Here is a 71280-nt window from a genome sequence, read left to right as displayed (position 1 = left end):
GTGTCTTGGTCTCTAGTAATACTTGACTATCTAGATTTCTGCTGCTTTGATGTAGCTGTACTGAGACATTCAACTGAACTTTACACACATTAAATTAATGCTACTCAAAATGGTCAAACAATAACCCAAATAACGTGTGTAACCTTCTCGCTTTAATCTTTTTACTTTGGCCATATGCATCTTATACATAATGCTGCTCGGAGCAAGGTCATATTTAATGATTCACGATTTCTTGTCTGAAAATAAATCAGAGATAACCTTTTGTAACCCAACATGAAAAACACCACATAGTCCATTCATTGTCTGTGACACACCTTTAATCTAAAGAGGAGACGACAGTGCAAAGGTGATAAACTGCTTAATTAGAAGTTGGAAAAAATCCCTTTAAAGAAGAATGGAGAAAAAGAAGATGCAAATATTAAAAAGCAATTCACTGCAAACAAACCCAGAATTATAAACTCAGAACTCATTATGTGTATGAACTCACCCCGTCAGCCGTAAGGTCTAATCCATAAGCCTGTGATGCAAGGGAGGAGCTATTATTATTAACTACTTTATCTGTCCATAGGTGAAAACAGAAGATACTTGACTCAAGTTTAAAATGTGACTCACTGACTGCTTCATAAGTGTCTGTAATTTTCACTCAGAATTAAAAATTCATTGCTGGCTTTCCTTCAAGGTAAGGTAGAAATTAAACTAAGGCCAAAAAAAAATAGGTCTGTTTACGGTAACATAGGCCAAAAAAATAGGGTCGGTAGGTCGGGATTTTTTCTTTTTTTTTTCTTTCCAAAAAACCATATTTTTACGTTATTTTGCAAAAAAAACAAAAGATTTTCCCCCCCCTCCCCAAATGCCAAAAAAAGTCTAGGGTCGCGCGAAAAAAATAGGGTCGGTCGGGTTACCGTAAACAGACTTTTTTTTTTTTTTTTGCCTAAGCACACAAGCACATGCAAAACAAATAACCAAGGGTCTGCTTAGCACACAAAATAAATTATACACAATGCATCTCAATCTCACTTATTATGAAAGTCTTCCTAAACATGCACATGCAATTGACATGTATCGGGTACATATTTCTCTCTCTCTCTCTTCGTACCTGAACGGCTTGAGGGTTCATGGCCTGAAGGTCCGTTACATAAGTCTGTGTTGCCATTGGCAAAAGCCTGCACACATAAATTATACATCACAATTTACACATTTACCAACTGAATTAAGGACACCCACATGAGCAAATGAACTTCAATGTACACACTCATTCATGCCAGTAAACATATTCTGTGACATTCCCAACCTATAAATAAACAAAATTCAAAAGCACATTCCTTCTTATGGCTCACTCTCAGATCTGGCCAGGCTTTTACATAAGACCATCCCTCCACTTGGTCACATACCTTTTACATGAGATAAGACCATCCCTCCACTTGGTCACATACCTTTTACACGAGATAAGACCATCCCTCCACTTGGTCACATACCTTTTACATGAGATAAGACCATCCCTCCACTTGGTCACATACCAAAAATCAACACTCCGGTTGCTGATGTGATTTGAAATATAAGTTAATTCTTAAAAAATTGAAGTGTGGTCATGGGAGGGAGTGTGCCAAGAATAGCCATGCAACCAGGAACATTTTTTTCAATCCACCTACAAAAAGAAAGGTTCAAATCAATGGAATTTTGGGGGCTCACATGTATTTAGCCTTTTTTCTTAAAACTCCAGCATTTTAAACAGCTCTCATAAACTGATTGTCAATGAAAAATATTAATTGCAAACATGGATTCACTTACTTTTACTTTTCTATTGGACTCATGGCAAGTTATTTTGGTCTTTTCGATAAGACTCATGGCTAGTTATTTTGGTCTAAGTCTTGCAAGTCCACAAAAAGAGAAAATCTTGCGAGAAAGCCATTAAAAAGCAACAATACTTGAAATTATTATGGGAATAGCTGCTTCATATGTAAGAATCTAAGATTTCTTGTGATTAAAATTTGTGCCTTCCCAATTTACACAAAACTTGTCAACTTCAAGTAGATCAAGTACGGTGTAGTGTGAAAATTTGAAAAGCAAAGAAAAAAAGAAATCAACAAAACACATTAATCTTAGAACACTTACATATATACATATGAAGCAAGTATTTCTCTTAATCTTATTGTGAACAAACACCCCCTTTAAAGTTACGCTATAATATAAGAGAGGTATAGTCAGTTTGTCACATTCTCTTCCCTAAGCTGATCATCAGCACATAGAATTGGTCCTTGCCTAAATTAAAAACAGGGTTTTGACTCAACAATACATGTTCCACAGCGCTGTATCTGCGAGATCCTATATTATTACATTATGCAGGATAGATTATTACTCTTATAGAGCAAAATTTTCCCCCAGTGTTTTCTACGTCTTATCTAGAGAGAGACATGCTGGGATAGAAGTCCCCTGTTAGCAAAGTTCTCAGTTCTATCATTTTATTGACACAAGGTTTTGCTCTTTGACTGAAAGGAGGATAACTGGAGCAAAATATACCTTTTGCAAATATCTATATATATGCTTGTGTCTGTCTGTCTGTCTGTGTGTGTGTGTGTGTTCGCGATGCACGGCCAAAGTTCTCGATGGATCTGCTTCAAATTTGGTGGGCATATTCAGGTAGACCCCGGACACAACCTGGTCGATGAGAATTTTCAACACGTGCTCTCAGCGCGCAGCGCTGAACCGATTTTGGTTTTTCTGTTCATCTTCCCAGATCCATTCCCAGTAACTCTTTCTTATCTTCTCCAGTGTTTTGCGTTTATCTCCCTTCCTTCGTGTGGCGTCAATCCATATTCCCGTTACTATTTTTAGAAGGTCACTGTCCACAATGCTTTCATACCGGCGAAGCCGGATATTCCCGTTACTATTTTTAGAAGGTCAATGTCCACAACGCTTTATTCCTCTACTTCTTCCCGGCAAAGCCGGGTATTCGGCTCTACTTCTTCCCGGCGAAGCCGGGTATCATTCGGTTCTACTTCGGCGAAGCGGGTATTCATTCTAGTATAATATACACAACAACATATACCATAAGTAAAAGGGCAACCCATGAACCAGCCTAGTATGACCCCAATAAGGACATGTATTCACACAAAATGGTTTCCATTAACTTTGGAAGTATTATCATCAGGTCTAGAATGAAGGCTGTGAATAACGTGGATCCCATATGACACATTGACAGGGTAAAAAAGTGAACTGTTCCGTGTCCATATGCTTATGGTGCAAAGTAACTGCTACCCTCAAACAACAATCACACAAAGCATACTCTGTACCCAACTTCAAAGCATTGCAACAAAATCAATCAATCAATCAATATGAGGCTTATATCGCGCGTATTCCGTGGGTACAGTTCTAAGCGCAGGGATTTTTTTATGCAATTTATATCGCGCAGGGATTTATTTATGCCGTGTGAGATGGAATTTTTTTACACAATACATCACGCATTCACATCGGCCAGCAGATCGCAGCCCTTTCGGCGCATATCCTACTTTTCACGGCATATTATTCCAAGTCACACGGGTATTTTGGTGGACATTTTTTTTTATCTATGCCTATACAATTTTGCCAGGAAAGACCCTTTTGTCAATCGTGGGATCTTTAACGTGCACACCCCAATGTAGTGTACACGAAGGGACCTCGGTTCTTCGTCTCATCCGAAAGACTAGCACTTGAACCCACCACCTAGGTTAGGAAAGGGGCGAGAAAATTGCTAACGCCCTTACCCAGGGTCGAACTCGCAACCTCTCGCTTCCGAGCGCAAGTGTGTTACCACTCGGCCACCCAGTCCAAGGGAACCATCAACCGATCAAATACTTCCTAAAAAGATTGTAACATGTCTGCATATGTCATGTTTACATCTGTAGAAAAGAAAGAGGTTCCGCATTATTTCTCTGACTTTTAACTAAAACCAAACACTAGCTTGTCGATTCAATTTCAATCAAAAAATGAAATACATCTAATTTCTAAACCCCACACAAACAATTATTCTGAGGTACATGTATGTCACATCAAGTTGCAGTGTAAGTTGTAACAGTCAAATGACATACACTTGTAATGTGTACACTTCTTCTTCTTCTTAGTTCATGGGCTTAGACTCCCACGTTCACTCATGTTTTTAGCACGAGTGGATTTTTACGTGTATGACCGTTTTTACCCCGCCCTTTAGGCAGCCATACGCCGCTTTCGGAGGAAGCATGCTGGGTATTTTCGTGTTTCTATAACCCACCGAACTCTGACATGGATTACAGGATCTTTTCCGTGCGCACTTGGTCTTGTGCTTGCGTGTGCACACGAAGGGAGTTAAGTCACTACAGTAAAACCTGTCTCTAACGGACACCCTTGGGGAATGGTAATAGTGTCCCTATTAGACAGGTGTCCCTTCTTCACAGGTGGGGGGGCCGGGGCAATATTTTACAAAGAGCACGTAAAATGAACAAGACACTTTTTGTCAGTCCTGTAGTACGGTATGTATTTATTGGATTGAACATGAGACTCACTGAAAATGTGAGTAAACAAATGATACATGTAGCAAACAACAACAACAACAACAACAACATCCCCCCCCCCCCCCCCCCCCCCCCCCACCTACCCCGTTCCCTACACACACTGTGCATTCAAACTTACGCAAGTCGGACGTCACAAAGCTAAAAATGGCTGACTCTTCATCAGTCATTCAACGGGAAATTCCGCAGTGTGTCTCGACCAAATTGGGTCAGCTCTTGTTTCATTCAATTTTTCTAGTCTCAGCATAAATGCATGGAACAACAAGAAGAGCAAACGCTCGATCGAGTCACTTTCGCAGTTCTGAATATTATATGAGGCATCAGATGGACAGGAAGAAATTGCTATTCACAACACAATGAGTCACGTTCACATAAAATTTGAGCCCGGTCACTTTTATAGTTTCCGAGAAAAGCCCAACGTTAAGTTGTGTGTTGCCGAACAGAAAAGGCTAGTTATCTCCCTTGTTTTTCTGATAACGTTCGTAAAAGGCTACAGATGTAAATACTTTGATGTAAAGAATAATCCTACAAAGTTTCAATCACATCCGATGAACTTTGTCAAAGATATAAAATGTCTAATTTTTCCTTTGACGCTGACCTGTGACCTTGAAAAAGGTCAAAGGTCAACGAAACCATCGTTAAAGTGTAGAGGTCATTGGAGGTCACGACTAAACAAAATATGAGCCCGATCGCTTTGATAGTTTCCGAGAAAAGATATAAAATGTCTAATTTTTCCTTTGACGCTGACCTGTGACCTTGAAAAAGGTCAAAGGTCAACGAAACCATCGTTAAAGTGTAGAGGTCATTGGAGGTCACGACTAAACAAAATATGAGCCCGATCGCTTTGATAGTTTCCGAGAAAAGTCGAACGTTAAGGTGGTGTCTACGGACGGCCGGCCGGCCGGCCGGACAGACTAACACTGACCGATTACATAGAGTCACTTTTTCTCAAGTGACTCAAAAATTTAGCTGTGTTAACTATTGTTTCCTTCGAACGATTGCTTACAAAGAGAGAGAGATCATCACGTCTTCTTTTTCCGATTTGATCCTCGCGATCTGTGTTTTACCACATCCCATCTCCTTCGCCACATCTCGGCATGATTGGCCGCTATCTAGTTTTTTCAAGGCAGCGACACGCTGCTCTAAAGTCAACGCTTTTCTTTTTCCTGCTGGAGATTCCATTTTCAAACACAGTAGTCTACTGTTGCTTTTGGTTGTGACTGTATCCACAATGCGGAAAAGCGAAAGTGAGCGAAGCGAAAGTGGGTCTCCATCTAAACAAGCCACTGATTGGTCAGAAAAGGGACAGGACAACCAATCAACAACCATTTGTGCTACGGCTACGGCTGCCGAGCACTGACTGCATAACAGTCGAGTTTTCGAAGTTGCGTTTTTATGTACGTTGTGTCCGTTTGTGACAGTGTTTACACTTCCTACGGTCCGAAAAATCGTGTCCGCGTCCGTAAGTGGCAGGTGTCCGCCCGTTAAAGGTTAGTTATTGTTGAAATCGTGTTCGTGCCATGATAAACTGTCCGTATGTAGCAGGTGGCCGTTACAACAAGGGTCCGCTAGACTCAGGTTTTACTGTAGCAGGTCTGCACATAAGTTGACCTGGGAGATCGGAAACATCTCCATTCTTAACCCAACAGGCGGCAGCGACCGGGATTCGAACTCACGACCTCCCGATTAGGAGGCCGACGTCTTACCACCACGCCACTGCGCCCGTCGTAATGTGTACACTGACCTGCTTTACTAGTATGGAACACTGAAAATGAAATCTGCTGAACTGTTTCTTACAAGAATATAACTTATAAGGAGTATCTAGAGATCAACATAATTCATGTTTGTTTGTTAGTTAAATGTTTTAAGCATATATAATGCTTACACCCCTGCTGGTTTATTGAAAGCAACATATTCATTTCAAGTGGATAGGTTCCATACACTGCACTGTACTGTACAGGCTACACTCAGCTCTCAGTGTTACTTCTGTCAGTAAATGAACAATATTACTCAAAAAATGTCCCATGTAATTCCAGCTAAATGTAAAATATATTCAGAACATGTACGGCGAGCTTTTATCAGAGCCTTTCTTTCGGGTTTGAGCCCGCGCTTCAATGTTACTAGGCAACTTGAATGTGGCCATAGTGGCAGCTGAGAAACGCATGTTTCCACCTGCTCTAGTATCGCCATGCCGCCATCTCATGACCCACTTTCAACTTTCCAATCATCGCAATCGCGGCTGTGTTTGATTCATCGATGATCAAAAGTCCCATAGATAATCTTAAATGCTATGGAAGACAGGCATGCAGTACATGGCATTTGAAAAGACCGCCGTTTCGAATCGCATAGCAATCATCAACATCAACGTACAAAACGATTCGCCATTTTTCCACGACGACCATGCACATGCATGAAAACAAAAACGACCATGTCGCCCTAAAATCAGTAGAAATGGCCTTAAAAGATACGCAAGTAAATGCATTATGAAAACCGCGATGTTATCGACATGAATTTGTGGTTTGATGACAAAGAAATATCACCTTATAGTTGTTGGTGGGTAACAGTCGTCACAGATACGGTGGCTATGGCGTTTATTCCTAGGGCAACTGTTGCCAGACTCATCGCGTCAGCACAAACCATCTACATACGCGCACATCCGGGGACTTTGGTATTTACCACTGATGCTAGAATAAATGCACAAAAAACAGAATTCTTCGTAAAAGCTAGAATAGGTATATAGATTTCAAGAATATTAATTAGAGTTTTATTTCTAACCTACCTAATGCTTGCAATCGCAAACTATTTAGCACTACTTTCTCAAGCGGAATACGCGTTGACATGTGACAGCTTGCGCAGGCGCAATAGAGTAGTTTTCGCAAATCAAGATGGCGGCTTATGGTCTGCGATTGCGCGTACCTGACAACTCTGCAGTATGATTGACCGCGCGAATCGGACAAGGAACCGGAATTGTGGTTCCATTTTGTTTTTACATTCAGGCCCCTGGATTATAACACGGTTTCGATCAAGGCGTATTGTTGATATTTGAAAGTTGAACATATGGGGAACTGGCAAGACATAGATCAGTCTGCCGTCACCGAGCAACGCAAAACGAGGGAGGCATGCGAGGTTGCTTGGGCACACATTCTGGCCCTACTTGTCAGGGAAAGAGAATGTGTACGTAGTGAGGGTGGTTGGTGGTAGTTGTGGTGGGGAGGGGGGAAGTTGAAAAGAAGGATCGGAGCCGGTGTCAAGGATCAGCGTAGATACTTATTTGTTTTGAGTCGGTGCGCGTTAGTTATTCGCTTCTTCAGTGGTAGTCACTGTGCTCAATGTATCGCACAATGAACCATATTCCTGGCAATATGCCATAAACTGTAGTGCGGATCGAGTCACGATCCAACATTTATCTCGAATCTTTTCTTGACGATTTTCTTATTGTAGCGGCACAGTCTGCTATGACGAAACCCCGCAACGGGTTATAATTTGTTCACAAAAACACCCGCCTAAGACAATAGCCCGACGTCAGGGACCTGTACCACCACTGACTGACCCCGGCCGGCGGAACTCTTGATTCAGAGTTTTTTTCATTTGCGGACCTCGCTTTCTCAGAATTTCTGTTCCCACAGTCTGTGCATGCATCTTCTTCTCTACACGACTACCTGATATTTCTCAAGCTTATGTCGGTCACTAAAACTGAGCTGCACTGTTTAGTCTGAACCTTTTGCCGACTTATCACGGTTATACCCGGCTGAGCAGCGCTGATTGCTCGGAAAACTGTGTGCACAAAGATATTATCTTCACGATCACTTCTCCCCACACCTCCACCCTAAATCTGTCAGTCAAGCGATCCCCTTCCGTAAGTTGCTACGATTGAGACCTGCATTTCTTTTTCTTCTTCAGCATAGCAAGACTATATATATATATATACGGCCACAGAACATTTTCCCCAACATGAAAAATACTAGTAAATAAATACTTAAAATAAAACCGTAAAATAAGACTCAGTTCAAGCCAGTGAATTCTGCTTTTGACTATTCCTAGAAATATTCGATCGTCCCATAACATTTCAAATATAAAATGTAATGTATTTGGTGCTAAGTTTAACAGACGCAACGATTCTTGGTTTAAAAAATTGCAGGTATAAAAGAAAACAACTCCGGCCTCGATCCATGCTGACACCGTGAGACAGGCCAAAAAAAAAAAATTGTCTGTTTCTGGTCACCCAACCGACCCTAAATTTCGGCGCCGACCCTAAACTTTTTTTTTCCAAATTCAAAAGTTTTTTTTTTTGGTGGTGGTGGTAAAGGACAGGGTGAGAAAATGAACAACAAAAACGTGTGAAAACGAAAGTCCGCTGACGATTTGTAAATGTGTTGAGTGTCTTGTCTCTATGTATAGTGAATCCAGTCTCTTTGCGCGATTTTTAAAGTTAGTTTTATTGGTCTACATTTGGGGTAAAAAAAAAATTAAAAATTTTTTTAAAAAAATCCCTACCTACGGACCCTATTTTTTTTAGCCATGTTACCAGAAACAGACAAATTTTTTTTTTTGGCCTTATGAACATCAAGTTCAGTCATTATAATAATGGTGATAATAATAATGATAACACTGAATATTGTTGAAATTTAGTCCTCCGAAAACGGCGTATGGCTGCCTAAATGGCGGGGTAAAAAACGGTCATACACGTAAAATTCCACTCGTGCAAAAAACACGAGTGTACGTGGAAGTTTCAGCCCACGAACGCAGAAGAAGAAGAAGAAGTTGAAATTTAGCATTGGAAAGGGGTCTTTTGGGTCTCCTGGGGAACTGAAGAAAGGCCCTTGATATTATACATTTGCCGGGCAGTAAAGGGAGGGGGGGGGGGGGGGGGGGGACGGTTTCCACTGAGGACCAGATCCCCCCTCAAATCCAGGCCTGTAGCAGACCGGCAGTCTTTAATAGATTCGAATTGATTGGAATGGTGATGGAAATGATATTCAGTCTTGTAATCCAAAACCTTCTGTGTGTTAATAAATGATAGGAATTCGAACATTCGCGTATTCAATGCATGCAATTGACTCACTTGGTAATTCCAAGGCTCAGGTGACAAGGCTAAACAAACTTTTCAGAGGCTAGTATCAGCGCACCCGGTTCATGTTCAGTTCCCAACAAAACAACTTGAGCCATTCATCTGTGACAATAACGCCAGAAAGAAAACATGTTGACGTCATTAAAGATCTAGACTAATATCAAGAAGAATCACAAATTTAGTTCTACATGTATCTCAGTGGTGCGTACTGATAATTTCATGTCACTGAGTGGCGGATTTAGGAGGGGGGGGGGGGGGGCTAAGGGGGCCCGGGCCCTCCCTTCAGGAAAAAAGAGAGAGAGAGATGATCAAATGACAGTTTCTGAGCTCAGGTGGCCCTATATATTGCAGCATATTGCTTCCTTTAAAAAAAGAAAATCCGGGGGGGGGGGGGGGGCATGCCCCCGGACCCGCCTAGCTTCGCGCCTTCAAGTTTGTGCAAAAAAAGATTGGGTAGGCCCCCCCCCCCCCCCCCTTCCTTAAGATCTTGGATCCGCCCTTGCATGTATACACTATTACTGCAATAACCTTAACAATGATTAAAGAAGATAAAGGTTTTGTTTCTGTCTTTGGTTACGGTGTCATCCGTGAGGCTCGTTTTGCTGAGCCATGTACCCTAAGTAGGCCTAGGCTATGATCGTAAATAACTTCAAACCAGGGAGTCTTTTGGATTCCACAGTCGACATAACATCTTAACTTACATGAAATCGCAGAAAACAATGATTTGCCGTGATTTTGGCTAAGTTGCCAACATGGTTAGCCCAAGGACCAAAAATTGCCGAAGCTTTTGGAGCCATTCTGGTAAATTTGTCCAAGACAAAGAACCATAGCAACATCCCTGTAACAGGATGCAATAAGGGGGGAATTTTTCATGCAAGATGCACCCCTAACCAGCTTTATCTGTAACTGAAAATTGTTAACGCTAAAACAGAGAATTTCAAGTCTGTGTGAATCATTTCACTCTGTGAGTGCCTGCCTAGCGTTATGTGGTAGTCTTGTCTTTTTTGCCTGCCTGCCTGCTTGCCTGTTATCATGATATTTTTCTGTATGCTTGCTTGTCTGTCGGTCGGTCTGTCTGTCTGTCAGTGTGCGCCACCACGCTATTTATTGGATTGTTAATGTGAACAAAATATGTGCGAAAGTCTTTTCTCGCTTATCTATAGTTTCCATTTCTGCTGAGTGTATATGCAGCTTTTTATATTTAGTCAAGTTTATCCTTCTCAGCGCAACGAATACCCCGCTCTTCTTGTCAATTCCACGGGCACTGCCTTTGCCACGGGCGGTGGAGTGACGATGCTACGAGTATACGGTCTTGCTGCGTTCAGTTTCATTCTGTGAGTTCGACAGCTACTTGACTAAATATTGTATTTTCGCGTTACGCGACTTGTTTGTAGCTCTCAAGGCAATGCCTTGGCGCTAAGCAGCAACGGTAAGTAGGCCGAAATGCGTGTACATATATACTCGTAGTTGTCAAGCGGAAAATGTGGTTGATCAGACGGTACTACAGGCGGGTCCAGGCAACCGAGTGAAAAAACGCAGGTCCACACACGATAAGCTTTCTTCGCACTACACGCCGCTGTTCATTCAAGTCTTGGCACTTCCATTCCCCTTAGTAATGGCACCCGGAGGCTATATGTACGCCGGGTAATACAGTGGAACCCCCCTTGTAAGACCACCACCATCCCCACCCCCACCCGTACCCCGAATTTAAGACTCCCTCCCTCTTAAGACCCTGTTTTATCAGACTTTTTGTTGATAACCTCTGTAACTTTACCCCAATGTAAGAACTCCCTACAGTGGACCCCCCCCCCCCCCCGTGTAAGACCCCCCTCCCCCCTCCCCCCCCCCCACATACACGAATTTAAGACTTCCTCCCTTTTAGGATCCTGTTTTATCAGACTAATTTTCATAATCTCGGTACATGTACCCCCATTTTAGAACTCCCTACAGCGGAACCCCCCTATTAAGACCCGCCAATTTAAGACTTCCTCCGTTTTAAGATCCTGTTTTATCAGACTTTTTGTTGATAACCTCTGTAAAATTACCCCCCATTTTAGAACTCCCTGCAGGGGAATCTCCCTTTTGAGACCCGCCAAGTGAAGACTTCCTCCCTTTTAAGACCATGTTTTTTTCAGACTTTTTGTTCATAACCTCTGCAAATATACCCCCATTTTAAGACCCCCTCTCGTCAGACCTGATTTTCTTCAGATTTGTGAAGGTCGTAAAAAGGGGGGTTCCAATGTAAACCTATACGTTTTTTTGTTCTAGCCCCGGCGTCAGTCACTGGGCTTCTGTCCAAAACCGCCACGGTATCTGACAACCCAGTCGCGTTCAATGCAAAGTCGCCAAGCAAGAAAGCGGTTCGCACGGCCACAGGTGTAAACACGTACCCGCACCGCACCCAACACGGCATAAAAAAGACCAATCTAAGCTGGAAGTGTTGTGCGACCGAAAGATCAATAATGTAGAACACCCCCCGCCCCCCCCCCCCCCCCTTTTAAGACCCCCCGATTGAAGACTCCCTCCCTTTTAAGACCCTGTTTTCTCGGAGGCTGATTTTCTGTTACCTCTGTAAATTTACTCCCCATTTTAATTAAGACTCGCACTTTTTTAAGACCAGAGTTTCTCAGATTTTTTTAGGTCTTAAAAAGGGGTTCCACTGTAGCTTGTCGGAGTGGCTCATATCAAAAACTGCTCGATATTTGACCCCCTTTACTCACAGCTAGGCATTGAATGTACCGTACACACACTTTATTGATATTTCAACTTTTTAATTGTGCCTCGTCGTATAGTGCCAGCGAGTAGTATAGGGCCTATACTTACTCCCACACGACATGGTGAAAAAGTCAAAAAGTGAGTCGTGAAAGACATAATTAAAAGCAAGCAGAATTATTTTTTTGAAGTAGAGTCGTTTTCTTGGTTATCTCAGTAATGCGGAGGATAGAGTCGTGACAAAATAAAAACAAACATCTCCATCGATTTTTTCTTTCTAACTGACTTTATCGATTTTGCGATTCTTTTCGCCGGTGCAGTCTGGAAAGAATGAGGCAGCGCTTTCTTAATCCACTTCCTCTTCTTTTTCTGTAGCGGCAGGTCACGCAGGTTTGGTAATGTATTGTACTGCAGATATTGTGTCGTGCGAGACAGTAGTTTTTCAACATTCTTTGTGGTTTCAGCTTCTTGGACGGAACGAGAAGGAGACAGACAGACATACAGACAGAGAGAGACAGAGAGAGGAGACAGACAAACAGAAGGACAGACAAATAAAGGAGTGAGAGAGACAGACAGACAGACAGAGATAGACGGACGAGCAGATGGACAGAGAGATATGGCTGTTTATTTTTTGTAACATTATGTTTACAACACTTAAAGAGAGAGAGAGAGAGAGCAGGCATGAAAACTGAAAAAAAAAAATACTGAAAAAAAAATTCGAAGGCGCGTAGCGCCAAGTTTCGCAAGCGCGTAGCGCCAAGTTTCGCAGGCGCGAAGCGCCAAGACTTCTAGGGGGGTCCGGGGGCATACCCCCGGAAATTGTTTTTTTCAAGGGTGCAATTTGGTGCAATCTGGGGCTATCTGAGCCTTAAAATTGGATTCAAACATGGCCCCAAAACTATTTTACTATAACTATGACTAGGAAAAAAAGGAAAAATTCGGAAAAAAAAAATACGGTTTATTTTTTTCAAAAATACGGAGAATTTTCATGCCTGAGAGAGAAAGAGAGAGAGAGAGAGAGAGAGAGAGAGAGAGAGAGAGAGAGAGAGAGCAGACGAAGACTGATATGGCTGTTTTAAAAATTATTTTTACAACACTGCAGAGATAGACAGAGACAGACATACTCATAGTATGGAGACGAAGAGAGAGAGAGAGGATGGACAGACAGACCGACAGGAAGCCAGACAGACAGACGCACTGAACAGGCCTTTGGGAACATACAATGTGCGAATGAGGTACATACTACCATAGACACACACACACACACACACACACACACACACACACACACACACCGACTTTTCTCTTTATTCAGTTGAAAACACCCGTATGCACACAGAAGTCTTTCTGTTATAAAACAATTAGCCAAAGGATTGACAAACGACTGGCAATATATCAGTATTTAGGTAATCCCTGCATCTCAGTAGACTCCGGTAGCACACAGAATAATACCACAGAGCTATAAGCATGAATCTGTTTCCTTTTAAAGGCACCATCCTCCCCGCACACACGATTTATGATTTCCGCAAGACTGTGGCAACGTATCACGTGCATCATTTCACTTGAACACAAATCCGAAACAGATAGACTGCCAACGTTCCAAATCAAGACTCAAAACCCAAGAAAGGTTCATTTTTAGGTCGAGGTTCTTGTCAATGTTTTGTTTAGTCCCGAATTAAACGTTCCAACAATTTAAGCGTTCTTGATTTTGATTCAAACAAGAAATTCCTCCGAGGTAGGAAAAACACCCCCGTTGGTCAAAGGGAAATAACCATTCTCACTGCACCCATTCTCACTGCCACCAACTGAGAAGGTTATTTCCCTTTGACCATGAATATGTTTCTCTATAAGTCCTTTTTACTTAATCCACCAATAACTCCCTAACCGTGTGTTTGACTGGTCCCAATTTTTGTAAGGACCGTGTCAGGAATGTATAGAACCTGTTCACCAAGTTTGGTGACGATCGGTAAGTTCATTCTTGAGATCTATATGCGAACACAAACACACAAACACACAAACAAACACATCGACCGAAACCTATACACACCCCTATACCGGGGGTGTAATAACCAACAAATCGTGAGCATATATAGCTACTTATGTGCAGAGCGGGATTTTTGTTGTATCCTGCATATAGACGATGTTCAAAAATGACTGTCCCAAGTTTCACAAGTTTTTACAAGTTTTTATGCAGGTTTTGCCCCCACATCGGAGTCAGTTATTCGCTACGATCGTGGTTTTAACTGCATGGTCGACCACGTGTTATTATTCAAGTTGTCACGCAAAAGCGAAGCGCAACTCTTGATTTGGGAGATTGACATAGGTGTCACTCACACAATTAATTCATTACAAAAAATCTCCACTCTGCACAGAAAACAGTCAGACTGTTGAGTATTGGCGTGTGCTTAAGTTGAAGGAAGTTCTTATCCCGCGTGCAAGCCAAGATCTGTGTTCAGTCTAGAGACATAGTGCTTGCGAAGTTCTTATCCCGCGTGCAAGCCAAGATCTGTGTTCAGTCAAGAGCCGAGAACATTTTCCCTCTTTATCTTTGCTGCGCTGGCAGCAATACCCCTCCGCGGGGAGGTGTTTTCAGACACATCGTACGTAGGGTGTGTTGGTGAAGATGGTCGTTACACTGCGAGAAGGAATGTATCTTTGATCACCGTCGTACAACACCAACAGTGATATTCAATGTATTCATCGTTGCTATAAATAGAGGTAGTATCGGGGAATGGAGCTTACTCATGCACATAACGACGGGCATGGATAACACTGCAATATGCAGTATTTAATCAGATAAATAAGACTGGGTAGGCTACTTATGCACACAACGACGGGATAGATAAGTTCCCATCATAACACTGCAATATGCAGTATTTAATCAGATAAATAAGACTGTTTTTTTATGCACACACCGACGGGATAGATAAGTTCCCATCATAACACTGCAATATGCAGTATTTAAATCAGATAAATACTGGTTAGTTACACCAGGGCGCATGCGTGAATATTGAAATAAAATCAGGTCAAACTGGCACGATAAAACCTATCTTGGCCGGTGCATGCATGATCATTGTGATAACATCAGATCAAACTGACACGATACAATCTAAACTTCTATCCTAATAAAATGTCACATTACGGTTTCAACTAGCGTGAAGACGATATCGTCGCTCTCTTCACCTTCATCCCCCAAAACGAGGCTGAAAAGCCGTGCAAATGATTATCCCTCCATCAAAAACGCGCAGAGGAAACATGCTTTTTGCGTGTGAAACAGTTTATCCGACAGCTTATCTGTTTACATATCAGAAACACAACGCAACATACCACCCAATATTGACGGACTGTGTGATGATATCCTCTGCTATGGTCTGTTGAGACAGTGATATCAAAATCGAGACCGGAGGTCGAGATTTTGATATCACTGTCATCGGAAACAGACCAATAGCAGAAGATATCGTCACACAGTCAGTCAATGTTAGATATATTGCTAATTCTCTGGACATTTTGTATTTACTGTAAAGAAATTACAAAAGTATTTGTCTCAGTTTTGGCTGTTCCATATCCCTCCCTCTGATTATTATTTCTTTTTGTTCACTCTTTTCTTCTTTCAAAAAGTCTTTAGTCACTTGCTCAATTAAATTCTGGGATAATTACATTTTCATATATATTTGTTTGTTTTTAAATGTAGGTGTTTTTGTTTTCGAAGTGGGGAAGCAATGAAGAGGTCGTCGATATCAAAACTGATATCGACGGAAATGTCGTCGATATCACTTTTGCACTGAGCTCAGTTTTGCCCAATTGACCAATGGAAATCCACGTAACATATGAAATAGCAATATTCCCGGATATCGGCAACTTCTGTTTCCAAAGGCGTATCTGTCGCTTCTGACCAAAAAAATGATTTACTGCACGAACTCCCATTTTGTCTGTTTATATAGAGTTAAATGTAGACATGAGCGGTCTTCTCATTCATGCGGCATCTTCCTGTCGTCTTCAGAGTTTTTATGACCTGTAACTGAAGACAGTGAGGGCGGCCAGCAGGGAACAGACGACACCCATCAGCATGGGAGCAGACGGGTCCCCCGTGACGTCAATCAAGGGACCAATGATGGAGCTCACCACCAAGTAAGCGCAAGGAAGAGCGCACGTGATCAGAGCCATCGTGGATCCAACGCGAGCGTGACCTTCACCTTTGGTCGACGACGCCGATTCGGCCTGCAATAAGAAACACTTTTTTAAAAATTTGTAATGAGGGCAGCATGAGTGGTATACCTGCTTGCTTAAAGGCAAACACAGCTTCACGTAAACCATCAGTTTCTGTTCACAGACACTGTCAGGCTTTTACACACAGTACAAACACCCTTTCGTTTAAACACTCACCGCTTGAGAACATCCTAGGTGCCCTCCGTAAAGAGCGAGCATTTTCCAAAGAATTTATTTTTGCGTGGCCTTGTCTAGTGCCACAATCGGACGCCTCGTTTTGGCGCTAGAACTAACTTTTAAAATCTAAATAATAAAATGACAGCTTGTAACATTCTTAAAACATAAGCATTTCTTACTTCCCAGCTCCTGGTCCCAGGCTTTGCACAGTGTTGGGCGTTTCAAACAGTTTAGTCAAAACTTGACTAAATGTAAAACTGAGCGGCAAAACAGAGAGAGACAGAGACAGAGACAGAGCGACAGACAGACACAGAGAAAGAGAGACAGACAGACAGAGAGTCACAGAGATGGAGAGACAGAGAGAGAGAGAGCGAGAGTGAGAGAGAGATTTTATTGTTTTTACAACGCTAAACTGATTAATTGGCTGAAACAAACATAGTGCAACAAAGAAACAGATTGAGTGGCTGTCAGTGGTCTTCGTCAATTCAGAACAGAACAATGCTGGTGAAACAAATGTGCTTTATCATTAGACTGCAGTTGATTATTCTAGAACACGAACCTCCATGTGACAGAGGTTGTTGGCAAGCATGAAAGGTACTGTGTAGAGCGAGGCTCGGTTCAGACCTATCAGTGCGGATGTGACGTAGGCAACGATCATGTTTCCGGTCATGCGCAGTGCCAGCAGCATGCCCGTCAAGGCCACAGCGACCAGCATGTACTCTACTTTCGGACCTGTAGACAGACAGACAGACAGACAGATACACAGACAGATATACAGACAGATACACACACACACACACACACACACACACACACACACTGAGCACTCAAGTTGATTTAGTGAGAAAAATATAGTTTTTTGATGACATAGGGCCTACTCTAGTCTTTTGATGACATACTATCAGTTTAAACAATCATGTCAAGCGTGCTGAAGATAATGTTACTGGATTGGAAGTCAGTTCTCGTTTACGTTCGTTGGTCGGAACTGAATTACAAAGGCTAATAAGTAAAAATAACAAGTGACTTCCAAAGCAGCGTGTGTGAGTCTGTGAGGACAATAGAGAAATTAAGCAAAGCTCTTGCAGCAAGGTACCAAACTCTGCCGCAGAAGGAGAGAACTGTGGCAGAGTCGGAGACTGTAGAGTACACTATGATCAGTCTGTGCATAGACCTATATTAGACCTCTAAATATAGGTCCCTGGTCTGTGGCACAGTCTTGAAACTGGTACAATCGCAAAGAAAAGCAATAATTCTGACCTTGAAACTCGATTCATTCAGTAAACTAGTAATATCATGTTTTCGGGACATAACTCTAAGTTCATAGCGGACTGATGTCGGAGAGGGAGTTAATTTGGGACACTGTTCTTATAAGTACTTCCGGATTTGTTCATGAATGAAAACAACTCTTACTGAGGGCAGCCAGCACTTTGTTGTGGCAGAGACTGAAGAGCACGTATGTCAGGTTGAGTACCAGTGTACACATCGCCGCTGAACGCAGCCCCTGTTCGTACAGCGCATGCTCCTCGCTCTCTGGTTCCGCTTCCGGGTCACCTGGTAAACCCAAGAATCAGAAGTTTAATTGCCTCTGATCTACACAATGCATTAAAATGGTGCGTGTATTTCTAATTGGCGAGCACATGCTGGCTACCAACACTAATATTTAATATATATGAAACGTTTACCACCCGCACAATTTTCAGCTTTTCGTTTTATGGAGATGTCTATATTGATTGACACACCCCCCCCCCCCCCCCCCACCCCAACAATTCTCCACAGACAGAGACATAAACAAGTCGCGTAAGGCGAAAATACAATATTTAGTCAAGTAGCTGCCATTTTTCAGCAAGACCGTATACTCGTAGCATCGTCAGTCCACCGCTCATGGCAATGGCAGTGAAATTGACAAGAAGAGCGGGGTAGTAGTTGCGCTAAGAAGGATAGCACGCTTTTCTGTACCTCTCTTTGTTTTAACTTTCTGAGCGTGTTTTTAATCCAAACATATCATATCTATATGTTTTTGGAATCAGGAACCGACAAGGAATAAGATGAAAGTGTTTTTAAATTGATTTGGACAATTTAATTTTGATAATAATTTTTATATATTTAATTTTCAGAGCTTGTTTTTAATCCGAATATAACATATTTATATGTTTTTGGAATCAGCAAATGATGGAAAATAAGATAAACGTAAATTTGGATCGTTTTATAAATTTTTCTTTTTTTTTACAATTTTCAGATTTTTAATGACCAAAGTCATTAATTAATTTTTAAGCCACCAAGCTGAAATGCAATACCGAACCCCGGGCTTCGTCGAAGATTACTTGACCAAAATTTCAACCAATTTGGTTGAAAAATGAGGGCGTGACAGTGCCGCCTCAACTTTCACGAAAAGCCGGATATGACGTCATCAAAGACATTTATCAAAAAAATGAAAAAAACGTATGGGGATTTCATACTCAGGAACTCTCATGTCAAATTTCATAAAGATCGGTCCAGTAGTTTAGTCTGAATCGCTCTACACACACACACACACGCACACACGCACGCACACACACACGCACATACACCACGACCCTCGTTTCGATTCCCCCTCGATGTTAAAATATTTAGTCAAAACTTGACTAAATATAAAAAGGGGAAAAATGAGCAAATACATACAGTCAACCATTATCAATCCATTTGTGGCAAACTATACTCAACATGTCTTCATCTTTCACAGAAAAAAGTCATTCGTGTTCAGGGCTGGGTCTAGTGGGGGTGGGGGGGGGGGGGGGGGGGGGGGGGGGGGGGGGGGGGGGGGGGGGGGGGTCGAGGGGACCTGGACAGAGACCCAACATTTCTTTCAAATGCTAACTTTCAACAACAGCTGGTGGGCAAGGCCTGCCCAGCCCCTGTACCCCTGCCTCATGTTGGAAGTCCCTCCATTTCATACACTAGCTAGGTCCAGCCCTGGTGTTCATGATTTTTTTTTCATCGGGGGATATTTACCCCCAAAGACGACTTTTCCCAGGTAGTCAGCTATGGTGACGTTGAAGGTAAACAGACAAGAGGCCGTGAAGAACACCGACATCCAGATGACGAACAGTTTCCATTTGCGGCCACCGCGACAAGCGTTCTTGCTTTTACGACGTGGCTCCTCGGGTATGCTGCCCAGCCTTGTCTTGTGGGCTAGGAGTGGGGTGGTGTCTGTGACGTCCTCGGTGGAAGTGTTATAGTGGTAGCTTACCCCCAGACTGACGCTCAGGCCTGCCAAAGTGTGCTCCACCTGAAGCCAGAAGACGCAATGCGGTTGCCTGAGTGTTTGAGCAAAACTAGGGTTCTTGTATGCAGATGTTCTTCGAAAGAAAGGGAAGTTAGTTTGTTTGTTTGTTTAACGCCCAGCCGACCACGAAGGGCCATATCAGGGCGGTGCTGTTTTGACATATAACGTGCGCCAAACACAAGACAGAAGTCGCAGCACAGGCTTCATGTCTCACCCAGTCACATTATTCTGACACCGGACCAACCAGTCCGAGCACTAACCCCATAATGCCAGACGCCAGGCGGAGCAGCCACTAGATTGCCAATTTTAAAGTCTTAGGTATGACCCGGCCGGGGTTCGAACCCACGACCTCCCGATCACGGGGCGGACGCCTTACCACTAGGCCAACCGCGCCGGTAGAAAGGGAAGTAAGCGCTATACTTGCATATGACATGCATTGAAATGAACAAGCGACTTTCATCGAATTTAAAAAAAAAATGTAATTGTCCATTTAGTTACAGGTAGGAAACAATGCGTCGAAAGAAAACCTCTTAAAGCTGTGGTCTATTTATGACTATCCAGGGCTACGAGTTTGCAAAGATAGAGCTGAAAATCATGTACAGAATTCTGTTCAGCAAACACTACCCGAAACCCTATCTATACGGGGTGTTATCCGGATGTTATCACTGCAAAATTCAAGCGTTGACTGAAGCTCTCAAGGTGATACACGCCGTATAGATGGGGTTTCGGGTAGCGTTTGCTGTACAGAATTCTGTACATTATTTTCAGCCCTATCTTTTTAAATTCGTTGCCCCGGAAAGTCATAAATAGACCACAGCTTTAAGGTCCAGATGAGCCGATGCATTGCGCTACTCTTGTGACTGCCGTGGCTTCCCAATGGGAGAAAGCGCCTACATGGTTTCAACATGGGGATACTAGAACTGGATAAACAAATTAAGAAAAATACATTCAAATTCTAACACTCTAAACAGAAGTTTATACAATTTGAACACATTTCTGTTACAAGTTTTCAACACTTTGTGACATAGTTCATAGTTCTATTAGCGAAAGAGGCAGTCATATGATACAAATAGTGTTCACAAGTGTTTACATGGGGGGGGGGGGGGGGGGGTGTCGGAAACATGTGCTCCTGTCCACGTGTTTTCGACACACCCTTCGCTAGTCAGTGATTAGTCCCTCGAATGTTTGTCAGAGGTTTTGGCAAGGATATTCACTCTTCCAAACCCGATACAAAAAATTGTCTATTCAGTTAACAATAATAATAATAAATCACTTTTCTTTAGCGCAAGTCCCAATTCACAACCCCAAGCGCTTTACAATTCCGATAAACAACACACACACACACACACACACACACACACACACACACACACACACACACACACACACACACTCTCACACACACACACACGCACACACACAAACACACACATACAATATACAAATCAGGACATTAGAAAATTCAAGCAAACTAACCCATCATGGCGATAAGAAACAGTTAAGAGTGAACTGGTCAAACTGGTCACTGCGGACTTAGTCTTGACTGACCTGCGTGGAGGTGGACATTAGGGCTTCCACAGGCGACGTGGTGGCCATGATCATGTTCTCCTGCACCTCCGTCTGCAACGTCATCGTGGCCACGCCCATGTCCCCGCCCTCCCCGGCCACGCCCCCTTCCTCTTCCAGGTGCTCGGGGCTCTGACTGTGTGTGGGCGTGGCTAAACGCTTGGGGGCGGAGAGAAGCGAGCAGGCGCAGCAAAACACGCACAGAGCGATGATTGTGGCGCTCTCAACCATGGCCTGGCTGCACACTGGGTTTCTGTGTAAAGAGAGATACATTCAAAAATTAAAGAACAAAAAAGGTTACATTTTTGGAACGTTTGATTCAGGACAAAACAAAACATTCACAAGAACCTTGACCTGGTGCCCTTTAAAGTGGACAAATTAGATACACATGCATTAGAAAAGGTGGTGTGTGTTTTTTTTTAACAATGCTGTGACTTATCATAGAATGACCCCCAAGATGGTCTTCGCAGTGACAAGACTTTCAAAGGTTTTTTCAATTTGAATTTTTGAAAATCTTTCAAAATCTTTCAACATTTTTAGAATTTCCAAGTTATTTCAATCATGCTGTCTGCGACCGAGCCTTCCTCCACACTGCGCCTTTTGTGCTTGTCAACAATTTCTGTCAGACGGAGGTTAGTGTTCTAGAATACAGTGGAACCTCCCTTCTCATTGTGACAGGGGAGGCTACCGCTCCTTTCACAGCAGACTCTGCACCCGAGTTGTTGGCCTTTAAAGTCAACACCCGTGGATTGTAGAATTCTGTTTGTGATGGGGTCTGGTGGTTTCCGATTGTCTGTATGTTCATGGAAACCTTCGGGTTTGCATAACAGTTTTTATAGGGCTAAGAAATTAGCCCTAACATTTTCAATCCTGTTTGATTGCACTTCGCTTCCCGAGGTGATCGTAGTGTTTCGGCACACGGTTACATCATAAACGTATGTGTGTTGTATCAGAGGGAATTACGTTGATTGACACGTACGTTGTTCTTTTTCCTATTCTCCGTACCTTATAAAAGGTGTGAAGTAGCGTTTTACGATGTCTTTGTCATTATTTTAATCACCCAAGAAAACTGGTAAAAAAAAGTAAGCTCAATGGCATCATCGTAATAATCCTGTCCATCATCATCATCATCATCAGCATCAGCAGCAGCAGCAGCAGCAGCAGCAGCAGCAGCAGCATCCGTGTTTCCCTCTTTGTCTCTGTCTTGTGTCATCATTACCACCACCACTTGATATCATCATCACCAGCACCATCATCATCATCATCATCATCACCACCACTACCACCACAACCACAACTAACACCCCCCCCCATCACCACCACCACCACCATCACAACCACCAGTATCACCATCATCCCACTATGGTGACTCACACGTCCGGCAGAAGAGTGGCCAGGTCCACCAGCCCCGCCACTGAGGTTGCCACGCCGCCCAGCGCCGACATGAAGACCCCAGTGACCAGCAGCGACACGTGGTCAGCGGGCCCGCAGTGGGTCAACATGTAGCTCTTGACCGCCACGTTGGTCACGTCGAAGCCACAGTCAATCAGCACGAACCCGGCCATCCCCAGCAAGGCCGGGATTGGCAGGCCCAGGAAGTCAAAGGAGGAGTCAGCAACGGCTTGGTTTTGATGTGAAGGGGAGGTTGGGGCTTCTGTCAAGACCGACTCTCTAGGCCGAGAAGGTTCCACGTCGGAGGCAGCTTCTTGCTTTTGCGGCTTTAAGTCTGTAGAACCCTCTTGCCCGACGTCTTCCCAGGAGAGTGTGATACCAGTGGCATTCTGGTTGAAACCTTCGCTGCTATCGACAAAAGAGGTCGCAAACGCATGAAATGTACCAGCGTTGATACTCGCATTAGAACGTCCAATGGCTATTGCAGTTGGCGAGGCAAACACCGCAGCCTCACTGTAATTCACAGCCGGGTTCCCTCTCCAAGCCTCGTCTTCGTTCCCCAAACTGTCAAGCCCAACGCCGCTTTGGTTGACGACGGAGCTTCTCGTACCGCTTGCGTTGAGACCGGATGGACTCCCCTTCGCAATAGGCAGAGGGTTTCTCCAAGCGTGAAGCATGGCTCCACTCAGTATGAAACTGAGCCCGGCTAAGGCGATGAGAAAGGCTACCACCACGATGGGCTTCTTGCGGTGCTGAGGCTGCGAGCCCCCGTCAGCCAGACAGCCCAGGAGGGGCACGAGCGTCAGAGCCATGGAGGATGACACCACCCCGGGTATCGTGAGGAGAGACACTGGGGTACCCAGGGTCTGCCGGGTGGAAAACCATAGTAGTAACGTCAATGAAGAGAACGTAACAAAAATGCTAACGGGTTTTCTCAGTTCTTTGCTTCTGTCTAATTATCATAATGTCTTATGTCTCATCCGATGTCTGTCTGTCTGTCTGTCTGTCTGTCTGTCTGTCTGTCTGTCGCTTTCTCTCTCTCTCTCTCTCTCTCTCTCTTACACACACACACACACACACACATACACACACGCATGCACACACACACACACACACATGTACGCTCTCTCTCGCCCTCCCCCCCCCCCCCCCCCCCCGGCCCGTTCTCTCTCCTCCTCCACACACACACCCACACACCCACACACACGCGCGCACATGCACACACACACACACACACATGTACGCTCTCTCTCGCCCTCCCCCCCCCCCCGGCCCGCTCTCTCTCCTCCTCCTTCTCTTTGTGTACACAATAAGCACGAACACACTGAATTCAACACCTGTGCACGACTCACCTGCAACAATGGCAGAATGAAGAGACAACTGAACACTCCCACTGCCTCGCTGGCCAGCAGACCGGCACACAAACGAGCCTTGTGGAACAAGGACAAGGACAAAACATCACCACGTGCATCCTCGTCGTCACCCTTGAGTGGCTGGCGCTGTGACGTCACATCCTGTGACGCACTGACGGGGGCTCGGGGCGCCATGACTGGCTGGTGGTGTAAGGGCTGATGAAATTTAAAACACAACTTGAATGTGGTTTTGTCTTCCAACAGATAAACAAAAAAGCAAACAATAAATCAAATGATGCAGATGTCGTACGCGTAGTAATGTTTGAAATCAAAATGGAGAGCAGATGAAAGAAAAGGCCTTGAAAGATGCATATGAACAAACATACGGACAAACAAACAAACAATCAATAATTTCTTAACATTTTTCGCAATCAAAGTGAAAAGCAAATCGCGTAAGGCGAAATTACAACATTAAATTTGTTTAGTCAATCTGTCGAATTCACAGAATGAAACTGAACGCAATGCATTTTTTTCACCAAGACAAATACAGCTTTGTCAATGCCCGCAGCAAGGAAATCGCTCACTTTTCACGTGCAAAACGAAGTGAAATTGACAAGCCAGTATTGCACATACAGTAGCGTATTGCGCTAAGCAGGAAAGCGCGCTTTTCGTATTCTTTTTAACTTTCGGAGCTTGTTTTTAATACAAACATATTATACCTGTTATGTTTTCGAAATCATGAAAATGTAAAGAATAAGATGGAATCATTTTTGGATCGATTTCACAAATTTTAATCGCAGTACCTAATTAACATATTTTCGTTAATTGTGATCACATTTTTAGAGTAAACATGACATTATGTAAAATACTTTTAGATTCAGAATTTAAGGAGGAATACGATGCAATCATTTTTAGATCTGTTTGCAAAAATTCGATTTTAATGACAACTTTAATGAGCAAATTCATTAATTAATTCTCAAGCTTCGGAGCTGCAATGCAATGCCATAGTCCGGACTTCGTCAAAGATTGCTTGACCACATTCAATGTCAACCAATTTGGTTGACTTGACAATGAATGCGTGACAGTGCTGCCTCAACTTTCACAAAAAGCCGGATATGACGTCATCAAAGACATTTATCAAAAACATGAATAAAAGTCTGGGGATATCATACCCAGGAACTCTCATGTGAAGTTTCATGAAAATCGGTCCAGTATTTTTTTTAATCGCTCTACACACACACACACACACACACACACACACACACACACACACATACACACACCACCACCACCCTCGTTTCGATTCCCCCTCTATGTTAAAACATTTAGTCAAAACATTTAGTCAAAACTGCTTTTAACCGGTATTAATCAAATGTGGCTCTGACTTTATAACTTTTAAACATCAATTGGATGAAATAAACACTCGTTTTTATCGTCCCATCCCCCCAGAATATGTATGTGGATCCCACCTATACTAAGGTGATACAAAGTACCCGACTCTATTCCATCTTAACAGATCCTCTTAAATATCTTATCACCGCCTCTCCCGTCATCCTCTCGCTTTTGACCAGCCCCCGTACCCACCTTTTTTTTCCTCTATCGTATAAACCAATTCATGTCCAATATAGGCAATTTAGACCTGACGGACAATAAGCCCCTTGATTTCCTCCCACTTGAATGCACAACAGAATGACTGTGAGTAAATGGCATTATGCATGTATCAAAAGGTCAAAATAAAACAATCAGAAAGCAAAACATAGATGACAGTGTATTTTTCGCGTGGCTATAAATTGATTCGACCTTTTCACTTTTACAGTAAGGACAACTTACGGGTGCAAGGAAAGCGTTCTGGACAGTGCAGTGACATTCTAAAAATAGTAACGTAGTCACGGGAATATGGATTGACGCCACACGAAGGAAGGGAGATAAACGCTGAAAACACTGGAGAAGATAAGGAAGAGTTACTGGGAATGGATCCAGAGAAAAACCAAAATCGGTTCAGCGCTGCGCGCTAAGAGCACGTGTTGAAATATCTCATCGACCAGGTTGTGTCCGGGGTGTACCTGAATATGGCCACCTCTTCTTCTTCTTCTTCGTTCGTGGGCTGAAACTCCCACGTACACTCGTGTTTTTTGCACGAGTGGAATTTTACGTGTATGACCGTTTTTTACCCCGCCATTTAGGCAGCCATACGCCGTTTTCGGAGGAAGCATGCTGGGTATTTTCGTGTTTCTATAACCCACCGAACTCTGACATGGATTACAGGATCTTTTTCGTGCGCACTTGGTTTTGTGCTTGCGTGTACACACGGGGGTGTTCGAACACCGAGGAGAGTCTGCACACAAAGTTGACTCTGAGAAATAAATCTCTCGCCGAACGTGGGGACGAACTCACGCTGACAGCGGCCAACTGGATACAAATCCAGCGCGCTACCGACTGAGCTACATCCCCGCCCAATATGGCCACCAAATTTGAAAGAGATCCATCGAGAACTTTGGCCGTGCATCGCGGACACACACTGACACACACACACACACACACACACACACACACACACACACAAGTCGTATATATATATAGATAGAAGATAAAACCAAAACCAAACAGTTGAAATAACCTTGTGCAGCAAATATCAGGCTAGAAAGACACAAGCAAGATCAAGATCAGACCTCAAGGAGAAAACTGAATGCAGAAACCATTAACAGACATAAACCACAAGAAAACACACCAACAACGACGACAAAACATATTGTGTAAATATGTTTTAAGTGGTGTCTCGACATAACAAATTTAGACAGAAAGACATTTGATTTGGACGTTAAGGATGAATTATGCAACCATGAGTAAATGTTCTTATATTCTGGAATTTCCAGACAGCAAAAATGAATGCTTTTTTCGGATTAAAAACCAGGTACGTATAGAAAAAAAGAAATGACTGCAACCAAGAAAAAAAATAATATAACAAAGAAACAAAACAGCACAGAAGCAAAGAAACAACAGCGAACAAACAAAACGTTAACAAACAAACCAATGAACCAGCAAACGCACGACTTGGAAACAAATAGCAAAGAAAAGGTTGTGCCGTTCATAGGGGGACGAACAAAACTCCTACACCGGTGTAACACGAAATTTTTACTCCACGAAAAATTTACTCCGGAGTAAATATTTCGTACGAAATTCTTACTCCGAGTACACTTTTCGTACGAGAAAAGAACTCCACATGACACAAAAAAATTACTCCCTCCACGAAATTTTTACTCCCCATTTTTTTTACTTCCAGTAAAAATATTGTATGCAAAAATGGGATGCGGGCGAAGGGATAATGCCAATAAGTGATCTCGCGCACACGAATGTCGCGCTATCCTCCTTCCACCCCTTCCACCACCAAGACTAACAGGGGACAAGGGAGTAAAAATTTCGTACACCTGGCATGGGAAGTTAAATTGCTTGTGTTTGGGTGAAGTAATTTATTCGTTATTTATTCGTCAGGGGAGTAACATTTTTGTACGAAATGTTTACTCGGAACTCACCTGTCTTGGGGAGTAATTTTCTCGTGAAATGGGGGAGTGCCTTTTTCGTAAAGGGAGTAACTTTTTCGAACGAAATGTTTACTCCGGAGTAAACATCTCGTGGGAGTAATTTTCTCGTGTTACACCGGCCCTGAGTTGTATTTCAGCAGGACCAACACGGGAATGAACAAACAAGCAAACAATATGAGCTACGCGCAAGCAAGCAAGCAAACAAATAAGCAAACAATCAAACAACCAAAGCAATCATTGATTTGAATAGAAGGAACACGATGGACAATAAAAGACAACATTTAAAAAACTATGAGAAAAAAACACCATAATAATATTTCTTATTTACCCACACTCCCCTGCAAATATAAAATATAAATGTAAAAGAGACAGAAAAAGGGCGGGGATGTAGCTCAGTCGGTAGCGCGCTGGATTTGTATCCAGTTGGCCGCTGTCAGCGTGAGTTCGTCCCCACGTTCGGCGAGAGATTTATTTCTCAGAGTCAACTTTGTGTGCAGACTCTCCTCGGTGTCCGAACACCCCCGTGTGTACACGCAAGCACAAGACCAAGTGCGCACGAAAAAGATCCTGTAATCCATGTCAGAGTTCGGTGGGTTATAGAAACACGAAAATACCCAGCATGCTTCCTCCGAAAACGGCGTATGGCTGCCTAAATGGCGGGGTAAAAAACGGTCATACACGTAAAATTCCACTCGTGCAAAAAAACCACGAGTGTACGTGGGAGTTTCAGCCCACGAACGCAGAAGAAGAAGAAGAAGAAAGAGACAGAAAACAGAAGAGTAAAACACAGACACAATAGACAAGACAGCTGAGAGGCAAAGAAACAATGCCAACAGTGATACACTACCAATACCTGATGACAAGGTGTAAAGGGTCGTAGCAATCTGGACGTGACTGAAGGTACTTCGCCAGCCCTCTCGTTTTATTCTGTGCAATTCGTCATAGTGAATATGTAAGAGGTCTGTTGGGTGAAAACGAATATGTATCAGCTTATATTTCATATCGTTTAATTTGGTCAGCACCACTCCCTCTCTCTCTCTCTCTCTCTCTCTCTCTCTCTCTCTCTCTGACACTGCTCAAGCAGGATATCCTATCTCCCCCCCCCCACCCTCTTCCTCCACTGACCCCCTTTCTCTTCCTCCTCTTCTTTTTCACCTTGATTAGCAGGGCCAAATTTTTCTCGGTGTAGAAAATGCGTGCATCATGAACCATGGTATTGCATGCAGAGAAGAGATGAGCATGTGTGGAACAATGCCATGGTTATTAGCCTCAGCGTTGACAATTGGCACGCTCCACAATAATCCTTCATTTCCAACCAGTTTTGTCCGGTTCGGAAAACGAGAAGTTATTTTGAACGCAGAACCAGTTTTTACTGGTTCGTAATTAATGTGATGCAAAGAGGTTACATATGGCGATAACTTCTTCTTGAGGAGCCAAATTCACTATTATAAACAAAGTGGTCTGTTACTCTTATCGGGGCCTGGAATCTTTTCGCGGCATGCGTCTTGGACAACCCGATAGCGGCAAGCCCCCACCCCCCACCGACCGTCGGCGCGCTGTGTCTGTTACACTAGGCCTTGGCAGAAACAAGATGGGTTAAAATCTAACAGGCCCCTGATCTTAAGACTTTTTTTTAATTGAAATAAAATCGAATTCATTAATATTATGTTGTCTGTGCGCTCGTCTTTACTCATACACTCACAGGTTTCGTACCAGTGTAACATCCCCCCCCCCCCCCCCCCCCCAGCTTAAAACTCTTTGTTTGGCGACTTACTACTGCAGAACTTAAAACTGTTAACCCTCTAGTGCTCATGCTAGCAGCGTTTCTAAACTTGTTTTTTGTGATGTTTGGTAATTCATTATCTCCAGGCAAATATATGCACTTTTATACAGCCGCGAAGTGTGTTTCGAAGTGGTGTGTGTTGCGTGTGCCTATGCACACTAGCTTGGCTGAGGAGGGTGGAAAGCCATGCAGCTCAGAATCAGATACCGATCAAAGTCACTGTGAAACCTGCGATGAGACCCTCTTTAAAACACATCTCCATAATCCCGTAACTACAATATTCCTACAAAACGCAAAAGGGTTACTGGGTTGGTTGTTTCCAGAAGTTAATTTTAACCTCAAAGAGCAACAGTTTCTAATCATTTACGCATCACGTTGGTCTGCAATTTAGACTGCTTTGTGATCTTCGCAGGTTTCACTATCTCCTTTGGAATTGGGTCTGAATGAAGTTGGCGGCAACGAGTGAATTTGTTTGCCTCAAAGCGAATGTCCGATACCGGTCGTTGTCGTAAAGAAATAGCCTGGTCTCAGTAAATTTGCAAAAAATACACTATCCTCGTTTTCTAAGCCATTTTTCTCAAAGGTTTGGTAAACCGAGGCTTTTTTGTTTTCAAACGCATATGATTCCGTCAGAAACATCGAACACGCTTTAAATGTTGCAACAACAACATCATAATCCAAACGCAGGTAAAATACTCTCTAACTATACTGAATTTGTGTTTGTAGTGCTGTAGTACAAGTTCCTTCAGTTTTACACTACATTTTTAGCTTGAAGGGATTGTAGTATGTTATATTTTGCAATATGAATAATTGTACATATCAATATAATGAAAAAACAAGCAAATCGAGTCCAAACTTTTAGGTTTCCAACCTGGCAACTGAATAACAAGATGGCGTACATTTTGTCGTCTGCTTCCCCCTAACCCTTCATAAATGTAGAAAAAGTCCCAGAGTTTCCCCCTTCTTCTTGCCTTGGCTGCAATGTTTACGCGGCTGGGATTTATCACCGCGCGGCTCGCTGACAAGATAAAATAAACAAGCTCCCCCACTGGAATTGGGAACTAGTGGCCATATGGTAAGCTTATTTATGCTGGGGACGTAACAGGTTGTTCCCTTCTTTCACTGTTTACGTTCGCTATGCACTATACCCAGTGTTCAGAGGTCAAGTACAGCCGTCCTAATTTAAAATACAAGTCGCGTAAAGCGATATCAAAACATTTAGTCAATCAGCTATTGGCCTACAAAATTAAAACACCAACACAGTCGCGTGACACAGTAAAGCACTTACTCAATTAATACAGTCAATGAATCATCATTTAATTATCACCGAGATTATAGTAAATCCTGGGCTAGCCGAAACCCTTCGACAGAGACAGCGCTGACTCAGTAGTCAGTGGTCTTGGTGACTGAAGCCAGCAGTGACCCTAATTGGCATCATGATAAAACAGATTTTCTTTATTTTTGATCACATTTGCAACTCAACACGGCATATGTACATTGTATTTATTTTGCGATTTCAATTTCAATCAGAATTTCTTTTTTTTTTGTTTGTTGGTACTTCCAATCTGAAATGCAATCCAGCAGTCCGGACCAGGAATGTACTCAAGCCAAGCCACATTCCTGTGTACTGCACGTGGTTAAAATAAATCTGATGTCTCCTCAAAGCTTTGTGTGTGTGTGTGTGTGTGTGTGTGTGTGTGTTTCAATGTTTAAGCTGCGCGCGAGAGAGAGAGAGCGAAAGAGAGAGAGAGCGAAAGAGAGAGAGCGGAGAGAGGAGAGAAAGAGAGTAAGAGAAGGAGAGAGAGAGAAAGAGGAGAGAAAGAGAGAGAGAGAGAGAGAGAAAGAGAGAAAGAGAGAGAGAGCGAGAGAGAAAGAGTTACTCCAGCGTTAAAGCCTAGGTCTGCCTTTATGACAGCAGTGGCGAAAGCGTTGGTCTCTCTCTCTCTCTCTGACAAAAAAAGAGGGGAAAATAGGGTCAGTGGCTGTTGGAAGTGAGAGGGAGAGGTCATCATACTGTTGTGCAGGTGTTATCAGATGAGGTGTGAATGTGATCAGGATACAATGTCTTCTTAGCTTTGTTTGTATGTGTGTGTGTGTGTGTGTGTGTGTGTGTGTGTGTGTGTGTGAATGCCTGTCGGAACGCTGATCGGTAGCTGCCTCCCTTTTATGGAACAGCTTTGCCTTACTGTGTCTCAAACATGAGCAATCAGCTAGACTTAAACCTCATAGAATGGCTCCACAAACTGGAACACACACGAGACACGCACGCATTCACACACAGACACAGACACACACAGTGGGTAGGCATCCGTCAGTCTGGGGAGACTGGATTTTGCGCTCTCTCAATGCAGTGGAACCTCCTTTTAAGACACCCCCCCCCCCCCCCCCCCCCCGCTGTGATAGAGACACAATGTCACACACACACAAACACGTTTGCACAAAGGGCAGAGAGACACCATCTCAAAAGGAACAACATGTATTTCAACTCATATCACATTACGCATGATCAGTTTCCATGATCAATTTATATATCATCACTGTGATAAACTTTTATACCAAAAATAAAAAAAGTTAAAGTAATAAGGCCAAACCTGAATGTACATGTACTTTAAAAACAAAATCTTACTCCTTTTTTACTCCTAAAGAAATCTGCAATCTTAGAACGTACTGTAAAAGTCTGATTCTTTAAAAAGGTAAAACTGCCATAAGCATTTTTTGTAATTACTTACTGAAATAGAACAACTGTCCTTTTCTTCTTTCAAAGGACAACACTTTGTCACTGATCTTATCCAAACACAAATCCTATGTTGTAATTTCTTAAGTTTATCAGCTGCTGTAAGCTTGTGTGTCAGAATCAATGATCTAAATAAAAAAAATATATATATATATGTACATGTATATATATAAATAAAACAACCCATCAGCAGATAACAAAGGCACATAAAGGTAATTCTACAGCTGTATGATAAATTGCATAGTGCTAAAACAAAGGTAAAACCATGTAACATGTTCTCATTGACGATACCTATTCGCATATAACATCTGAGATGTATAATCCAAAATTTTAATAATAAATTTTCATTTAATTAATATACTTACCCAACTCACATATAGCAATTAACTCTAGTTCAGTGCTGGTAACGCTGTACGCGTTCCCCTTGGTAACAAGGGAGACCACCCTAAAAAAGAGTGATCCATCCCATAATATCAGACCGATGTCCGGTCCAACATCCGTATGCGTGCGCATACGCCGCCATTTGTATCATTCGAACGAAGCCCAACTCACTACTTTTTTAGAACCCAATACCACCACAGCGGGGAGGCGGGAGGGTTTAAACGATGTGAGTTGGGTAAGTATATTAATTAAATGAAAATTTATTATTAAAATTTTGGATTAAATTACATATTATTACCCAACTCACATATAGCAGATTGCTACTATAGGAGGTGGGTACTTACCAAAACTAGGCACGCAGGACCTGTCCCGCCGCTACCATGGCAGGCAGCGCGGAGCTTCCATCCTGTCTGACAGAAGCGACGTCTCTGAGGTAAAAGTTGACGAAAACGTCCTCAGAACGCCAATAAGCAGCTTCCAGTACCTCGGCTAGCTTGCCGGACCGAAGAACTGCCACAGTGGATGCCCAGGCTCTCGCCTCATGGGTTCTAGCCGCGGTGAGAGGCAACACTGCCCTAATATCACCCGACTGCACTTGCCACCAGGCATATGCTCGTTTGATCAGAGTGGAGATCCATTTGGCCAGAGTCACCTTAGCTATATCCTTACACCTAGCCGTGTTTAAAGATATGAAAAGAAGCTTTTGACTTTCTGACCTAACAGGCCGAGTTCGAGACAGATAACATCGGAGAGCTCTCACAGGACAATTTGCAATATCGGGATCTCCAGGAGCCAAAATCTTGCTCAAGGGTGGGATGCGCAAGATTGGAGAAAGCTGGCCAGGTTTCTGGTTTTTCGCGAGAAAGCCGGGAACAAATTTGAGAGAAATGGAACCATCCTTCTCGAACGCAATATCCTTGTCTAAACCCGACAAAGAGTGCACCTCACTACCTCTCCTTGAAGTAGAGAGAAGCGTTAAAAACACAGTCTTACGCGTCAAATCGGCCAAACTGGCTGACAAAAGAGGCTCGAACTCTTCCGAGGCTAAGAAACGTAAGACCAGGAACAAATCCCATGCAGGGAGAAGCGATTTTGAACGAGCTGCTAAAAGGGCAGCCCCCTTAATAACACTAGCGATAACCCCTCCGAGCGAAATTTTGTGGCCTAATTGCGCGAGGGTCGAAGAGATCGCCGACCTCCGGACCCTAATAGAAGAGGGAGAAGCCCCCTGATCAGCCAACCACGACAGATGGTTGGCTACATGAACAGACCTAGGTGAAAGAGGTTTAACCCCGTTAAGCGCGCACCACCTAGACCAAGAGGCCCAGTGCGATGAGTAAACCGAAGACGTCGATTTTCTATGTGCATGTCCAACGAATCTCAGAGTAGGGGAAGAGGCCCCTGCCCTACGCAAAGCGCTTCGGACAGAATCCACGCGTGAAGGGCCAGGATCTGTGGGTTCTCGTGCTGAACGCCTGACCGAGGCTGCACGAGATCTCCTCTTTTCAGGGCGAGAGGGATCGGGGGCCGAACTGCTAGACGCAGTAGGTCGGGAAACCAGTGCTGGCTTGGCCACAGAGGCGCGACCAGAACCAGCGCTGGTTTCTCTAAGTCCACTTTCCTGAGGACTTTGCCTAAGAGGCAGAACGGAGGGAAAGCATACGCCGGAAGATCTGACCAATCCACTTCCAGAGCATTCACCTTCCAGGCCAGAGGATCCGGGAAGGGGGACACAAAGAGAGGAAGTCTCGCCGAAAACCTCGTCGCAAAGAGATCTATCTTGGGCTTGTCGATCTGCGACCAAAGCCGCTGCAAAGACTGGTGTGTGAGAGTCCACTCTGAATGAACAATCCTGTCCCCTCTGCTCAAAGTGTCTGCAAGGACGTTCAGACTGCCCTTCAAGTACACTGCTGATAACAGAATGTGCTGGGCGTGACACCACTTGAGAATGCGACATGCAATGTCGGAAAGACTGTGAGACCGAGTCCCCCCCTGCTTGTTCACATACGACGCCACGGACATGTTGTCGGTGTGAAGACGTACATGACTGCCCTCCAGGAAAGGCTTGAACGCTAGAAGCGCCAGGGAAACGGCCTCCAACTCCAGTACATTGATATGTAGGGAGGCCTGAGAGCAATCCCAAACTCCCGAAACCATGTGCTCGTCCAGATGAGCACCCCACCCCGTCAGAGATGCGTCCGTAAACAACTCTCTCTCCGGCGGTGGACGAACAATGGGAACACCCCGGAACAAATCCGGAAGAAGCCAAACACCTGTGGTCTGCTGAAACCAAGTTCCCAGAGCGATCGGAACACTCCAGTCCTGGGATGTCTGATCCCACCTTGACTGCAGGGAGGCCTGAAAAGGCCTTTTGTGAACCCTGCCCAACGGAATGAGGGAAGCCATGGATTCCATCTGACCCAGAACCGAAGTCAGAACCCTTGCACTGGCGTGATTCTCTCCGTAGAGAGACCGAATCAGACCCTGAAGCTTGTCGATCCGCCTTTGAGACGGACGGACAGACCACCGAAGTGTGTCGAATTCCATGCCCAGGTAAGTAAACGTCTGGGATGGTTCCAACTCGGATTTTGTCAGGTTGACAGAGAAACCCAGCTGTGCCGCCCGGCTCAGCACCCTGTGCGTATGAGCCTCGCAAAGCCCCCTGTTCTGGTGAAGGATTAACCAATCGTCCAGGTATGCTCTGAGACGGATGCCTTCCTGTCTCACAAGAGCGCAAAGCTGCCTGACCACAATCGTGAAAATCCACGGAGCTAAAGACAGGCCGAACGGCAGAGCCCTGAACTGGTAAGCTTTGCCGCCCCAAGGGAAGCGAAGCCACTTCCTGTCCGCGACATGTATGAGGACGTGAAAGTAAGCGTCTGTAAGATCGATCGACGTTGCCCAATCTCCCGGCCGTAAGGCCTCCCGAACCGAAGTTGGAGTTTCCATGGTAAATTTGATTACTCTCAGAAACTTGTTCAAAGGAGAAAGATCTAACACCGGCCTCCACGCCCCCGAGGCTTTCGGCACTACGAAAAGTCTGCCGTAAAACCCCGGGGACCGCGCGTCCAAGACCTCCTCTATAGCTCCCTTGAGCAGCAGAGCCGAGACCTCCTCCTGGACCGCGTTCCGTGCCACCAAATCCTTTGGCGCCCTGCAGGGCGGGATTATCCTGACCAGGGGAGCCTTCTGCCCTGACCAGAGAAGCCGGAACCCCGAACACACTATCCCCGTGACCCACTTGCTGGCCACCAGTTGCAGCCAGGAAGAAAGGGCCCTGGACGGGCCGCCCGCTACAACCAGCGCGGGGGCCACAGGGATGTGTTGTTCGGGGAAGTTTCATTGGGGGTGAGGCTTACGCCCCGACCCCCTGGAACCCCCGAAAGACTGACCCCTCTTAGGGTATGGAGCTCCACGCCCCCTACCCCTGGAGGAGAATGACTGCTTCTGGGCCTTCCCACCACCTGACGAAGACGTCTGAGGCTTAGCAGAAGAAAACGCCTGAGTCTGAGACTTGCCCTGAGGCTTCTGGAAGCCCTGTGAAGCCAGACGCGCGATCGCTACATCCCGCGCGTCCTGCGTCTCTTTCTGGAGTGCATCGAAAGACGCCTGCCCTAAGAGAGACCCCTCAGCAAAAGGGGAGACCTTCAGCCTCTCCACAGTCGCGGTGTCCCGAAATCTGGACCCCGTCAAGAAGGCTGATCTCCTTGAAAGCACTGCGTGAGTATACAGCCGGGCAGACAAGGCAACCTGTTCTCTAGTCACCTTGCCCAGAGTAGCCAGCAGTGTCGAAACATCTGTTGGCGACGCATCGAACCGAAATTCAAAAGGATCAAGAGATGTGGCAATCGATCTCGACAAAGACCTTTGCAGAGACTCCGACAAGGACGTGAGCTCCAGCAAAGACCTGCCGACTTCCTCCAAGGCTGAGAGAGAACCGTCAGTACATGGGACCACTCTATCCCTATTGTACCCATCTTCTCTCAAAGCAGCAAGTTCCGGCGTCACCGGAAGTGCCCCTGACGGCAGAGCAAAAGTGTCAATCAGGCTCACAGGATAAGGGTTGAGCTTGAACTTCGGAACACCGGAAGCTGCTCGAGCCCCAGGTTGAGCCAGCCAAGAGACAACGTCTTCCGGAGCATCGCCGTGCTGAACCAACAACGGCACCGCCGGTTTGCGTTTACCACACAAGACGTTCGCCATTTCATAGGCAATAGTTGACGATTCCCGGAAGCGGAAGCGAGGCCGTTGCTCCTGTGCACTCCGGAAATCGTCAAAAGCAGACCGAGGTGGGTGAAGCTGAGCCCTGTCCTTCACCACCCCTTCCGGAAAGTATCTGAACGCCGTTTCCGCCGCCAGCGCCACTGCGGCTGACAGCTTCACGGGCAAATTCAGTTGGGAATCCTCTACCACTGAGGCATCCCCGTCTTCCGCCCTACCCTCCGACTCGAGATCAAGCTCGGAGCCAGGAGGCAGAACATCAGACAGTTTATCGTCGGCAGAACCGACCACTTCCTGCCCCCTGGGCGGAAGAGGACTAAAACGGTCCCCGATATTCTCATAAAGAGACGTACGGAGGCGCTCGTCCTTTCGCTGCTCATAAGAACTCTCACGGCCTCCAACGCACGAGAGAGCCCCCTGAGCTCGCACACCGGCAAGCGGTGTAGACATACCTTGTACTGGTGTCACATTCAGGAGAGACACCAACTTGGTACCCCCATCCTGCGAAGCATGGACATCCGCCCGAGTCACAGTCGCCGAAGGCTTAGCGGAAGTCGAAGCCGGAACTGCAGGAGACTGCCGTACCTGTGCTAAGGAGAGAACATCAGAAACACCAGACGGAAGCGCTCGTAATTCCTCCCTAGTGGAAGATAATTCCGACGCAAGTGTCGAAACTTGAGCGCTCAAAGTCAACAATAAAGACGCAACTTCAGTTGGCGCTAACCCAGGGCAGCCATCTGAAGTTGAAGCAGAAGCAGAAGCAGAAGAAGAAGAAGCTTTGCCCGAAACACCACTCTTGCCAGAACGTAAACAAGCCTGACCGGAAGTTAAACTGACGTCTGCTAACACGGGAGATTTAACAGAAGTTGAATCAGAAGAAACAGACGCGGATTTTCCTGCGCCCTTCTCTCTCCTCGAGCTACGTTTAGGAGGCGAATCGTCAGGCACCTGCCTCGAACTCGGCTTCCTTTTCACGCTATCAACAAGCGCAGCCTCCGCCATAGCAAAAATAACTCACGAAAAATTTCAAAGAAAACAATTTCAGAAAAATTTCACAAGTACAAAACGAGCGACGAAAACGTCGCTAAAGTTATAACAAAACGGAAAGATCTCACCACACAGCTAGGTAAAGGTGAACAGATAGGCGACGACCAAGGGGAGATGCCAAAGCCAAGGACTAAGGCGAAAAACTGCAAACAGCAGGAGCGTACATCAGAAGCGTCCTTCCCAGTTGAACCGCTGAGAGAGAATGATACAAATGGCGGCGTATGCGCACGCATACGGATGTTGGACCGGACATCGGTCTGATATTATGGGATGGATCACTCTTTTTTAGGGTGGTCTCCCTTGTTACCAAGGGGAACGCGTACAGCGTTACCAGCACTGAACTAGAGTTAATTGCTATATGTGAGTTGGGTAATAATATGTAATTTAATGGTGATATACAAAAATGTACAGACAGGAAGGCATCATTTTCCAATGCAATATGAAATGAAGTAAATACCCAGCACCCACACCTGTGCATCATGACATGACCACAGACATTAGGCCAAACAAAAATATATGTTGGTTTAGGGTAAGGATAAGGATAAGGATAAGATTTTATATAGTCCATGAGGGTAACCTCACAGAAATTCGGGCTGCTTTCTCTCTGAGGAAAGCGAGCGGCCATACAGTATATGGCGCTACCCATTTCTTTTTCTTTTCCTTGCATGCGTCTATTCATGTTTCCAAGCCCTGAGACTTAATGCCGTGTGAGATGGAATTTTTTTACACTTTATTCCAAGTCACACGGGTATTTGGTGGACATTTTTATCTATGCCTATACAATTTTGCCAGGAAAGACCCTTTTGTCAATCGTGGGATCTTTAACGTGCACACCCCAATGTAGTGTACACGAAGGGACCTCGGTTTTTCGTCTCATCCGAAAGACTAGCACTTGAACCCACCACCTAGGTTAGGAAAGGGGGGAGAAAATTGCGGCCTGACCCAGGCCTGAACACGCAACCTCTCGCTTCCGAGCGCAAGTGCGTTACCACTCATTTACAGAGGTTATGAAGAGAAATATGAGACAACAGGGTCTTAAAAGCAGGGTCTTAAAAGGGACGGAGTCTTAAATTGGGGGTCTTAAAAAGGGGTTCCACTGTAAAGGTATGCATATATAAATGAGTTTTGAAACTCACTTTGTGAAAAGTCATTCAGACAAGATGTACAGCACTGTGAAATTCTATTGTTTTGTGAACTTGAGTACATCACAACCCAATTTCTTTGCAAACAAATCCAACCCCATCAATGCAGACACACTCACTCACACATTCACTATATCTTCCAAGCTTTCCAACCAGCCAACCATGCTCACCGCTCCAGGGATGGCCAAATCTCAAATGTTTAACTTGTCTGCCGGGTGAGTAACTTCAAGAAAGTGACTAGCCCGTCAGAAATTTTGCAAGCCCAGTACATACCACAGTTCATGCATTTGCAGTGTTTATATGGCTTTAAAACTCGATAGTACAACAAAAAGTGTTGCATTTCACCAGAATTTTCACTGGCCAGCCGGGCGAGTTGCCAGGCGGTTTCTACTAGCCCGGCGTATTTTCTTCTGGCCCCTGGCGACCGAGCGGACAATTTGGCCATCCCTGCCTCTCTTTTTTTCTTAACTGCTCACCCACTCACACTACATAAACAGCAAAACTATCTGAACACATCTTCCATGATGGTAAAACTCTTAAATTGTTTATCCCCAAATGCAGTTTGACTGCAGACTGTACAATTAATCATTTAGATGCACCAATGAATGATATAATATATACAAATCAAAAACCCACAGTTTCAGACACTACTTCAGGGGAGATAATATGCGCTTTCACGCAGTTTCAGACACTACTTCAGGGGAGATAATAAGCGCTTTCACACAGTTAGGTGCAACACTCAGGTTCTTCCTTACACCCATGTAGGAACTTGCAGAGTAACCCAGTTACATGTCACATCCTTGCTTTTGTTGCCTGTATTGAGGAATACAAAATGACTGTAGCCAGCGTACTAGTCAGCGTCCTGTGTACACCGTGTAACAATCACATACAGTGGTACCTGCCATGAAAGGATGTCCTTGGGACCAGCCAACAGTGTCCTTACATTGCAGGTGGCCTTTCATGACAGGTATATTTTGGTAGAGATAATAGAAAAATGAACAACAGAAGGTGTCCTTTTAAGGGAGGTGTCCGCTCATCAGAGGGGCCACGCATCCCAGGTACCACTGTATCCATTCTACCTTTACCGTGCGCCAAGAGCGCCCTTCAATTTGCGTATAATTATATCCCAATTCAACTGCCTGGACGCTCACCCACTGTGCAGAGTGGACATTTTCCAATAAATTAATTTTTACAAATGTATTCTCATTACTAACAGCATTAGTGGTATTTCATTCTTCTTCTTCGTTCATGGGCTGAAACTCCCACGTTCACTCATGTTTTTGCACAAGTGGATTTTAACGTGTATGACCGTTTTCACCCACATAGATGCTGCTCAGATATTCTACCTGAAGTATCCAAATTGACAGCTTCAAGTAACATGCCACTGCCAGATTCATGCTGACATTTTGCTATACAGATTTTGATTAAACAGCTGAAAACTATACATGACTTGTAACCTTGCTCTGAGCAGCCAAGTACAATAACTTTACAAGGCTGGTAAATTCCCTTTGCTGTAACTGACTGCTGAGAGGCCAGTAAGCAGATGGAGGCACAAAATCTCAAACGTCAGCCCAGATAGGAAAAATAAACCACCTTGCAAATCAGTGCCTTCAATCCCTAAATGAACTTCAGATTCCTGTGAAGTAACCCTGACCATCCTGTCATCAGCAAAATGAAAATCATTCCTGCACTGCAACTCAGCAGGTGCTGGAATTGTACGATTTCTTCTTGGATGAACCGACACAGTGTACTCAGCACAGCACACATGCTCCTGGGAGTCTGTGCTGGTTGGAAGACAAAAAGCACCTGCACTTCAAACACTGCTGAAAGTTACGACAAATATCACTTTGTCTTGAAAAAATGCTAGCCATAATAAAAACTGGTATTTCTTTGCAAGTACTTCTTCTTCTTCTGCGTTCCCAGTTTGCAAGTACAAATCTTTCTTACAGAAAGTGGTCACTCTGTTCTGCCAACCAGTCAAACCAAGCTTTTAACATGGAGACTGCATTATATACTTGATTATATTTGTCAGGAAGAAATTAGTGAAATTGCTACATAAGAGCAGTTGCTGATTTCATTTCTTTTATTTTGAGAATGTTTCCAGTGAAATGACAAACAGTTTCTATCAACACAATCCTTGTTATAGGCATCAGTGCATTGACTCTTAACACAGATAAAACCACGAAATTCAGAGAACATCACAGTTAATGATGAATGTCAGTTATCTCTGAACCAAACACTGAGTGATCAGTAATCAGCATTGGGCACATATTTTGCCGGGTCGGTGTCCACAAGAACGCTGTCAAACTGCGACTCAGACAACTCGAGAAGTTCGTGCAGCCGGTCGTCGCTGGTGGGGTTGTTGCTGACGCTGCTGGTGGTCGACACCTCTCCGATGGAGCGTCGTCTGTGAACAGAAAGTGTAATAATAATAATAATAATAATAATAATGAGCACTTATGAATTGTACCTTCTTGCTAGAGCTCAACGCAAGGCACACACACACACACACACACACACACACACACACACACACACACACACACACACACACTCACACACACACACACACACACACACACACTCACTCACATTGACACAAACACACACACAATAACGCTTTCCCCAAAAGCCCACTACCATCTTAATGCTCTTCCTCCGAAAACAGCGTATGGCTGCCTAAATGGCGGGGTAAAAAACGGTCATACACGTAAAATTCCACTCGTGCAAAAAAAAACCACGAGTGTACGTGGGAGTTTCAGCCCACGAACGCAGAAGAAGAAGAATCTTTATGCTCTACCCTGCAAATTCCCAAGTCTCAGACAGAAAATAATTACACGTATCAAGGGAGACAACCGAACAGTACTCACGTTGGGTAGCCGCGAAGATTGGTGCGAGAGCTGGACAACGTGCCGCCATTATCTCCCAGTCCTATACCGTTACGCGTCAAGAAGTCCTCAAAATACGACAAGTTGTCTGCTGGGATGAACGGCAGCATTTCTGGGGAAACACACAAAAGAAAATGTTACTTGAAGAAGAACAAGAAAGAAAGGGTGTTGGAGTGGAAAAAATAAGGCTCCGAGTAACTCACTGAAGCAGACATAGCAACAAGCAGGTTAAAAATTAAAAAAAAAAAAAAAACCAAGGAGAAAAGGGAACAAAATAAGGAGAAATAAATCATAATAGGAAAAACACAGACACACATGAACACACTGTCAAACACACACTAACTTTGTAATGTTAACAATAACAATAACAATGTCTATATAATAAGACATTCCATAAACTTACCGTTCTTATTTTCTAATTTTAAACCCCGACACTGACAGTCTATGAATCAAAGTATAAATCTTTGGTCAAAACACTAACTGATATGTGATAATTCCCTGTAAGTTGAACAGTAATATCATCTTCGTTCATGGCCTGAAACTCCCATGTACACTAGTGTTTCTACCTGAATGTATTTGTACATGTATAACTGTTTTTACCCTGCCATTTAGGCAGCCATACGCCAATTTTTGGGGATGCATGCTGGGTATTTTCGTGATTCTATCACCCATCGACCTCAGATATGGATTACTTGTGTCTTGTGCGTGTACACACGAAAGGAGATGAGGCAGGTTTGCACATGAGTTGACCTGGGAGATTGGAAAAATCTCCACCCTTAACCCACCAAACACTCAACCATCCACATGGGAGGCCGGCGTTTTATCCACTAGGCTGTTGCACCCGTCAAACACTAATTTAACAATCAATGTTTGTTCTGCATAAAAAACAAACACATTATGCACCCCTATTTAAGAGGGGGTGGGAGGTGTGTGTGTGTAAATAAATCTCACCAGCCAGCAAATGCCTGCGATCAGAGCCATAGAGCTGCAAGACACGTTCACAAAACTCAGGGAATCTGTTCTCAAGGTCCGGCAGGACTTGTGCAAACAGCTGCAGTTCCTTCGCGTTCAGTTCTTTGTGTAGCTGAGAGACAAAAACATATTCGTGTGAATACAGTAAAAATCGTTAAAGAGCGACTGCTGTTACTACTCAAAAGCAAAAACCATGTTAAAATTATCTTAATATTAAAACTGAAATTAATCTCAGGTGCCAGAAGACTGGTTCCGAATAACTCACTTACTTTATAACACGTCATCTGCATTTACAGCGCTTACTTCCCTTCGTTTATCAGATCTCTAAACAGCGCTCTACCTCATTTGTTTCTTCTTCTGCGTTCGTGGGCTGAAACTCCCACGTACACTCGTGTTTTTTGCACGAGTGGAATTTTACGTGTATGACCGTTTTTTACCCTGCCATTTAGGCAGCCATACACCGTTTTCGGAGGAAGCATGCTGGGTATTTTCGTGTTTCTATAACCCACCGAACTCTGACATGGATTACAGGATCTTTTTCATGCGCACTTGGTCTTGTGCTTGCGTGTACACACGGGGGGTGTTCGGACACCGAGGAGAGTCTGCACACAAAGTTGACTCTGAGAAATAAATCTCTCGCCGAACGTGGGGACGAACTCACGCTGACAGCGGCCAACTGGATACAAATCCAGCGCGCTACCGACTGAGCTATATCCCCGCCCTCCTCATTTGTTTAATTTCTCAGGTTAAAATGAATGTTTATGATAGTCAGCAGTCTATCTGTTTTGGGATTCATGTTTAAATTTGTTCTATCTTTTGCATACTTTTAATAACTCCAGGAAGTGGGGCGGGGATGTAGCTCAGTCGGTAGCGCGCTGGATTTGTATCCAGTTGGCCGCTGTCAGCGTGAGTTCGTCCCCACGTTCGGCGAGAGATTTATTTCTCAGAGTCAACTTTGTGTGCAGACTCTCCTCGGTGTCCGAACACCTCCGTGTGTACACGCAAGCACAAGACCAAGTGCGCACGAAAAAGATCCTGTAATCCATGTCAGAGTTCGGTGGGTTATAGAAACACGAAAATACCCAGCATGCTTCCTCCGAAAGCGGCGTATGGCTGCCTAAATGGCGGGGTAAAAACGGTCATACACGTAAAAGCCGTGGGAGTTTCAGCCCATGAACGAACAAACAAACAAACAAACTCCAGGAAGTGTGAGAAAGGGTCCAAGAAAGAATTATGCACACCATCTTTCTTTCAATTTTCTGTTTGTTTGCCTTCTGAACCAGAAACTCCGCACAAGACCTAGCATATAACCACGTCATGTCCCAAATAGACACTAGTTCTGGGGACACAAAAACCAAGGTAGCATAGCATCCGCAAAAGTTGCCCAGGAATCAGAGTAATTACAATTTTAAGAAAAAGAAGACCAATTAAAAATAAAAACTCAAACCTGACTTTATACAGCGTATAGCTTCTCAATGTTTTCCTCCTAAAAGCAGTTGACATGAATCCCCACAAACTGCATGACTTTGATGTTCTTAAAATTGTCTCTATAAGCATAGCATCAACAGGGCTTACACACACAAAAAAAGTGAAAAACCTGAAAGGTCAGGGTCCACGGCGACGCCCCCCAGAAGCTGAGGCTTTTTTTAATTATCTTGTAGGTCTAAAGAACAAAGTTTTACTCTAAGAAACCGGATTTTCCGGTTTTAAAAGTTTTCAAAAACCGGATGTCCGGTTCTCAGGTGTTAGCCCTACATCAGCAGAGCAAAAAGAAATAAAGGGGGACCCCCATGTTAGGTCAGGAATAAGTTGAGAAAATAAAATCTAAACAACAGGGAGTGTCACGATGGAGGTAGATTTACAGACATCAAACAAAAATGAGAAAGCAGAGCCTCATAGGTCAAAGTCTCCACTTTTCTTTCATTTCTCATTTCATTCACTTTATTATCCCATAGCTGGAAAATTCGGGTCGCTTCCTCCCAGTGGAAAGCTAGCAGCAACAAGAGTGGCGCTACCCAGGTGTGTGCGTGTTTAGGTGGTATCAGCCGCCTGCTCTTATGGCGGAATGACAGAGGTATTTTACATGCCACTTGGGTAACTTCTTCTTCTTCTTCTTCTGCGTTCGTGGGCTGAAACTCCCACGTACACTCGTGTTTTTTGCACGAGTGGAATTGTACGTGCATAACCGTTTTTTACCTCGCCATTAAGGCAGCCATACGCCGTTTTTGGAGGAAGCATGCTGGGTATTTTCGTGTTTCTATAACCCACCGAACTCTGACATGGATTACAGGATCTTTTTCGTGCGCACTTGGTCTTGTGCTTGCGTGTACACACGGGGGTGTTCGGACACCGAGGAGAGTCTGCACACAAAGTTGACTCTGAGAAATAAATCTCTCGCCGAACGTGGGAACAAACTGACGCTGACAGCGGCCAACTGGATACAAATCCAGCGCGCTACCGACTCAGCTACATCCCCGCCCCCACTTGGGTAACAGGGGGTGGGACATGGACACCGTCTCCGAGTCTGCACATAAAGTTGACCCGTGTCCGTCCCAGCCTGGATTGGAACCCGTGACCCTAGGATTGAGCTACCAGGCCCCCGTATGTAAGGCTGAAAAATGCAACAGCTACCTTGTTCATGTAGTCTGCCAGCAGCTCCCCGCCTATACTCTTGATGCTGCTCTTGTCGCTGGGAGCATGATATGTGGGAGATGGAAAGTCACTGTCACTTCTGAAAACACACCAACACTGTCACAATCAATAGAGACTCAGACACACATATCCTTGCATGCCAGAACCAAACCAAACTATGTGTGGAAAATAACCTAACAAGCACAAAAAAACACACGCAAAAACAAACAAAAATACAACAACAAAAAAACAATAGCAAAGAAAAAGCAAAGTCAAAATCACTTTACAATTCCTGATATGAGCAAGACAAATTACAGGGGTTTCTAAATATGTCAGAACAGAAAGGAAGTACTCCAGTAAATTCACAAACTTCATGAAACAAACCCTGAGAAGATAAAGAGTCTTAACACTTACAAAGAAAATCCAACCACTCAATCTTGTGAAATTGCCTATTTCATGCCAGCTGTCAGATCTGCTGCTACCCGTTGCTTGAGGTTAACAAACAAAAGTGATCATACAAGATTCATGGGTGTTACTGGGAAAAATCAAAAAACCTGAAAGGCAGGGGTCCAAAATGCTCAAGTTTGAAAGAAAGTTTCTGGACACCGACGAAACCAAATCATAATAAGCAAGATGGCGGCAAATCCAAGGGAGCGAACCAAGAAAGCACGCGAACCGGTGTCAAAAGTCGGATCGGAACCGCTGGTCGTTATTTCAACTTAGCGAAACGAAGCTTTTTTTTAATTTTTTTTTTTTAAACCCGGAAAACCGGAATTTCCGGCTTCAGATTTTTTCAAAAACCGGAAATCCGGCAAAAGCCGGAAGAGTAACACCCATGAAGATTCCACACTTTGTTAGTTCATGCCATTTGCTTGTACACCTCACCTCACCCCCCTCCAATTAAAAAGTGGCAGTTTGAAACAATTATTCCTCAACAATTCAACCAATGTTCTCAACCTTATCAGAAGCATATTTTGGCAGTTTACCTTCAAATTCTGTAATGTGAAACAGGTATATGACATGGGTCACAAACTACATTTACTTACATGGAAGGTGGAGGTTGATGATTTGGAATAGTCGTAGATCCACCTGTAAGTATAAACATTCAAATTAGAGAAATTTTATTTCTGTTGGAAATATCCATACTTTTTCATGCAAAAGACAAATTCCCGAAATAACTTTTGATTTTGATGGGTTGTGCAAAAGATGCTTTCCTTGGAAAGACTGAAGTAAAAAAATCCACACATGGAGGGTGATTTGTGCACTGAGGGACGCAATCCCATGGGCAATTCCGATGGTCACCTCTAATGAAAAGAGCGTTCTATTGAGCAGACAGTGCAGAAAACAAAAATCAGAGCTAATTCTCACTAGGATGTCAGTCGTTCTTTACTTCACTGACACAGACTGCCCACCACGCAGGTGTGGAGACACGCCCTCGCTAGTGATTGGTGTACAATGCCACATGTTGCTTGCCCTAGTATGTACAATGCCACATGTTGCTTGCCCTAGTATTTTGAAGGGTAACTCTTCCACAACCCATAACAAGAAGAGCAAACGCTCGATCGAGTCACTTTCGCAGTTCTGAATATTATATGAGGCATCAGATGGACAGGAAGAAATTGCTATTCACAACACAATGAGTCACGTTCACATAAAATTTGAGCCCGGTCACTTTTATAGTTTCCGAGAAAAGCCCAACGTTAAGTTGTGTGTTGCCGAACAGAAAAGGCTAGTTATCTCCCTTGTTTTTCTGATAACGTTTGTAAAAGGCTACAGATGTAAATACTTTGATGTAAAGAATAATCCTACAAAGTTTCAATCACATCCGATGAACTTTGTCAAAGATATAAAATGTCTAATTTTTCCTTTGACGCTGACTTGAAAAAGGTCAAAGGTCAACGAAACCATCGTTAAAGTGTAGAGGTCATTGGAGGTCACGACTAAACAAAATATGAGCCCGATCGCTTTGATAGTTTCCGAGAAAAGTCCAACGTTAAGGTGGTGTCTACGGACGGACGGCCGGCCGGATGGCCGGCCGGACAGACTAACACTGACCGATTACATAGAGTCACTTTTTCTCAAGTGACTCAAAAACATAAGTTATTTTCGAACATTGTCTATTCAGATTCAATAAATTAGCATGTAAAACATTGAGAGAAAAAAAGAGAGAAAAGATCACAATTGACAACACGATTGCAGCAGGTCGGGGTGGGTGAGAAGAAGAGTAGAAACAATACTAAAATGACAGAAGAATCCTTGGGGTGGGGGGTGGGGGGAGGGGGGGGGGGGGGGGGGGGTGGGGTGGTGGTGGTGGGGGGGGGGGTGTTCCAGCCTAACTACCGGTTCTGCCATGAGGGCGTAAAACTTAAATAACATCTAACTACAGGCCACACAGGTTCTGTAAATGGCCCTGAGAAGCCAACCCATTACAGGCTGGAGAACAGCTGAGCCACGCTTTCTCAAACGTGAGTCAAAAATTACCTGTTGAGGGGCTGCCGGAGGGGTTGTTGATGGACTGGTCAAAGAATCCGATGACACCTTGCAGGTAAATGGTCTGGAAACAGTGGCCCACAAGGGAACACAGTTCTTCTGCAACCGGCTGGAAAAGAGAAGTTAAGAGATCAACTCCTGTGTAAAATGTCAGGAAGGGGGAACATTTGTATGTTTACATTTTACTATGTCCTTGAGAGAGAGAGAGAGAGAGAGAGAGAGAGAGAGAGAGAGAGAGAGAGAGAGAGAGAGAGAGAGAGAGAGAGAGAGAGAGAGAGAGAGAGAGAGAGAGAGAGAGAGAGAGAGAGAGAGAGAGACTCAGAACTTTATTACAAAAGGATGAAGGTTTTAGGCAAAGCCTATTCTTCCAACCTGTCCTTTATACAACACATAAAGACAGACGGACATAAAAAATAAAAATTCAATCATATAAGATACAGAATTGCATTGTATGGATTGCAACACAATGTGCATTTAAGGAATTATATAGGGAGAACTCAAAAATTACAAAATGGGAGAGAGAGAGAGAGAAAGAGAGAGAGAGAGAGAGAGAGAGAGAGAGAGAGAGAAAGAGAAAGAGAGAGAGAGAGAGAGAGAGAGAGAGAGAGAGAGAGAGAGAGAGAGAGAGAGAGAGAGAGAAAGAACACACACACATACACAATTTCATAGGAGCCACAGACAGTATTACCAGGGCAAGCATTCAGTCTGGTTCCTTTGACTCACCTTGCTATCACAGTACAATACCGCCAGCTGACACATCTCCGGTGTACCTGCAATTGACAAACAAAATACACCAGCTGCCTCAAACGCTCAGTTACCATTACAACAGCACATACACAACTAACTTCAAGGAGATTATGTTCTTTTTTGCAATGACAGTAGTAAAGCACCCTAAGTGTCAGCAAAACAAGCAGAAAACTAATAAAATGGTCAGCCAACCAGCAGCGCTGAAGTTTGAGACATGCTCAAACAGATTCATGAACATCAACAAACCCAAAACCCACAAAACAAAACGAAAATGTCCATCACCTGATTTCAAAAAGGCAAAGTGTACATGATTGGTTGGGTAAAAGACTTGTTTGACTATAAAACAAACAACAAGAAAAGCAAATGCTTGCACACGACTCGCCTTCGTTACCCCCGCCCCTCCCTGAACCACCTTACCCATAAGAAGGCCTTGTAAGACCCCAAACCCCCGGTAAGACATTTTCAAGACCGTGTTTTCTAAGATATTGTGTTGATAACCTCCGTAAGTTTACCACCATTACAAGACCTCATTTTTCTCAGGATTTTGTAGGTCTTAAAAGGATCGAGTCTTGTCCCCATAATGCCCTCACCAAACTTGATGGCCAGAATAAGGCTGAGCAAGTCTATCCCGATGTTCGAGTCATGTACCCACAACGCACTCACCAAACTTGATGGCCAGAATAAGGCTGAGCAAGTCTATCCCGATGTTCGAGTCATGTACCCACAACGCACTCACCAAACTTGATGGCCAGAATAAGGCTGGCCAAGTCTATCCCTGTGATCGAGTCCTCTACCCACAATGCACTCACCAAACTTGATGGCCAGAATAAGGCTGGCCAAGTCTATCCCTGTGATCGAGTCCTCTACCCACAATGCACTCACCAAACTCAGACCTGTCAACCCCTTCCAAGGCCAACCTGTACTAATTATGATTAAAAACTGTAATCAGGGCAACAATCCCTTACACACTCCCAAAAAATGAACACACGCAAACCTGAGTTCACACGCAAGACTCGCAATTCACTCGCACGACATAAAAAAAGAAGAAAGAGCAGCTGGTAAATACTCAACATTTATTTTGTATTCATAAAACACATCTGATTTAGCATTAATAAATACATACAACACTGTAAAAACGCACCCACACAACTACTACTGTCCACCAGGAAAAATCACAGTCCAGTCACACCAGATCACTTTCAGCTTAAATGTATAACACAGTCACACCCACACAACTACTTTGTACTACTGTTCACCAGGAAAAATCACAGTCCAGTCTCTCCAGATCACTTTAAGCTTAAATGTATAACACAGTCACACCCACACAACTACTTTGTACTACTGTTCACCAGGAAAAATCACAGTCCAGTCTCACTAGATCACTTCAAGCATGACACTTGTTGTAGGTAGCAGTAGCTGACTTTGCCGTGGCAAGCAGATTGGCTGTGGTAATGGTTTCATGGCATTGGCTTGCGTCACATCTTCTACCGTTGGAAGGCGGCTGTCTCGTTTCTGGAAATGTTGGTTCACAGGCTTGAATTGTTTCGAACGAATCAATGATTGTTTGTGTACCGCCGTTTCAAAATGCTGCTTCAAGTCGTAGTGACCAGAAGCTGCAACTTTGATGTGCGAGCCACATGGCACGCACAAACTGTACTCCTTTCCCTTGTCCGATGATTGCACGACACCAAAGTACATTTTCTCCCACTCCGACAAGTGCTGACCATGTCCGGCTTTCTTTCTTCTCTGCGCTGGCCTCTCCATCTTCAGTTGTAGCACGAAAAGTGACGTGCATCGTTGTCTGTCGCTGAAGTAAGTTGTGAAAACAAAGACCAAATCTCGCGACACGGAAGTAGCGGATTGGGCCACAGCGCCCTCTATGATACCTTCTGCGCATGCACACAAGCTCAGTTATAGTCTTTTTCTGTTAGTTGTTGTCGTCTGCTAAACAGAAACGAATCTGATTGATCGGTTTTGAATCTTTGTTCGGGTTTTGAATTTTCCCGTACAATTCCCGTACAATTTGGTTTACCCGTACAGCTTGGCGTTGTACGCCGTACACACCGAACTTTGAGTAAATCCTGTACAAAATACGGGAAAACCGTACAGGTTGGCATGTCTGCAAACTTGATGGCCAGAACAAGGCTGAGCAAGTCTATCCTGATGTTCGAGTCATGTACCCACAATGCACTCACCAAACTTGATGGCTAGAATAAGGCTGGCCAAGTCTATCCCTGTGATCGAGTCCTCTACCCACAATGCACTCATCAAACTTGATGGCCAGAATAAGGCTAGCCAAGTCTATCCCTGTGATTGGAGTCCTGTTCCCACAATGCACTCACCAAACTTGATGGCCAGAATAAGGCTGGCCAAGTCTATCCCTGTGACTTGAGTCCTGTACCCACAATGCACTCACCAAACTTGATGGCCAGAATGTGTTGCTTGTCGTCTTTGATGTAACACATAGCTGCTATCTCGTGCATTGGAATCCGCAGCAACAGATCCTGTAGAAAAAAATTCATTGACATTTTTGTTTCCAACTTGCATACTCACAAAAATCGTTCAGAGGCCCACAAAAGGAGACAAGTTTTAGACCTACTTAAAGATAGCAATCTGACAGATGAAACAATTGTAAATTAAATTAGGTATCCTTTGCGCTTTTGGGGGAACACATTTTCTTACCTACATATCAACAATGATTCTCGGAAGATGGAGTGCTGCTGCCTATATGGTGGGGCGATTGAAAAGGTTTTACACGTAATCTTGGATGACAGAGCCACCCTGTCTGTACTAAGCAGCCATGCGAGCGTTAAGCCAGTGTATGCTCAACAAAAATAGCACATCCAAATGTGTAAACCGAAGTTATTTGTGAAAGACGCATTTTTTAGTCAAACTGAAAGGACAATACAGTGGAGTCCGGGTACAACGAATCTCAAGGGAGATACATTTTAGTTCGTTATATCAGCAATTCGCTGTAGAGTTTTCAACCCTAAATGGCCTTAAGACAAGTTTTCCCACTCACCTTCAAATGATCGTCCCATCGATCTTTCCTTGGAGAGTACAATCTCTGAAAACCCCATCTAGACTAACTAAATCTATCTTCAAAGTGAAGTATTGGACATGCCTGTGAAAAGTAAGCCTGATTCATGCTACATGCACTCTTATATTTGTGTTGAGAGCCAGATTTTCAACGTAATCAATGCAACAATTTCAGTGCAAGGGAGGTAACTCTTGTTACTCGAAAGCACAAGTATTGATGACGTCATGTGATTAGTGCTTCCGCTCCTTCGTAAATCCTCGCACAAACACGAAAATAAAGCCATGAACGGTGAAAGTTGCAAATATAAGTTACGCTGCTCAGAACTGGCACACTTCTCCACTGTACACTCCAATTTGGAGATCATATCCAAGTCACAGACATCGCTGCACTTTGTCTGCAAGTAGCGACGTAGGGTATTGGCAGCAACACGTGCTTCTGTGGCAGTCATAGCTCAGCAGTCATAGCTCACCAGCTGATTGGAATAGTGAAAACACAGCGGCGGTGGCTGTTCCGTGCACCTCCCGCTGTTTGTTCAGAGTTCGCTCATCACGCGATGTGCACTTGTGTTTGTGTATTTTTGTGTATTTTTGTCTTTGGAGACAATTATTGACATCAGTTCGTTGTAGCTTTGTGACTTTTAGAGACAAAACGGCTCTGGGGCGATGAAAACGTGTTTGTTAAAAGAGGGGTTCGTTATGCAAATGAGTTCAAAAGGTTCGATGTAGCCGGAAAGTAACAAGTAAGAAATAGAAGGCTGTCTGCCGGGAAATCAATGGCAGTTTGTTAAAAGAGGGATTTCTTTATACCCACGTTCGTTATAGCTGGATTCCACTGTACATATTGTTAAAAGCCAAAGGGGTGCCCAGTTGATAGAGCACTGGACTTTTCATTTGCTCGTCACAGGTTCGAATCCTGGCTGGAATGGACACGGAACAACTTGATGTGCAGACTCAGAGATGGTATCCAAGTTGAAATCACCTGTCAGCACTATGGTACATAATGGTATCCAAGTTGAAATCACCTGTCAGCACTATGGTACATAATGGTATCCAAGTTGAAATCACCTGTCAGCACTATGGTACATAATGGTATCCAAGTTGAAATCACCTGTCAGCACTATGGTACATAATGGTATCCAAGTTGAAATCACCTGTCAGCACTATGGTACATAAAAGACCTCTTGTCATTCTGCCAGGCGGGCAGGTGGCTGATTACAACTAAACAAGCACACGCCTGGCTAGCCCCACTCTGTCACTCCTAACTTTCCACAGGAAGGAAGTGACCCAAATTTCCCAACAATAAAACAATGAAATACAGTGGTACATGCGATGTGAGGCCCCTCCGATGAGTGGACACCTTCTACGAAAGGACACTTTCTGGAGTCCCTGTGTCTATTATCTTGACAAAAATATTCCGGTCATGACAGAACACCTGCAATGTAGGGACACTTGTAAACGGTCCCAGGGGTGTCCTTTCATCACAGGTACCACTGTAATGAGATTTAAATGAAATAAAAGAAATGCTCACATCTCCATTACGTTTGTTGATTTTGATGTTGTAGGTGCTCAAGCTGAGGATGGCAGCATGATAATCGTACGTCACGTGTGATGGAATCCCACCGTGTTTCTGAAAACGTACAGAAAGCGCATAGACCTTGAATCATGCAAGGCAAAACTTGCTCACAGCTTTCTGGCATTACCCAATGCAGATCACACATGCTGTACACGCAGCCTACATCTGTTTTGTTACTATAAATCACAGCTTTGTAAAATGCAACCAGGGGTTCCATATTTTCTTTTTTTTGAAGAGTCCTTTTTAACTTAGTTGTCAGCTATGTGAATAAATATATGAATCTATATATATATTTATATACTTGTTTTATCATCATGGAGTGGAATCTATGCACATTGCAGTGAACAAATTTTAAAGACAAAATCGTGATTCAAAATCAAAAAAGCTTAAAAGTAAAATTGAAAATAATACTGCCCGTGTCATTACTGTCAAACATGATTGCCATACCTTTCCTTTATCGATAATGCGTAAGACGTCTGTTCTGTTGGTAATATCAATGTCAACAGCAACCTCTCCAATCACACCTGCATACTGAAACATAAAAAAATTGAAACAAACAAATTTGACCATCTGAGAAACAAAGAGAAGTAAGCGCTCTGAATGCATGCAGCATTTGCAATAGAGTAAGTGAGAGTTATACGGAACCAGTCTCCTGGCACCTGAGTGAATAACAAGCATTGAAATGAACAATCAACTTTCATCCTCAATTAGGAATTCACGAACACTCATCATATCACAGATTAGAGCTCTAAGATTAAATGAACTAATGTGTGTAAGCATGTCTGTACATAAAACTTCTGTGAAAGCCCTCTTCTAGCCTATCTGTTTGAAAAAAACTACCGAGTGCCTTTCTTTTCGAACCAATTAAGGAAGTAAGCTAATTAATGTACAAATTTAACTATTCTAAACAGTGCACAACTAATCCTTTTGAAGCTTATTCTCTCTCAAAAACACTCATAAAAAAGTTAGTCAACAGCCACACACAAATTCGCAAACTCTACAGCAGAATAAGGGAAGTAAGTTATAATTTATCAGTCAGTTGTACAGATTTGTATGTGACAAGGATTTGTTAAATTTTCTCACGCTAACTTGCTTACCACCACTCTCTCACATACACACTCACTTCATACTTGTATACACACTCTTGTACAAATGAAAAGAAACTATACAGCAAAGTTTACAAAGTAATCAAATTAAGCTAACCAAGACTTGTTTCTCCACGGGGTCCTCCAGCAGGTTATGGTAATCTGGCGGGGTCATCTTGGAGCGGACCTCAGGGTCAAGCATGGGATCCTCCACCTGACGATTGCTGTTTTGCACAAAGAAAGAAAATAAATAGATAAATCAATAAATAAATACAATAGATGGTGTGTTTATATGAATGCTTGGACAGTGTATTGGCTGGTGTCATGTGGTCAATTACCCAATATCGCCCTGTGTGCAGGTCTTCTTCTTCTTCTTCTTAAATTAGTCAGGAAATCCCTGTACAGGGCAACCACCCTCATTTGGTTGGTGCGCCTAATTTTCCTAGAGTGAAAGATAAAGTGGATAGTGTACCTATGGAAATAAAAACATGGGTGGGTTGGTAGGCAAGCTTGCTTTATGCGATTTGCCCTGGCGCCCAATTTCAGGCCCTGGGCTGGCCTACCACCCAGTGGTACCTAGCGTAGCCACTGAATCAGTGAATCAATGTCAAATGTTTCTTATCTGTCACTGTTTCAGTTTTGATCCTGCTTTTGGACAATCATTACATTGATGTAAAGAAGTGGGCATATGCTTCCAGTTCCAGACTGACTTGAAATATTTCATGGCACACCTCAGCAATATTCCGATTTAGCCTTGTGCGAGATTCACCGTTATAACTTATACCCAGCGAATGTTCACTCTTCTTTCAATATGTGACATCATTTTAGTGGGGTTAATTCGCTCTAGTAGTTTACCAGTCTCTAGTATAGATGTGTTTTGATTCTTATGATTGATATCAGTGGACTGAAGATGTCACTGCATAAACCATAACTGGTGTGTCGCACATCTGGCTCTTGGGCTTTGTGCAAGAGTTTAGACAGTAACTAAAGTCAGGTGCTACTGATCCCTTTGATGTGGAAATAATAGTTATTTCTATTCAAAATCACATGAAGAGTATGCAAATGCAGTTTGAAAAACTTTGATCAAAGAATGACAAATTGAAGGAAGTCGATCTCCACTAAAATTCTGAATGGGAAAACAACAGCATCAAAACGTGGCTTTAACCAGATGAAGAGACCAATGAAAATATTCCGTGACTGGGTCTTTTAACACAAAGTCCAGCGTTAACATTACCGACCTAACTGCGTCGTTTGTCGTCTTCCATCGCGCACCTGCCAACATTTTCCGCAAAAAAGTTTGTCACCTCTTGGTCGACATACCTGTGCCATAAAGCTACCTCGGTACAGTGGGATCAACCGATATAAAGATTTATACGTAATGGGAAGTAGACCATTTGAGAATAAAACGGAAAACGATAGCATTTCAATTTTCTCACTCAGTTATTCTTGTCCTTCGGTCAGTTATGCCCTCTCTATCGAATATTGTTTGCAGGGTACTGGATAATGAAAGAATTTGGAAACATGCGAAATGTTGTTCTGGTACAGTGGAATCTATCCCTTCAGTTTAGTTTAGCTCTGAAATTTAGCTAACTGCCCTTGAATTTTACCCTGTACAATTATGTGCCCTGCAGCTCAAAGATTTAAACATGTGTGCAAATCTGCGTATTATACACACACATGTGCATACCAGTTTTTACCACACTTCTGTGCCCATTGGTGTGCATGTTATTATACACACACCTCACTAGCGCGCCTGTTTGCGGACGACACTGCAGTGTACAGGGTGGTGACTAGCGTAAATAACCAGGCCCAGCTACAACAAGACCTCCATCGCCTAGCCGAGTGGGAGAATAACTCGGACATGCAGTTCCACCCTGCAAAATGCAACACCCTGCCTGTTACGAGGAGCAGACGCCCACTACAGCCCTCTTACCAACTCCACGGGCATACGCTGGAGACAGTGAAGGCGGTCAAGTACCTGGGTGTGACCATTCAGAGTGACCTGTGCTGGGACGACCACATCAACAACATTGTCAGCAAGGCAAACAAGACCCTGGGGTTCCTGCGGCGCAATCTGAAGATCTCATCAAGATCCGTGAAAGAGCAGGCGTACAAGGCCTTTGTCAGGCCTATCCTGGAGTACGCCTCGTCAGTATGGGACCCGCACACCCAGAAGAACATCGACAAGCTGGAGGCCGTCCAGAGACGAGCTGCCCGATTTGTCTGCAACCGCTACCACAACACGTCAAGTGTCAGCCGGATGCTGGACTCCCTTGGGTGGCAGTCTCTGGAGGAGCGCAGGAAGCTTGCCCGCCTATCGATGCTCTACAAGATCACGAACAGCATCGTCCACTGTCCGGGCATCAAGTCGAAGCTGGCCCCTTTACCACCACGCCAGCGAAGAGGCCATTGCCAGCAGTTCGGCCTCATCACCTGCCGCACTCAGTATCGGAGTGCCGCTTTTCTACCCAGCACAGTGAAGGACTGGAACTCTCTACCAGCAGCTGTCGTCGAGGCCCGCACTGTCGACACCTTTGTGTCGCGCGCCTCGCACTAAACCAGCAGCCACTGTGACTCATGTCCCCTCCCCCCCATACTCCCCAACCTGTGAATTTTAATGGACTTTGGATGCTGGAAACGCTACTTTATTGGACTTGCGCAACATCCCATCAAGTGCCGAAATAATCACTACTGTTGATTGTGGGCAGTAATGGAAAGACAAGACAAGACATGTGCATACCAGTTTTTACCACACTTCTGTGCCCATTGGTGTGCATCTGTTATTATACACACACATGTGCATACCAGTTTTTACCACACTTCTGTGCCCATTGGTGTGCAATACTCAAAAGCTTATTTGTAAAAATTTACTTTAAGTGCATGCACTAGCTCAGAATATCAGTTTAGTGTTGTGTGTGCCTTAATTGTTGCATGAAGTTTGTAAATGTGAGGTTTTGTAAAAACAGTATGTGACTTTATCAGCAAGAGAGAGAGAGAGAGAGAGAGAGAGAGAGAGAGAGAGAGAGAGAGAGAGAGAGAGAGAGAGAGGTATTATTTTTAAGATATTATAAAGCATGCTTCATAAGAATATTTTAAATAATAAAAAAAAAGAAAATGAGAGGAGAGAAAGAGAATAACAAAACAATCACACATTCTTAGATCAAGGTGATCTTTATTGCAGATAACGACCAGCACAAGGTTTTTACGTCGATCCTGCACACACATGCATTTTAACGAGCACATCAGCAATGCCACTGTCAAAAAGACACCCCCCCCCCTCCTTCCAATTCCAACAATAATACTCCACAACAATGCACTAATACTTTCTGCGTTTTGCATATTCGTAACCTTAATAGGTCATGCTGACCAGTATATTGTCTTTCAACATGATCCGGGTCCATGCTGTGGTTTACTGGGGTGTTCACAACAGCTTTGTCAAATGCAAAAAATTTTAACAACAACATCAAAAACATTTCAAGGAATAATTTGATCCCAAAGCAAATGCATCAAAATTGAAGCAGTTAGTTTTGTGATCTCGACCACCCAAGGACATTTCTTGCATATTCATGGCCCCTGTTTGTCATTCATTCAAACTTCTCAGTTATCTTTGCTTTTAACATCAAAATATGGATGTAGCTTATCAACTTGTCCCTGTGCCAAACTTGCAGTCCTTCAACTCTGTGTCTAAATAACAGTATTCTTTTTCTGTTCTCCATCCACCTAATCTGCAGTTGATCACTTGATGTACTTTCTGACATCAGCAAACTCAAACCTGGCTACGATTCATGCATTGCAAGTTGCTGAAACTCAGTGTCTGCAACTTGATGTGACTCAATTGTGTTGTTATGCTTATAATTATATGCTTTTTACAGAAACAACTATTGCAACAATACCGCACAATATGCCAAGGTGGATAAAAAAAAGTGCAGAAGGTACTTTACATTCACTAACTTAGTTTGCACTGGTCGTAATGAGCAATCTGAGTACATTTGCAAACCAGAAGAAAATGGTATGCCAAACAGTATCACTTGGAAGACATATGGTTTCACAAATGGCATATGATATAGGAAGTAGCAGAAGCCAAGCTAGTTAACTGTTATCAACACAGCTGTTTGTTGCTGGAGGGTTGGAAGTCGGGAAAGCGGGGCACCGTGACAAAGTTTGATGTCAAAAAGGCTCTGTGCAACATGCCCGTCACACTACGAGCCATCTCCGCCGTGTTGTAACACTCCACCTCGGTGCTCTCGTTGTTATCGCACTCAACCAACTGGAAGTGATACAGGCGGCCCTGACAGAACACCCCACCCCCTCCCTGCATCTCAAAGTTCACAAGGTTCTGGCTCTGCTTTCTGTCAAGGTCCACAAACCACAGTGACTCTGATAGGAAGCACGTCACAAATATTCCGTTGGAGTTGGGGTCGCTGTGTGCAAAGATGGGAAGGCCCGGAACAGGCGGAGAAAGTTTCAGAAAAGACCAGGATGAGGTGGCGATGTTGAACACCTGGGCGTAGTTCTTGAAGACGTAGATGTTGCCCCGGTGTTCTGTCACCGCTGGTGCTGTCTCCTGGTGCAGCATTTGGGGCAGTACGCTCCATTCATCTGAAAAAAGCAGATTGTCCCATGGATATTTTGCTTTTAATTCAAAACTGAGACAATGAAGGTAAAGTTTTTATGTGTGTATCACGAATGACATCACAAGTATATATATATTCTTTCATGCTAGTCAGCCTGTTTTCTTGCTGAAATTCTCAACTCTTCTTTAAGATTGCTTGTCACATGGAACGAAAGAGCGCAATAAGTGTAACGATGTGTATTTTCTGCATAGGGAAGATCACCCGCCCACATGAATGTCCTTGAAGAGTGTGTCACAGGCAACACAACTGTCGCTGAACACCTATTTATTATGTATTGTGGTTTTAGTTATCAGGTTGATGGTATATTCCGTGTTTGCAGAAGATAATATATTATTGAAACGGACAAAAAGTCAGTTTTCACATTCATTTTCATCTGGATATTTTAACTTTTTTGGCATGATCAAATTTCAGTTAACGCAAGCTTTTGTCACTGTCTCAGTTACAAGACACTACATCCAACGGTACACTGTTAGTGCAGGTGAAGCCAGGGCATCTCACAGTACACAACCTTGTAGGTATAACTGCTTAGGGTAGTAACATCTTTTTTCAGCGCAAGTTATACACGCAGAACAGAACTGTACGACAGACTCACTTGCCTAACCACTGAATAACATAAGTCTGTCTTCCATATCTTTAAAAGTAAAAGATGACATCTTGTTGCCAGAACAGTTTGAAATAGTTGGAATAAAGCACCAGAAACATACATGATCCTAGCTGTGCCTCGAAGTATGATAGTTCTACAGGGGAACCCACCTTTTTAAGACCTCCTCCCTTTTAAGACCTTGCTTTTTCAGATTTTCTCTTCACGAACCTCTGTAAATTTACCCCCATTTTAAAGGCACAGTGCAGCTCACAGCCTTCGTTTTGCGTTTTTGTTGCAGCTGAGTGCATTTACAGTTCAAAAATCCTCCTATGGTAGTAAAACAAACCCAAAACTACCCAACGACGACATCTGTGAAGCTCGACAGTTTCTTGTTCACGCGAGTGCATAAATTAACCTAGTTATTACGTGGTGTTTGGTCGGAGTTCGATTCAACTGAGTGATTCCGGCCTCCATTTTGTTTTACACAAACTCATGATGATGTCTGACATAGTTTGCTAGTGACGTGTCTTTTTGTGCATGATGTGGTGATCTACCTGATCTAAATTTAGATCCAAAAATAGGTCAAGACCAGCCGGGACAGAGTCCAAAATTAATTCGTAAAAAAATCGCAGTTCTTGACTCTTTGGGTGCAAGTCAATGAAACTTGGTAGTTCTTCTAACGGATAGCTGCCTGAGGTATGACTAAAAGCCCCAGGGGCTCCGTGCACCTGGATTTGACAAGTTCAGTACCTTTAAGACACATTCCTTTTTCAGACCGGATTTTCTGAGATTTTTGGAAGTCTAAAAAGGGGGGTTCCACTGTATGTGAATGATAATGGCAACACAGTCAGCTGAACACAACTTCTGCTAACATAAATAAACCCTGTCGGTATGAGTTCCTTTCTGTTGTGCGTAAACAAACAAGGAAAATCCAAACTACTCATCTAAATTCAAATACATCCTTGTATTCCAATTTAACACTCCTCCGCATTTTACCTCGCACGAGATGGTGGCTTAGAATGAACACAAACCCTTCATTTACTTCAGAAGCTCCTGAAAAGAAGTTAATATAGTTGAAATCAGCAGTTTAAAACTTGTCATCCCCTGCTAAAAAAAGAGCAAATACAGACCTCCCCCAATTTTCAGACCCGTTTTTTTTCAGATTTTTTTTTCATTTCCTCTGTAAACTTACCCCCATTTTAAGACTCCCTCGACTCCTTTGTTAAGACCTGATTTTCACAGGTTGTTGAAGGTCTTAAAAAGGGGGTTCCACTCCACACAAACACCACCGTAACCATCCTCCAACCTACCCGTCTCAGAGTCCCAGCTTTCCATACTATCCAGCTTGACACGGAAGCGGCCGATCCCTCCAACCAGGAACAGCGTAGAGCCGTGAGCACACATCCCATGGTGCCTGCGCACATTCTGCAGCCCACCCACCTCCTCCCACGACCAGCGAAGTGTATCAAGACACCAGATGGTCGACATCCAGCCCCCCGAGCGTCCAATGGAGGCCTGACCGCCCACTACATACACACGGTGACCTGCAACAGTAGTGATGATGGTGAATCCTATAGGGGGTGGGGGAAGAGAAGTTGTTTTCTGGACATAACTCTGTCAGGGTCTTTATGCCCTGTTGAAGAGTTGTGTCGTGATGCACACCCCAGACAGCAAACACTATAGTAGTCGTAGTAGTAAGTTTTGGGAGTTGTGTTATCGCTTGGAAGAGAAGTTGTTTTCTGGACATAACTCTGTCAGGGTCTTTATGCCCTGTTGAAGAGTTGTGTTGTGATGCACACCCCAGACAGCAAACACTATAGTAGTAGCAGTAGTAGTAGTAGTAGCAGTAAGTTTTGGGAGTTGTGTTATCGCTTGGCCTTGTGGCCCATACGTTGTGAACTTGTCCCATTCTGTGGTTGCTTACAATTGGAGTTTTATTTCTTCATTCGTCAAAAATTGACGAATCTTTCTAACAATCTTGTGGACTTGTCCAATAGATTTTTTAAACTGTTTGTACTTAATGCAAATTCGAAAATATATATATATACAAAAGCCTTTATACGTTTCTGCTGAGCTAAGACAAACAAAATTTAGCTAGAAGGCATAAGCGACAGCGGGCACACAGGTGCTGGGAACACTGAAAGTGGCTTCAATGTTACATTGTGCTCCGTCACACACACACATTCAGCTGCATGTCTCTGACAGAGCACAGAACACAACTGCCTGTGACCTCTTTTACTGATGCTATCTTGCAGTAAGAACTAAGGATTGGCTCCTCCAGCAGGAGCGCTTATTTCACTTCATTTATTATCCCATCGCTAGGAAATTCTGGTCGCTTCCTCCCAGTGGAAAGCTGGCAGCAACAAGAGTTGCATTACCCAGGTGTGTGTGTGTTTACATGTAATCAGCCACTTGCACCTGTGGCAGAATGACCGAGGTCTTTGACATGCAACTGTGGTGACACATGGGTGGGACATACAGTCACTAAGTCTGCATAAAAATGTGACAAAAGTCCGGATTGGATTGGAACCCATGACCCTAGGATCACAAGTCCAGTGCTCTACCAACTGAGCTACCCTTGCCCCCCCCCCCCCCCCCCCCCCCATCCCTGTAAGGGTTGACAATTGAAACACTACAAGTATACATGTGAGTTTACGGAAAACCTACCAATGGCACACACCCTGTAGCCAGCGTCTCGTGACAAGAGAGGGTAGTGGTCTGACAAGCTGGCTACTAGTTCCAGGCTGCAGCCGTCTGGTTCGAACCCCAGCACTTCTTGTGGGGCCGTTTCCTCTCTGGCCACAGGACAACTGTTTTGGCAGCCGGACGATGTTGTACATTGGTGGGCACCCACACACAAGATGCGACCGTTCCTTGGACTTGTACGGACCCCGGTTGGATGCTGTGTAGAAAATGTGATTTAAAACATGCTTAACACTCATTAACATTTGATAAAGTAAAGATAAAATCATAAATAATGAAGGGTTTTGAATACTTTTAAACACACACAAACAGAGACACAGATTTACAGTTCCGTCTTCATTATTTCTCTGGCTTTATGCTTACGAAATCATAAACCCATGAAGCAGTTAATTTCAGGAGTTTTACAAAGGAAGAAACAAAAATGTACTATAAATCATAATGTTAACCACAATCAGAATTCTAACTCAAGATTTTTTCCCCCTACTTCTTTGCTTACCTTTTCTTTCAAGCTTGCAATGACGTCCTGATTTAGTGAAGCGACAAAACTTTTCAGCTCAGGATTATTCTTCACCACCAGTAAATCATTCAATGATGCCACCTCGTCATCTGTCATGAGATGAAAGTTTACAGTGCTAGCAAGGAAACTGGGGAAATCGGTCACATCACAAGGTCTGTCTTGAGCAAAGTACCAATCTGCTGCTGCTTGGAATACATCCACTTCGCTTTCCACATTGAGAAAAGGATCTTGCAGGAAGTCCAGAACCTGAGAGCAAGGTGCTAGAAAGAAGTCCTCCGACTGTGTGACAGTGCTAAAATGCCACAGAGCATGTTTCCGGCTCTCATTATACACGTCTGTCAGCATGAGTAAGTTGGACATGCGTATCAAGCTGAGGCACAAGTCGTCTTCAATCATGGTAAGCAGAAACTTGCAACACTGATCCAAGGCATTAGTGACCTGAAACTGGTTGCTTAGTTCTGTCACACTCTGTACATTGGACTGGGTCAGTTTAAGGTCACCTGTGTAAAAGTAAACTACAAGACACAAAAAATTATCCGAGTGAACGTTATCTAGTTTCACAGTGTTTGAATGACTCTCCTGCATCCCCGATTCAAACATGGCCTTGAAGTAAAGGCTGTGCTCACATAAAACCCTCTTGTGACAAGAGAGCTGCTTGTTGCCAATTTCTAAAACAATGTCTGCTGGTTCGCCAGATTCTAAGCTGAACTCAGTCACAGACATGTCACTGGATGTTCTCTGGTCTTCAGTAATCTGTGTGTGACTGCTTTTTGTTTGACTACCACTGCCAGTGAAATCAGTGCTACTGGAGTCCTTATTACTGTTGCTGACCAGTACACTGCTTGTTTTTCTGTGAGCCTTATTATCAGCATCATTTTTGTAGCCTTGGTCTTCATTTATGCTTCTGGTTTTTTGCTTGCTGTCAGTGTCACTGGCAACGCACATGTCATGATTTTGGTCTGGAACTGTGCTGCTGTGAACATCACTGAATGAACTATCTACATGGCTTGGCTCAGCAGGTGGGGAATGGCCAGCCGTATGATTCGTATCATGGTCCATTATGCTGCTTAAGGTGCTTGATCTGACTTCTAGAGGCTAAACATGCAAATCTGCACCTTCCCTGCAACAAAACAAACAAACTTGCGCTTGTAATGTGAGAAAATGTGTTAATTATAATGTTTCGAATTCAAAATTCACACTCTTTCTAAACACAGTAAGATATGTAGTAAAAAAATTCTACGATTCAATACAGTTCAGATAATGAATTTTTCAGTCAAAATCATGCTTTTGACTACGATTTTGCTACACATCACAAACTGACATTGTACTCTCGGTCTGCAAACTTTAGAAACTTGCAGCAAGGAACTCCTGATAGTCGAAGTGTGTGTGTGTGTGTGTGTGTGTGAGATAGAGAGCGAGAGAGAGCAGATCTGGGAACCCCTTTATGCCCTTGTGAGTATTCTCAAACAAGCTTGGTGTATTTTCAGAAATATTAGCGTACTCCACACGGCATTTGAACATCCATGATTCAAAAATGCTTCACACGCGTCCGTTGCACCGTTAATTCGGTTTCTTCTTCTTCTTTCTTTAGACTGCCGCCTTCATCAAAGTGAAGATTCTGCAGACTTTGGAGAGAGTTGCGAAGATGATTTGCAGCTGGTGTTATCAGATCTGCCCGGGGGTTCAGTGATAGCTAGTGGGGGGTAGAAATAGAGGAGGGAGGTGGGGAGGATCAGGGACGGGGGGAGGGGGTGGGGAGGGGTGTCTAGATCCGGGATTTGAAGGCTTCCAGAGAGGGGCTGAGAGCGACCTCACCCGGGACAAAACAAAACATTTAAAACAAATGCTTCTTTCCAAGTTTAAACAAAACTGTAATCATGTGACTCAAAATATTGTCATTATTGGGATGCGCTTATCAAGAAAAGTAGTCTTTGAATTGTTCTCGTTGTATTTTCTCTTCTGACCGTACTGATCGTATTCTAGACAATGATGCGTACAAAATACGGCAAAATCGTATGGGTTCCCAGGACTGAGAGAGAGAGAGAGAGAGAGAGAGAGAGAGAGAGAGAGAGAGAGAGAGAGAGAGAGAGAGAGAGAGAGAGAGAGAGAGAGAGAGAGAGAGAGAGAGAGAGAGCGAGAGAGCGAGAGAGAGGAGAGAGAGAGAGAGAGAGAGAGAGAGAGAGAGAGAGACAGGAAACTGAAATTGAAAACATAAACACACCTGGAATGGACCTGAGAAAAGCTGGTAATTCAGTGTTTCTTAGGGAAAAAAAGGAGGACAGTCCTGTCACAAAAGAAACGTTCCCATGGACCGACATCATACATTCTTTGCAGTTGTGAGGCTGAACATCTGTGTGCTGAGAGATTTTCTTCAGTTTGACTCAACTACAAACTTGACTAGAGTTATCTCCCATGGTCATCACAAAAGTCATCGTCTACACACACAATACTACCCAAATGTAAGTATAACCAACTGTTTTTGGCTCACGTAAGTGTAGCCTATGCGATGATAAACTTTGTCTGTCTGTGCGTGCGTGTGTGTGTGATAGAAACTTTAACATTTCCGAGTCTATGGATTACGTCAGTCTCGGTCAAAAGTGTTTGACGTGTGTGATAGAAACTATTTGAAGACGTCACATTATGACGTAAGAGGGTTAGACGTCACGCGAAGGAATTACTGAAAATCTCGGTCATTGTTATTGTGAGCGGGCCGAGACTAGTTGGCAGATCTAGTGTCTCGCTTTCTTGCACAGTTTCACCTATGCTTACTGTGTGTGTGTGTTTATCCCCCCCTCTGCTTCTTTCTCTCTGTAAACTTGTAGGGCTAGTTATTTTTCGGTAACTTACCCAACAACCAAAATCACTTACCCAACAACGGGCCTGAATCCTCGATAGCTCATGGGTAGAGACTGTACACATTGTGGATCTACTTTTTGCGGCTCAAAAGTTCAGAACACTCTAATGTACAAAATATACATTTCTGGAGCAAACAATACAACCATACCGTATTTAAACCAGCAACTACAGACTTGAACACATGAATCTCCATATAAAATCCATGAGTTTGGTTGTTTTCTGAATTCAGATCTGCCGTGCACAATCGTTTATCGCTAGCAAGATTCCAAGGAAAAGTAACTCTCATACTTTGTCTAGCGACACGAGTAGTTCCCCTTCCAGATTTCGGCTGCACCGACAAGACTGCAATCCGACGGTCAGTTTTCAACAATATTTCATTTTATAAACAGATCACACGCAATCAATTGCACACATTTAACACTTTCGTGACGGGATGCGACTATATTAGTAATAGCGCTGCAACGCCCACGGACGGGAAGCGACTATTTTAGTATTAGACATACAAGGTACACGACTCGTGATTGCTTCCCGGTTTTTGAAGCTTGCAAATAAATTGAGTTGTTTCTCTTGATACACTTGGCGTCCCCTTCTGCCATTTGCAAATCCGCCTGATTTGTGTGCGTTTTTGAGGAAAAAAAATGAATCAAAGGCGAGCCTTGTCTCGGGAGGAGATTCTTCGGATGTTGGACCTAGAGGATCCCGTAGAGCATGATTCGGACGTATCGTTTTCGCCTCACGAAAGCGATACAAGCAGTGAAAGTGAGGAAGAAACAGTCCCGTTGTTGCTAGTACGAGTCGGCAAACTACACGTGGTTGGCGGTGATACTGCTAGACGAACATGTATCTCGGAATCGTGCAGGAGCTATGGGGGCGTGGCAGCACTGATAACAATGGATGGCTGGAGCCTTCAAATCCTTTTGGAATTGTTCATAGGTGTACAGTTGGTACTTTGTTGTGAAAATGTGACTTATATTCAATATATGGATTACCTAGACATCATTTGGTGAGTGTTAGATCTACAGTTTTGTTTCATTTGAGTCAGGATGCTGTGAGTGAATGCGTGATTTGCTTGTTTTTTTCTTTGTACTGTCTCCTTATTTCTGTGTACAATGTTAACAATATTTCAGCTAATTCATAGGTTTTACACCTTGTTTGGTTATAACATTATTTATAATACTTTCTGTTAAAAAATAACTTTTAAAAAAAGCAGTAGAAAATAAAACACACACAAAAAAACGTTAAAAAACACAAATTATCCCCCTTTCACCCCCCTTTCACCCCCCTTTGCTAAAACAAATCGCGTGACAAACTTATAAATAGCACGACTGAACTGGGCATCCATTTTTGAATTAGTACACACAATTTGGTGGTGATTGGACTTAATTCAAGCTTGCTAGACAGATTTCTTTACAGTTACTGATTTTTGGGAAGTTTCTTGGTGGCAAGCTTGGGCAGGCAGGACGTAAACGCCGTGGCAGTGCTAGTCACAATAGTGTTAATCAACGTAAAGAACATGCAGCGGTTTCATACACTATTTTGCCCCAGAAAACTAAACTTCATACAGTTTTTAACGTTGGAACACGGGTGTAAAACTTCGTCTGCTAGTCACATTCGAAGAAAGAACATTTCCTGAGCGATACCAAAACATGAACAGAACACACACTATCTGCCTTTACCGCCACAGCAGAATGACAACATAACTGTGTACTTGATTTTAGTTCAAAACATGGAAACTGACAAGAAGTGTTAACAAAATTGAATGATTTGCACGGAACTATACAACCGCGCATTAATCGATCGTCTGCGCAGGTAGACTGGTTGGGTGAATATGATTCGATCAAACTTTCGCACAAAAACTCCTCTTTTCTTTGAATAACTGAAGAAAGGAGGGATAAAGAGGTTACATACCTCGTCTCAGTGATTATCAAAAATAATGGTCGAAGTTCGCGGTCATGAAAAAGCTCGCTGAAGCTCGCATTTTTCATGATCCGCTAACTTCGACCATTATTTTTGATAATCACTGAGACTCGGCATGTAACCTCTACGTGTGTGTGTATGTGTGACGGAGTGATTGAGTTTGTGTTACTGTTTGTCGATTTCTTACGTGAGCCTTGAAGGCTTCGCCTCTTGTTTCAAATTGTTCATGCATTGATCATTTTTAATCTGCACTCTAAAAAATCTTTGTGAAGTCGAAATTCATTAAAATAAAGAGAAACTACACAGTACGAGTATAGGGATTTTTTTCATATATATTTTATAACCAACAAGTCGCGTAAGGCGAAAAATACATTTAGTCAAGCGGTCGAACTCACAGAATGAAACTGAACGCAATGCAATTTTTCAGCAAGACCGTATACTCGTAGCATCGTAAGTCCACCGCTCATTTTTTGATAAATATCTTTGATGACGTCATATCCGGCTTTTCGTGAAAGTTGAGGCGGCACTGTCACGCCCTCATTTTTCAACCAAATTGGTTGAAATTTTGGTCAAGTAATCTTCGACAAAGCTCGGACTTTGGTATTGCATTTCAGCTTGGTGGCTTAAAAATTAATTAATGACTTTGGTCATTAAAAATCTGAAAATTGTAAAAAAAAATAAACATTTATAAAACGATCCAAATTTACGTTCATCTTATTCTCCATCATTTTCTGATTCCAAAAACATATAAATATGTTATATTTGGATTAAAAACAAGATCTGGAAATTAAATATATAAAAATTATTATCAAAATTAAATTTTCGAAATCAATTTAAAAACACTTTCATCTTATTCCTGGTGAGTTCCTGATTCCAAAAACATATAGATATGATATGTTTGGATTAAAAACACGCTCAGAAAGTTAAAACAAAGAGAGGTACAGAAAAGCGTGCTATCCTTCTTAGCGCAACTACTACCCCGCTCTTCTTGTCAATTTCACTGCCTTTGCCATGAGCGGTGGACTGACGATGCTACGAGTATACGGTCTTGCTGAAAAATGGCGTTGCGTTCAGTTTCATTCTGTGAGTTCGACAGCTACTTGACTAAATGTTGTATTTTCGCCTTACGCGACTTGTTAACTTTCTGAGCGTGTTTTTAATCCAAACATGTCACATCTATATGTTTTTGGAATCAGGAACGGACAAGGAATAAGATGAAATTGTGTTTAAATCGATTTCGGAAATCTGAAATGCAATACCGAAGTCCGGCCTTCGTCGAAGATTGCTTGGCCAAAATTTCAATCAATTTGATTGAAAATTGAGGGTGTGACAGTGCCGCCTCAACTTTTACAAAAAGCCGGATATGACGTCATCAAAGACATTTCTCGCAAAAAAGAAAAAAAACGTTCGGGGATATCATTCCCAGGAACTCTCATGTCAAATTTCATAAAGATCGGTCCAGCAGTTTAGTCTGAATCGCTCTACACACACACACACACACACACACACACACACACACACACACATACACCACGACCCTCGTCTCGATTCCCTCTCTATGTTAAAACATTTAGTCAAAACTTGACTAAATGTAAAAAGAACGAAAACTCAGCGTATCCATTCCTTTTAAAATGTAACATCTTTTCAATATCATATCTGTGTTTCATATTCGCGTTTTAAGAAACACACATAACAGCAGTACTGAACCCTAAAGAGTACATTAATAAATACAATTACTGCCCCTGCAAATAATGAAGTCTAAAACATTATCAGTTTTAATTTTTTTTTTCTCATCTTCAAATAGAACCGACCTTTTGCTAAACGTCAATCAGAAGCGGCAATACAAACACCCTTTCCGCAATATATCATTTAATTCAGTCCCAAAAGTGTAAACAATTTCACATTCACGCGTTGTGTGTGCGTGTGTGTGCACGGTGTGTGTGTGTGTGTGTGTGTGTGTGTGTGCGTCACCGTGCTCAGTGAGTGTGTGTGTGTGTGTGTGTGTGTGCGCGTGTATGTGTGTGTGCGCGTGTATGTGTGTGTGTGTGTGTGTGTGTGTAAGTGTGTGTATGCCGCCGTATGCCGGTATGTCTGTGTGTGTGTGTGTGTACCGTGTGTGTTTTTCTATGTGTGTGTGTGTGTGTGTGTGTGTGTGTGTGCCAGTGTGCCATTTTTATCGTAGCAAATAACGTGGGTAGGGAAATCACTATTTCCAAGAACTTTGTTTCCTCATCATGATGTGCAACAGTGCGTGGCTCTAGCGGCGTGGTCTTTTTCCACACATACACACACTCATACACTAACACACACACACACACACTCACACTAGCACACACACACACACACTAACACATACACACACACACACACCCTCACACTAACACACACACACCGTGACACTCACACTCACACACACACTCACACTAAAACACACACACACACAAACACCACACACACACACACACACTCTCTCTCTCTCTCTCTGTCTCTCTCTCTCTCTGTCTCAACGGAACATTAATTCTCATTGACCCGTCTGGGACACAGACGATGACGCCTACAGTGACCCCCTCTATCTCCTCTGTCTACTGGAAAAAAACCAACTATTTCAGTTGCCACGCAGGCTACATCATCATCAAACATGATCGTGTTCGTGGGCATTTGAAGATTTCCTCGTAATCATCAATGCATTATTGTTGCCGGCGATGCAGGAAAAATCGTGCGTGCCACCTGCCTAGGTCCTTTCACCACATCCATGTCATATGTTTCCAAAATGTTACAGACATTTAAAAAGCATCGTGCGCACACAGATCGAAAGGACAAGGAAAATCACAACTACAGCATTGTCCAAATCACCGAGACAGGCAGCTGTCAATCAAATACTTCTGTTACTGGTGCACGTGCCTTTGTGTGTGTATATGTGTGTGTGTGTGTGTTTGTGTGTGTGTGTGTGTGTGTGTGTGTGTGTGTGTAATCGAAGCATATTCAGCAGACGCCCATTAACGATGCCTTTTAATCATGTATGTCTATTTTGAGGGAATGCCAATCTAGCTAACTAGTGACTTAAAAAAGAAATTAATAATATTATAGTTCTGACTTTGGACACACTGCAGTCATGGTGTTGATTTTTGGTATGTGACCAAGTAGAGAGGTGGCCTTCTCCCGTGTTAAATCTTGGCCAGATCTGAGATGGTGAAACCAATCGTGTACAGGGGATATGCCTTTAAAGAGGAAAGGCATTACAAGATAGCGAAGAGGGCACGAGTACCGCATTAAACATTATATCCTACGGACAAGCTCTGTCACCGACCTCAGTTCCCACGCCACTCAGTCGCGCGCATCTTTCCAGTTCCTCCTTGACGCGTGTGACTGATTCCTGCAGTCAGGTGCACACAAGAAGAGATGGTACCGATCGTCTTGTTTTTCCTTCTGAACTGCAGGCCATGGTATCCGCTTTAAAGGTCATCCCAGCCTCTCGTACGTTAAAATTCAACCTTCTAGCCGCCATGTCGTCAACATTCGACCTTCCAGCCGCCATGTCGTCAA

The 71280-nt window shown here is 43.6% G+C and overlaps 6 protein-coding genes across 12 annotated transcripts in view; 2 read left to right on the top strand and 4 right to left on the bottom strand.

The window, feature by feature from the left end:
- LOC138967524 (DNA-binding protein RFX2-like) overlaps positions 1 to 7160 on the bottom strand; it is a 23269-nt gene extending 16109 nt beyond the window's left edge. For 5 of the 6 annotated variants that reach the window (XM_070340092.1, XM_070340093.1, XM_070340094.1 and 2 more), the window contains exons 1-3: positions 7061 to 7160; positions 1097 to 1163; positions 488 to 517 (exon numbers count right to left, since the gene is read on the bottom strand). In XM_070340092.1, coding sequence (XP_070196193.1) covers positions 488 to 517; positions 1097 to 1153 — 87 coding nt within the window. In that variant the 5' untranslated portion in view covers positions 1154 to 1163; positions 7061 to 7160. The remainder of the gene's footprint in view (positions 1 to 487; positions 518 to 1096; positions 1164 to 7060) is intronic. The other variant, XM_070340096.1, reaches the window with a different exon arrangement.
- A 7959-nt stretch (positions 7161 to 15119) lies between these two features.
- Positions 15120 to 28762, bottom strand: LOC138967516 (membrane-associated transporter protein-like). Of its 2 annotated transcripts, none has more exons than XM_070340080.1 (8): positions 28648 to 28762; positions 24256 to 24471; positions 22886 to 23769; positions 21494 to 21764; positions 19672 to 19948; positions 18094 to 18234; positions 17243 to 17415; positions 15120 to 16518 (listed from the first exon to the last, which is right to left on the bottom strand). In XM_070340080.1, exons 2-8 carry the CDS (start codon positions 24448 to 24450, stop codon positions 16306 to 16308), a joined length of 2154 nt encoding a protein of 717 aa, XP_070196181.1. In that variant the 5' UTR covers positions 24451 to 24471; positions 28648 to 28762; the 3' UTR covers positions 15120 to 16305. The 2 variants fall into 2 exon arrangements, with proteins under 2 accessions (XP_070196181.1, XP_070196182.1); XM_070340081.1 differs by having other exon boundaries at positions 28642 to 28740.
- Positions 28763 to 32037: 3275 nt separating this feature from the next.
- Positions 32038 to 55869, bottom strand: LOC138967515 (cerebral cavernous malformations 2 protein-like). Its single transcript, XM_070340079.1, has 12 exons — positions 55766 to 55869; positions 54646 to 54751; positions 53890 to 53973; positions 53398 to 53496; positions 51247 to 51334; positions 48807 to 48853; positions 48075 to 48192; positions 46640 to 46682; positions 45594 to 45693; positions 42942 to 43074; positions 41973 to 42102; positions 32038 to 41509 (listed from the first exon to the last, which is right to left on the bottom strand). The coding sequence occupies exons 1-12, from the start codon at positions 55807 to 55809 to the stop codon at positions 41350 to 41352; spliced, it is 1152 nt and encodes a 383-aa protein (XP_070196180.1). The 5' UTR covers positions 55810 to 55869; the 3' UTR covers positions 32038 to 41349.
- Positions 55870 to 56388: 519 nt separating this feature from the next.
- LOC138967821 (uncharacterized) lies at positions 56389 to 57084 on the top strand. Its single transcript, XM_070340478.1, has one exon. The coding sequence runs from the start codon at positions 56389 to 56391 to the stop codon at positions 57082 to 57084; it is 696 nt and encodes a 231-aa protein (XP_070196579.1).
- Positions 57085 to 57697: 613 nt separating this feature from the next.
- On the bottom strand, positions 57698 to 65359 carry LOC138967514 (kelch-like protein 18). The gene is made up of 5 exons (XM_070340078.1): positions 65186 to 65359; positions 62944 to 64084; positions 62412 to 62646; positions 61055 to 61288; positions 57698 to 59126 (listed from the first exon to the last, which is right to left on the bottom strand). The coding sequence occupies exons 2-5, from the start codon at positions 64021 to 64023 to the stop codon at positions 58627 to 58629; spliced, it is 2049 nt and encodes a 682-aa protein (XP_070196179.1). The 5' UTR covers positions 64024 to 64084; positions 65186 to 65359; the 3' UTR covers positions 57698 to 58626.
- A 5490-nt stretch (positions 65360 to 70849) lies between these two features.
- Positions 70850 to 71280, top strand: part of LOC138967819 (mucin-5B-like) — a 4736-nt gene continuing 4305 nt past the window's right edge. Inside the window, exons 1-2 of the mRNA XM_070340477.1 lie at positions 70850 to 70865; positions 71175 to 71280. The exon at positions 71175 to 71280 is cut by the window's right edge and continues 1387 nt beyond it. Of these exons, the coding sequence (XP_070196578.1) occupies positions 70850 to 70865; positions 71175 to 71280 (122 nt within the window). The remainder of the gene's footprint in view (positions 70866 to 71174) is intronic.

The sequence above is a fragment of the Littorina saxatilis genome, linkage group LG5, assembly GCF_037325665.1.
Source record: "Littorina saxatilis isolate snail1 linkage group LG5, US_GU_Lsax_2.0, whole genome shotgun sequence".
NCBI classification, from domain to species: Eukaryota; Metazoa; Mollusca; class Gastropoda; order Littorinimorpha; family Littorinidae; genus Littorina; species Littorina saxatilis.
This window is presented reverse-complemented; position numbering and strand designations above follow the sequence as displayed.

Bases quoted from the DNA above. Each gene is read 5' to 3' on its own strand.
- LOC138967514 (XM_070340078.1), bottom strand. From the start codon at position 64,023: ATGGACCATGATACGAATCATACGGCTGGCCATTCCCCACCTGCTGAG. The intron at 62,647-62,943 runs GTAAGCAAAGAA...TTTTCTACACAG, and splicing joins TTGCAAGCTTGAAAGAAAAG to CATCCAACCGGGGTCCGTAC. The intron at 61,289-62,411 runs GTAGGTTTTCCG...CTACTGTTGCAG, and splicing joins CTACAGGGTGTGTGCCATTG to GTCACCGTGTGTATGTAGTG.
- LOC138967516 (XM_070340080.1), bottom strand. From the start codon at position 24,450: ATGGCGCCCCGAGCCCCCGTCAGTGCGTCACAGGATGTGACGTCACAG. The intron at 23,770-24,255 runs GTGAGTCGTGCA...TCCACCCGGCAG, and splicing joins TCATTCTGCCATTGTTGCAG to ACCCTGGGTACCCCAGTGTC. The intron at 18,235-19,671 runs GTAAATATCCCC...TGGGTTTACCAG, and splicing joins GGGAAAAGTCGTCTTTGGGG to GTGACCCGGAAGCGGAACCA.
- LOC138967821 (XM_070340478.1), top strand. From the start codon at position 56,389: ATGCAGTTCCACCCTGCAAAATGCAACACCCTGCCTGTTACGAGGAGC.
- LOC138967515 (XM_070340079.1), bottom strand. From the start codon at position 55,809: ATGTTGGCAGGTGCGCGATGGAAGACGACAAACGACGCAGTTAG. The intron at 46,683-48,074 runs GTAATTTTTGAC...TTATACTTACAG, and splicing joins CTCCGGCAGCCCCTCAACAG to GTGGATCTACGACTATTCCA. The intron at 42,103-42,941 runs GTGAGATTTATT...GTGTTTCCCCAG, and splicing joins TCGCAGGCATTTGCTGGCTG to AAATGCTGCCGTTCATCCCA.